The sequence below is a fragment of the Scomber japonicus genome, chromosome 1 (assembly GCF_027409825.1).
Source record: "Scomber japonicus isolate fScoJap1 chromosome 1, fScoJap1.pri, whole genome shotgun sequence".
NCBI lineage: Eukaryota > Metazoa > Chordata > Actinopteri > Scombriformes > Scombridae > Scomber > Scomber japonicus.
The window spans coordinates 34731472-34802917 of record NC_070578.1 but is presented as its reverse complement, the minus strand read 5'-3'; the positions used below and the strand labels follow the sequence as shown (position 1 = coordinate 34802917).

Here is a 71446-nt window from a genome sequence, read left to right as displayed (position 1 = left end):
TGTATAACCTTCTCAAATAAACTGCAGACACATTTCATAGTTGTACATGTGTTCACCTGACCTGCTGAGCATTGACACTAAAAAGATTTATGATGTTACATAACCAGTTGATTAGAGTTAATTAATGGGAAGTGTTTCAACTGAGTCAGTGTCTGATTGACCTATAATTAGCACCAATTTACATATGAACCTCTTCAAAGTATCAGTTTCTTTCTAGGAAATGTTATGAAACTATGTGACACATAAATCAAAGTGTGACAACCACTGTGTTCATCCTGGTGGCAGAAAATGATTCATTTAGAAGTCAACATTTATACAGAAAGTTTTAATAGTTTCTGGTGTCATTTATCCTTTTTAAGTCTCTTTGTCACTTGCATTAAAAAAACAAAACCAAACTAATTTCAAAGATATAAAAAAGAACATTTAACTCCCAGGGAGGCAGAAATGGCGACTGGCTTCCTTTAACACTTTGTTGTTTTTGGGCAGATGGCAGCGACCTGGACGCTGTGAGTCACGGCAGCCTGGATAGCGCTGCCGACACTAACCTGGCCGAGCAGGGCCCCTTCCCCACTGACTCCGTCAAAGTAGACCCCACTGATGATAGATCTAGCACAGGTACACTTCAAACGGCCGCTGCTTGACTCCATCTTTTTACAGGCAGCTGTCTTTTTCTACATCTTTTTTTTTCTTTTCTGTCAATGACTTTTATTTTTGTTTTTGTCCTTCCTCATTTGTCCCACTCACCGACCGGCCTCATCCTCGTTCCCCTCTTCCTTTTTCCACTGTCTTGTTTGTTTTCCGCCTTCCTTTTTCATCCCTGTTGTCCATCCATGTCTCTCCCTGGTTTTGCGGCTGTGGTTTCTGCTGTGCTCTGTCCCTAACCCTGCCTTTCACTCTGGCCCTGCCTGTGTTGCCCTTGCATGCAGTCGGCCGTGGGGGCGGCAGCGTGGGCGCCAGGGGCCTGGTGGCCCACTCACACTGGGGGGGCTCTGAGCTCAGAGAAGCCACTCTCCACCCAGGTAAACCTCTCTGTCAGTCGGCCTGTCTGTCTCTCTCTCTCTGGTTGCATTTCTCTGTCTCATCTCACTTGCTCTGCAATGTTTTTATTTTCTGACTTCCTCAACCCTTCCATCGTCACGCCTTTCTGTATCTGCCTCAGACACGTCTGTGATCTCGTCTCGTCTTCCTCTCCTCCTCCGTGCCATCTTTCTATCCGGCACATCAGTCTGCCGCTCCTCTCCCTCTGCTCATGTCTTTTTTGCTTTTCTCTCTCTCAATCTCACCACCGAGTGGTTTGTTATTGTCAATTACGGTGAATGATTACCCAGCGGCACATTCTTTTTTGATTACGGAAATCATTTTAATCATGGAGACGGCACCTCGGCAGGAGACTATGCACCGTGCACATAGATGCAGAAAGGCAACCACGGCTCACAGTGCAGCAGGAGGGACCTCGACGTGCAGTTCATTGATTATTACAGTCCTCAAATGAGTTTTGTCACTTGCCATCAGTGGCAAGTCACACCGCGCCATATTACAGCCGAGCCGCGCTGCCTCATGCTTTATTTAGAGATGAAGACCAGAGAGGTTCATGGAAAAGATGAAAGGGGGAGACCAAACCGGCAGACGGCTGGTTGCCTGGCGACCCAGAGAAGTTTTAGAGACAGATGGAAGAGTCTGCCTGGAGTGACGGCTGCACCCCCTTCCCCCCTCCTCTCTCCTCCTTCCTCCCTCTTCCTCCCAAAGTCAAGCCTTAACAGATAAATTCATTAGCAGCAGTGAATCCGCAGTTACAGTTATTATATATCTCTGCATGCCCTGAGAAGGATTGTTTTATCCCTTGTAGCTTATCTGCGTTTTCTCTTCTCTCTCTCTGCAACAGCGATGTGCCTCCCAGAACTGAGAAGATGAAAGGGAAAAAACGCCTCACTAGTTTTCTCTTATGTTGTTTAATTTAACTCTCCTACCGCTCGCTCTCGGAGTATAACGCTGCAATAGATTCACGTTTTCCCCCCTAAAGCCTTCTTTTCGCAGTGTAGTAGAATAGATACTCTGAAAATAAAGAGCCTGGCCCTCAAACTTGAAAAGTAATAGGCGAGGTGTTACGTTCAGTGGTGCAGCTCTTTTTCCAGAGAAAAACGGTGCTGTCTTGAGAAATTTGCACTCCAGTCCTTTCCTCTGCTGCGTTGCATATTGCTACGATCTTGTGGTTTGATATCAGATACTTCAGGTTGCTGCTCTTCTTGTATCTCATCTGTGTCTTTCTCTGTTTCCCACTGTCCTTTAGGAGATCAGTCAGATCTGGGTTACAACTCGCTGTCCAAAGAGGAGGTTCGCAGAGGAGACGCCGGCGCCCAGGACTCGGCCCCTGACAAAGATGACAAGAAGGAGAGCGACTGCAGCTCTTGTCAGTAGTCTGTCTGATCTGATATCACCTGATATTTCTACCTACCTTCTTTAAAAAAACATGATAACTTGGCTGCCTCGTAGCCACATGGGATTTCCCCTTCCTCTCTGCCTTGATCTTTCCTGTCTCCTCCAGAGACGACTCATTCTTTTTTGGTTTCTCATGCACATCAAAGCATTTCAGTTGTGTGTGTTGTCCTTCAGTGTTTCAAGTGCTGCGTATCAAGCTGTGCAGATAGTAAAAAAAAAAAAAAGAAGAATTTTAAATTATGATTTCTGTGTTTGTAGTGTCAGAGTCAGAGAGCGCCAAGGGAAGTAAAGACTGCCTCCCTCAATTGGACGTGGAGGTCCAGTCTTCCTTCAAACCTCGTGGGATCGTTCGGAGCAGCTGTCCGTATGACGATTCGTCCTGTAAACCCAAGAGCTCCGTCAGCACAGGTGAAGGATGTTGGTTTCAACGTTTAAGTCAAAAGCTGGAATCTCCTCCTGTGTGACTTACAGATTTTGTGGGTTTTTGGCCAAAGCTTTTAATTATTTCGACTTGTTTGTGTGACTAAGATATCATGTCTGGTAATGAGGATGGCTCTAAATACTACAATACCCACGATCCTCAGCTGGTGTTGCTGTGGAGACGAGGAAAAACAGAGATGTGAATCATAACTAGCAAATTCAGAACATTTAATAATGCTTCACTTTTCTCAACACCTACCTAAAAATGAATTGATTTGAATTTGTCAAAGTATCGGGTTTCTGAAAAATTATAGTCTTTAGTTTCTGGTCGCCGTTAGCAACCCATTCAACGCAATTTTAAACACAGTGATTGGGTGTATTCTAAAACTTACTAAAATGCTTAGTGGTTGATTTTTAACCTTGAGACCAGAAATTTTCAAACTCATAAGTTGCTCATATTTGGAATAAATAATTCAACCTGGAGCGTTTCGTGTCCATTCAAGCCTGAAATTGCTCCAAAACAATCAATCATCTCACACTATCTATGCAGAAAATGAACAGTACACACCCAGAGCACCCAAAATATCAAATATATCCTCCCACTGATTAAAAAATCTATTGCCCACTCATGTCACGTCCTAATTCAGACCGCTCTCTCTCAGGTCACGTTGCAGGTCTCCTCTTCACTTCCTCCCTTGATGAGATTGGCGAGGTCCAGACCAACAGTTTGCTCAGGAGACACAAGAGCGCTCTGGAGGATGTGGTGGGCAGCGCCAGCAGCGGCTCTGCTCTCGACTGGCAGGGCGTGAGGGGCCGTCGTCTGAGCGGCGACACGGTGGGCAGCGGCGGCAGCGGCACCACCGTCCTCGGCTTGGGTATGAGCCAAGGTGAGACCGACCCCGATAAGATTGCGGGACACCTTGGCGCAGATGCAAAAATTCTCTCCGGTGCCAATTTCAGTAAGAGCAAGAGGCCTCGTTCACTGGCTCTGGGCGGCTTGGAGGAGGTGACTCCTAAGGTCGATGCTGCCAGAAGTCATGGACACAGGGAGGAAGAAGAGGAGACAGAAGGACAGGACTCCAGTGATGAGGACAGAAGTAATACAGAGGCCATTTTTGATTTGGAGGACTTGGATTTGGACAAGCCTGCCCAAGAGGCTAGAATCAGCTCTCACAACACCAGCAAACCTCATAAGAAACTTGTTGAACGCAGCATTAGCGACTGCGGAGTGGCGTCCAGAGGAGCTGTGAAGCGCACAGGCATCGAGACGGGCTACGACCCCCTGTCCCTGCTGGCGGCCGAGTCCCAGTCCGAGCAGCAACAAGAGGATGAATACCCAGATGGGGATGAGGCCAGTACGCCAAGCGCCCGTAGGAACCTGGCCAGAGAGATCGAGCTCTACATGAACCACATGGGAAGCCCGCTGAGAAGCCGCACACCCAGCCTGGACCTGCAAGACCCAGCCAGCCCCCTCCTCCTCCACCCTGCCTCAGTCGCAGCCCCCCGCAGAGCTAGCTTACCCTACAGCTCCCCACTCAGGACTGCCGGAGTGCCGCGTTCCCGCACCTACCACCCGCCATCGCCCTCCCAACCCATCTCACGCCAACGTTTGTGGTCGTCGCCGCCCCGTCGCAGCTCCAGCACCACTCCGAGCCCCAGCCCCCGACCCAGCCCCTACAGGGAGAGGTCAGACCGGATGAGCCTGTCGTCGCAGTCACCGTCCTCGTCTTCTTTCGCTCTGGACACGCTGCTCACGCCGACGCTGGATGTTTTCAAAACCAGCATGGTGTCCGCTGGGAAGGGCGTGGCAGAGAAGGCGAGCCGCTGGTATTCCCGCCTGGCTACGTACACCACACCTACTAAGGTAGGCAGCCCTGTGGTCAAGTGGTAACACAGGTGGAAACACAAATTCATTAATTTTTATATCATACAGGAAGTGGATAGACAGTAAAAGCTGCTTGGACATAAGGGGAAGAATCTTAATCACAGCATTTCTCAACCTTTTCTGGTCTGTTTAACTGTTTTTAGGCCCGAAAATCTTCATAATCAATCATATCAAATTGGAAAGTGAGTCTTAGATGTTATGTTATGTTTTTAAGAGCCCGCTGGCCTCCAAATAGTAATACTCATGTTATTTTAAACCTACACATCAAACACATCTTAATCTTTGGGTATTCAGTGAGTTGTGGTAAATCAGCTGAAAAACCTTCATAAACACTTGTGTGATCCAGTTTAAGTATTTTAGTAAATCAGTTTTAGTAGCAGAAGATTTTAAGCTCTCATATAAAGCAGTAATTCAAGATAAGCCTGAAGTTAGAGTGCTGCTGCCATCTTGTGGCCTTTTGAGTATCTGACAAAGACTGTGGATGAGGTAGACAAACTGCACCTGACCAGTGTCCATGTTTAATATATGTTAGATTTCAATGTGTGATTAATGTTATAGAGAAGATTTAATGGAGTTAACCGAGATCAAACCTCAAAACCTACTAGTTCAGCCTGGCTTTTGATGAATAATTTAATACTTTATAGTCTTTTCATTTTATTCTATTGTGCTTGTTTTTGATGTTTTATTCATTCATTTTTTATTCATTAATTATTTTCTACTTTATCTTATTATTTTCATTATATTGTTTTATCTTCTTATCAATTTTATTTGTCTATTTCTTTCATCTTTAGTCTGTCTCTTCATTTAGCTGTAGTCCAGCTTTTATTAAACTTCATCTTCTATTTTACTTTTCTTTTGTCTTTTTAATCTATTTTAACCTTTTTTATTACTTTACCTTTTAATAAACCTATTCTCTTATTCTACTTATTTATTTAATTATTTTTAATAATTTATTTAATAATTTATTTTTTACTTATTTTATTTACATGTTTAAGCATTTTTATTTTCTTTTTCATGCATTGGTCTCCAGTTATGTCTTTTAAAATTGTTATTATGATTTTTTTTTTTTTTGTATTTTTTTTTTCACTTGTTCCGTCTTATCATCAGCTTGTCAATCAGCTAACTATATGAAAGAAGCTATATAAATAAAGTTTGATTGATTGATAGATAATTAGTATGTGATCTACTGTTGCTCTCTGTATTTATAGTGTTAAGATCAGTCACCTGTTCTCACCACATCTCCATCAACCTTTCTGCTCTCCTCTGCTCCTCCAGGACGGTCACTGTGACCGCCTCAGCGTGTCCTCCTTCGGTATTGATCCAGACTGCTCCTCCTTACTAGACGATGAGGACTGCAGGGACTCAAAGAGCTCTATGGTGTCTCCACAGAAGAACGGCCATGTTGGCTCCTTCGGGCCCCGCAGGAGCCCCAGACGCAGTCCGCTCCACAACAGACTGGAAAGCCCCACCGCTGGCTCCAGTTTGGGAAGACCGACATCTCTGCTCCCTGGTACGAAACCATAGAAACTAAATATCTGAGCGTCTTCACAGCTAAAGAAACATATTAACAACTTTACTTGATAGTTTCTAATATGATTACATTCCAATCAAAGGTTTCATGGTTTCCAAAAGTTTTTCTGACCCATTTTTAACCCTCCTGTCGTCCTGCTGAGTCAAATTGAACCTATCTCTTTTGACTGTTCCTTCCTTCCTTCCTTCCGTCCTTCCTTCCTTCATTCATTCCTTCCTTCCTTCCTCTCCCTCCGTTCCTCCTTCCTTCCTTCCTTCCTTCCTTCTGTCTTTCTTTCCTTCCTTCCATCTGTCCTTCCTTCCACCTGTCCTTCCGTCTTTCTGTCCTTCCTTCCTTCCTTCCTCCCTTTCTTCCTCCTTCTTCTGTGCTTCCTTGACCTGAGGACAACAGGAGGGTTAAAAGAATTCAGGCAAAAATGTTATGTTTTATTATTTGAATGTTTAATCTTTATTGTCATGTTTGTCTTGTGCGCAATGACAAACAATTAGATGCTAAGAAAGAAAGTATCAGGAATGATTTAATAATTAATTAGAAAGGTGTCAAACATTAAAGTACAAAACAATATAGATCTAATGTTCCTAAATCTTTATTAAAGACTGTCGGTCATGTCTTCAGTGTTGATGATTGTCTCTAAAAGATGTCCAGAAACATGTAGGTGATATATGTTGTCTCTCTGTGTCTCTCATACTCTTGCAGGTTGCATCCTCTCTCCTCCTGGTTTCCCTCTGCCAGATAAGTCAGACCTCGGCTCTTCACGCTACACCAGCAACACCAGCATCTTCAACAACTTCGCCATGGAGGTAAAAGCACCAGAGGAGAGGAAAGCAGAAAAGCTGAACTCAGTCATTTGGTTGCAGGACTTATATACTGGATGCAAAAAATCAACAAACCAGGAGTGATAGCTTGATACAGATTCAATTGATTTACCAGTAATGCTGCAGCAGTTGTGCGATATGATCTATGTGGAAGTATATAATGATAATGCATGATAATCACCTCTGGATTTGTTCAGTTTAGCACATTTCCTGTTATTGTCTGAGCCCTTTTCCCCTTTGTATTGGATTATTCCCAACTTTTGTTTCTAATTATTTGTTTCTAAATACAAGAATTCCCCTGGTATTGAGGTGTTCTTTACATTTTTTATTCTAAACAAAGGAAGCATCTTTTCCATCAACAATTTTCTTAGTGGTTTTTTTGCAACTGTAAGTGGACGTTGGCTGATTTTAGCAGGACGGCAGGAATAAAATCTTCATTGTAAATATAAGTTGAATGAATTGTTTAACAAACTTGCTTTCACAGCCTTTTATTATCAAACTACTCAGTGAGCTAAATCATATATAATCTCACTTCAGCAGAACATTTACTTAGATTTAAATTTGACTATTTGATATTTGAAGAGTACAAGTAGACAACATATCGTTTTAGTAAGAAGAAAAAAAGTAAAAATCGAATTGTAATAATATATAAATTGAGTCCATTTATAAAAGCATTCAAAAGTTAAGATAAAGGAAAGCAAAATTGACACAGTTGGTCTGTTTGATCAGATTATAACTAATAATTAGAGTTTAAATAAGTGAGACTGGTTATAATAAAATGTATGATGTGTCTGGTTCAGTACCGAGCTCTTCCTTTCTGTGTGTCTTCCCAGCTGCTGATCTCCAGCTGTTCTCGCTGTAAGACGTGCGACTGCCTGGTTTACGACGAGGAGATCATGGCCGGCTGGACGGCAGACGACTCCAACCTGAACACCACCTGCCCCTTCTGTGGAAACCCCTTCCTGCCCTTCCTCAACGTGGAGATCAGAGACATGCGAGGACCCGGCAGGTAAAAGACGACACCTCTACACTGAGCTGCTGGATGTTTATTATTATATTAATTAACCTCTTTTTTTTAATATATTATATATTAATGTGTTTCTGTGTGTTTTTCTGTTTGCTTTTGGGGCTGGCGTTGTGTTGTGTTCAGGAACAGGTCTGTCGAATACATTCTCCTTTCTATCCTGACCACTTTATTTCAGTGTTTACTTATTGACAAGCTTTTAGAAACTGCTGTTGTAGCTTGAATTTTCCTTTAACCCTCCTGTTGTCCTTGAGTGAAGGAAGGAAGGAAAGGAGGGAGGAAGGAGGGAGGGAAGGAAGAAGGAAGGAAAGGAGGGAGGGAGGAAGGAAAGGAGAAAGGAAGGAGGGGAGGAAAGGAGGGAGGAAAGAAAGAGAGAAGGAGGGAGTTAAGGGAAAGAGGAAGGAAAGGAAGGAGGAAGGAAGTAGGGAGGGAAGGGAAGGAGGGAGGAAAGAAAGAGAGAAGGAGGGAAGGAGGAAGGAAAGAAGGAAGAAGGAAGGAAAGGATGGAGGAAAGAAAGAGAGAAGGAGGGAGGAAGGAAGAAGGAAAGGAGGGAGGAAGGGAGGAAAGAAGGAAAGAGGGAGGAAAGAAAGAGAGAAGGAGGGACAGTTAAAACGGACAGGGTCAATTTGACCCGGGAGGACGACACAAGGGTTAAACAAGAGTTTTGAACTCTTGAAAAAAAAAAAAGGTTAATAAAGTTAAAGTTTTTCCTTCCTATAAGACATGTTGAAAATCATAGAGATCAATAAATCAGCTTTTTTTTTGGCGGGTAAGCAATCACACCGATGTTTTAATATTTACCGTCGGAAATATATTTTGTGTTCTCGGTTTGTGGTCCGTCAGTTTGAATGATTGAGCTTCGCTGCTCAGGATGATGTATGAGCAGAGTTTGATTTCATATTTCATCTCCTGAAGAGGGGGGGAAACATTTCTTCGTGCTCACCTTGACTTTAAGCGGTGACAAGAATGATTGCATATTCATAAATCCTGGATTTTTTTTTTAATAGAGGGAGTAAATGTGCCTTTTAAGAATTTATATTAAGATAATAGAAGTGGAGTTGATCATTAAAAAATCAGCACAATTTTTAATGTAGACAAGATTAAATGCTGTAATGAGGCTCCTAATCAAAATGTTTCCCCCTATAAATACTGACAGAACAGGGATTTTATAAATGTGGATTAAAAAGGGCATTTTAGTGATGATCCCTTATTAACTTATTAATAATTAAACAGTCAGTCTGTTGTCATGAATATATAAATAACATAATATGACATTAATCTGGTGTAGATGGAAAGGAGCTATGTAAAATGTGTTGTTTGCTTGTTTTATATTATTTTATTATATTTTGTATTAGCATTCTTTTGTATTATATTTTATTTTGTTCTTTTTTTCTACTTGTTAACTTAATCTCATATATTTCTTGTGTATATCTGTGTGTCTGTTGTTGTGTATGATGTGTGTGGACCTCAGGAAGAATAGTTTTTACCATTTGTAAGAGCAAAATAGTGATCCAACTAAACTAAACTAAACTAGATCATCTCATAGAATAATAAACTAGTCCATCTAATAAAATAAAGGATATAAATTTAATCTCTTTCTTTTCTTTTCGCCTCAGGTTGTTCCTGAAGGGCAGCCCGTCGGTGGACGAGGCGATGACATCATCGTACTCTGCATCCACAGGATTGGACACAGGGACGTCCACCTTGTCCACTCCGTGTCCCACCACAGCTGTGTCCCCTCCCTCACCTGTGATCACTGTCCCGGAGGGTTCAGGAGGAAACAGGTACTCAATATCTCTCTGGGTTACGACATATTCTCCTTTTTGTAACTTCTTGTTTTTTTATTTAGCTTTATGTATCTAATTATGTGTTAGTCCAATCAGGGGTAAAGAAATTCTAATGAACAGGTGGTGGTGACTCCATCAAAGTGCAGATAAACTATAAATACTAACAGAAAGAAACAGAAAGACAGAAAGTGGAGGTGATTAAAGGTTCAGTATGCCTAGGGGGCTCAGGAGGTAGAGCGGTTGTCCTCCAATTGGAAGATTGGCGGTTCGATTCCCGGCTCCTCCAGTCCACATGTCGATGTGTCCTTGGGCAAGACACTTAACCCCAAATTGCAACGGTGTATGAATGAGAATGAATGATTAACTTCCTCCTGATGTGCAGGTTGGCTGCCATCAGTGTATGAATGTGGGTGAATGAGATGTAATGGTCGTAAAGACTAGAAAGGCGCTATATACAGTCCATATAAGTACAGTCCATTTGAAACGAACAACAGTACATTATACAACTTGTTGTCTGAACATGTCTAAAGACAAAAACATTAACATGTAATTATTATCTGGATACATTATATCTGGGTAATGATGTTTGATTCATGCGTCTTTGCATTCACACCCGGTATTAAAATCCACTCTCGTACTCTCAATTATGCCCTCGTTGTGATTGGATATTGATTTACAAATTAGTCAGAGGAGGCTGGCAGACACGTCAACAAATGAAGGAAAACATTGGTGTGGATCGGTGTGTCTCGCATTCTTTGTGAGGGAAGACTTATAACTACAGATACCACTTGTAGCTCTTTCCAGGTTCAAACTAGCAGGATGAGTCGGAGATGAAGTGGTGAACTTTCAACTTGTTTAGCTGTTATTTTCGTATGCATGTGATCACAGTGTACAGATTATACATTTACACCTGACTCAGAATCACAATACTCTCTGATTGCATTTAAATCTGACATTAACATGCATTATTTTACTTATTTAGATCACAAATACAGATGGAGATGGAGTTTTTCAACCAGATATTGATATTGATAACTGAGGTTTACTAAAATATGATAGGCATAATGATTTTAGACAAGGCTGCGGGACATTTTCTTACTTTCACAAAGCCCTACTAGCTAGAGACAGGTGTCGCAAACTCACATGAGCTATAAACACTGTGATACTTGCATCAGACAGCTGTTCTAGCCAGTCTGTGTATATTATATCTGTCCCTATTAAATAAACCCTAATAATTTTACAGCTGAAAATGGGGATAAAAAGGCTGTGTCATTGTGCATCACACTGCTTCTCTATCTTAGCTGCTTTAGTATTGGAATTACTAAGAAATATACAAGTGCATGCTTAAAATGCGTTCATATGCTATACATAAGAGCTCTTATCTTTGACTACATTATAGAGCAGACGTGTCAAACTCATTTTCATTCAAGGGCCACATACAGACCAATTTGATCTCATGTGGGCCAGATCATTAAAGAGAAGGAAGGAAGGAAGGAAGGAAGGAAATAAATACAGATAGTGAAGGATGGATAGACAGACGGAAGGAAGGAAGGAATAAGGAAAGGAAAAAAGGAAGGTAGGGAGTAAGGACAGATGGAAGGAAGGACAGAAGGAAGGAAGGAACAAAGAAAGGAAAATAGGAAGGTAGGGAGTTAGGACAGATGGATGGAAGGAAGGAAGGAAGGAAGGAACAAAGAAAGGAAAAAAGGAAGGTCGGGAGTAAGGACAGATGAAAGGAAGAACAGAAGGAAGGAAGGAAGTAACAAAGAAAGGAAAAAAGGAAGGTAGGGAGTAAGGACAGATGGAAGGAAGGAAGGAAGGAAGGAACACAGAAAGGAAAAAAGGAAGGTAGGGAGTAAAGACAGGTGAAAGGAAGTAAGGAATGAAGAAAGGAAAAAAGGAAGGTAGGAAGGACAGATCGAAGGAAGGAAAGTGGGCCGGATTGCATCCCTCGATGGGCTGGTTCTGGCCCACGGGCCGCATGTTTGACACCCCTGTTATAGAGTGTATATTTTACACACACTTCATGGATGCTTATAGAGGCCAACAGTGCATCCTAAGTATGCAGGAAATGAAAGGAAAAACTTGATTAAATGAGCGTAGAGACATAATGAATGCAGAGTCTTCCATGCAGGGACAACGAGGGGTCACTGAGTGGTTCGATGATTATGACAACGATGTGAATCAGGCGGTTACGGTGTCACGGTAACCACATCTGAACCCAGTTGAACACGTACAGATGAAAAAGAGAGCGAAGGCGTTGTTTTCCGTTGCACACTTGAAGAATGTGATTAGGTTAGATGGTGGAGGGGTGGGGAGGGTGGGCTTCATCATTAGAGGCCTTTACTAAACATGAGGTGAAAGGTATTTGGGTGCTTTGCCTTTTTCTCACTTGCAGCAATCAGCTTGTAATCAGGAGAAGCTGCTGAAATGCACCGTGTGGATATGCAGAATGTCCTTTTTTTTATAGAAAAGCCAAATGTCGTTTTGACCCCTGAACACAACATCACACAACACACTTTATTTCTTCTTTATACAAAGCTTAATTTTTACAATATATTAGCATGCACACACTGTATTTTACAACAGTGTATTTCGTGGTGTGTGGCAGATTTCTTGTGTTTTATATCAATATAGGAAATCAGATGAACCCTTCAAAGTAAAAGAATAAGACTGCATCACATGTTTTTCATCTACATACCTATATATCTCTACTTCAAGATGACTTTTTTAACAATTATGGTTTAATGTCAATCAATACATCACATGCAAAATCTGTGTTTGGAAGGTTTGAATATAATAAGTAGAATCATTTTTAAATGCTTTCCTTGATTCAAAACCTCTTTTTTTCCCTTCTGATCGGTTTTCAATTCATCAACTAAATTATCTTTTTATATTTTATATTTCTACACACCAACAAAACAAATAACAGTTAATCTTTGTGATAACTGCCTGATTATAGATGATAAAATACAACCAGAAAGCAGCAGACACGAGGCCTGAAACACAGCACTCACAGTCATCCTCACAATTCCTTTAAGGAGAAAAAAACATGACAAAAAAATAAAGGATAAAAACTTCTTTGTTGTCGAGGCGTTTCCTCAGATGAGCTGCGTGATATGTCTTTTCTTTCCCCTCCTGACTCATCGTCATGCAGCTTCCAGTTTGTGTGATTACAGAGTGCTTTTGAAGTATGAACCTACTGTAGCTGCTGCATCCACATGGATCCACATCTGCATTGTAAAACAGCAGTGTGAGACGATCTGCAGCACCTGGTCCTAACAAAGCTCTGCCTGTGTGTGTGTGTGTGTGTGTGTGTGTGTGTGTGTGTGTGTGTGTGCGTGTGTGTGTGTGTGTGTGTGTGTGTGTGTGTGTGTGCTTGTATAAACAGCCTCATGAGGTTATCAGAATATCAGGCAGCACAGGATTTTATCTCTTTGCTGAATATTGCTAATATGATTCAAACATCTGGGCTTTAATTGAACGTCATTCAGACTAAAATCACATTTCCTTTAATAGCAAGCTTGCGATGTGTAAAATGTGACTTTACTACGAGTTGTAGTTCACCATCCTTATGGCATCTGTCTCCCCAGGCCTCAGTCAACCAGGGCTCAGGGTATCGACATCCCCACAGAGCGACGGCAGGGGTCACAGTGCCCCGGAGCTCCAATGGCCCGCAGTGTCAGCGCCTTCGGGCCTCTGGGCGAAACGTCCCAGCACAGCCGCTGTGTGCCGACCTCAGGCAGTCTGCCCAGCCGCCTCAACGAAACCACTGTAAGTCCCAGCAGAAATTACTGATACCAGAGTACTAAAGTGGTCAGACCTTTTCCCAATGAAATCAGTATTTGCAAAGGTAGCTACAGTGTGCTGACTCTCTTCCTTCTTCTGAACGTTTGAATCGTTGGTTCAGAACCTGGTTACAGTTTTTGTTCTGTATAAGCACATTTACCACACACCTTTTGATACCAGAGTACTACAAGTATTCTTTTCTGTGTTGTTAACTTCTTTTTTGTTCTTTTGTGGGTTGAAAAAATATTGCATGAAGCTTAATGACATTAACAAGTTGTGTAGGGAGACAGGTTTTGCGCACCGATACCATTAATGTAGGTCAGTTGCACGGGCAAAAACCGGCCAGTATTAGCTCAATATTTTTGCAGCTATCACTGTAATCCAAATTTAAGACAAGAAACGAAAAAAAGAATGCAGAAGTGGAGGTAAAGGCAGTAGTTATGTGGGTTAACCCTTATATATTGTTCAGGGTCAGATTTGACCCATTTTAACATTTGAGAGCTTTAAAAACACCCTATACACATTTCTTCTAGGTGGACTTTTCCTAAAGTAACCCCGAATATACAAAAAAAAGAAATAAAATTGATAATTTTTTCATTTTTGTGCAGCTGATATAAATGTTTGCAAATGTCCAAATTTGACCTGTGTTTCACCATTCAAACATGTCGGTGTATTCTTCATATTCTATCAATATTCTCCTGGACCATAAAATAGTGATCTTTTTTATGCTCTCTGACAGCTTCATTAAGGATTTATCAAACATGAATTGATTGATGTGGAGACTAATTATGAGTCAGAATATGAACAGTATGTGAGGGTTAAAGATATATCCTAGGATGTGCTAGGACACATCAACAGTGATCGGTTGTTTCGGGTCTCGCAACATCAGACACCTTCACTCAGGAGACTCAGCCAGGTGTGATCAGACCCCAACTTGTGTCCCTCAGTAGCATCGGTCCACGGTTCTGACCTCATGAGGCCTTATCCTCAGCCTCTATGGTGGACTTGATGGCTCTGCTTTAGTTTTGCTCCTGTGATGCCAAGAAGGGTGTCAAGCTTTCACAATGAGCGTCCAGCAAAGCCTCGACACCCCTTACACCTACCCCAATGGGCTCACACAGGTAATCTGTATCAGGCTTAGCTTAGGTTTAATGATTTGACTCTAACTTGACTCTTTATCTCCAAAAAGTGACAGGATAGTCGTCAGTCTCCTGGCTTTGTCTACTTTTTTTCAGTCTGTGATCTGGACGACCTGTCAGACATTTTGGAGAGCTCAACAGCATTAAACCTACTCACTTCCTCTCCTCCTCCCCTCTGAATGTAAGAAATCTCACCTCTGTCATGTTTGTCCCCCTTGCAGGATCCGCTGAGTATGGACTGGCGGCTCCACAACCCCGAGCCGGTGACGGTTCCCTACCTGAGCCCGCTGGTTCTTTGGAAGGAGCTGGAGAGCCTGCTGGAGAACGAGGGCGACCCGGTGATCACGGAGGCCGACATGGTGGACCATCATCCCATCATCTACTGGAACCTGGTCTGGTACTTCAGACGTCTGGATCTGCCTAGCAACCTGCCGGGTCTCATCCTCACCTCCGAGCACTGCAACAGAGAATCCCAGGTGAGACAAACACACATATATATAATGAAAACTTCAAATTTTATAACACTTTTTAATCAAAGAATAAGAAATTGATTCCACAACTGTAGTCAGTAGTTTTAGGTGGACACATTTCTGGTTTTACCCACTTTATTTTATTATTTATTTATATATTTATATATATTTTATTATCCTTTATTTTATTTGAGTATTCTGAATTTTTAAATTTTTTACCCTGATTGCCAATTCATAGTCATTATTTTATTTTATTTTATTTCATTTTATTCTATTTGATTTTAATTTAATTTGTTTTGGTTTATTTTATTTTATTCTATTTTTTTAATTCAATTTAATTTTGTTGTATTGTATTCTATTTTAATTTATTTTATTCTATTTTAATTTATTTTTTGTTTTGTTTTATTTTATTTTGTTGTATTTTATTTCATTTTAATTTATTTTATTCTATTTTATTTTTTAATATGTAAAACACTTTGTGTTACATTACTATGTATGAAAAGTGCTATATGAAAATGAAGTCTGATTGAATGATTGATTAGTTGATTGATTAATTGATGAACAGTAGAATGACTCCAACATTTCTCTCTCTCTTTCATCGCTGCAGGTTCCTCGTCACTGGATGTCAGAGGACAGTAAACACGTGTTGATCCAGATCCTGTGGGACAACCTGAAACTGCACCAGGACCCGCTGCAGCCTCTCTACATCCTCTGGAACACATACAGTGAGTCACATCGATCTCTCTCTTTAAGTTTAAAACCGGTCTGCAGATTAGACCCGTTTAATATTCATCAGGTAGCGGGGATCATTTACTCGACTCTCTCACACCAAACAGGATCCAGCCAGCGGGAAGGTTTTAGGAACGTTTTCTAAAGAAAAGCAGGAATTAAACTTTAATGATCCTCGAAGCAAAAGAGTAGAAAAAAATGAAAAAGAGAAAAATGTGAAGTAAACAAAAGTATAACAAAGTGGTAATTTATATGCAGATGAACAAAAGGGCAGCGTGTGGATTATGTTTTTATTAGGCTTCAGAAAGTAACAGCAGCTGTCGACGGAGATAAGGAAAAGACGGCAGAACGTGTGCGGAATAAAACCTGACATCTGTGTGTTTTTTTTTTTTTTATAACTTCTTCTTCCTGTTGAAGATCTCAAGAAGCTGGAGCGTCTCTCATGAATACTAAAGTAAAAAGACATCAGTACTGTGTGGACAGATGGAGCTGAATATGTCAAACCTTCAGTCAGAAAGTGTTATTTTTTTATTCTCAGCTCAGCTTTGGTAAACAGATTCATTCTCCAGCTGAGAAGAATTTCCAAATCAAGTCGTTCTTCTTGTCATTAACACCTTTTTTCCTGTTTCCTGCATGACTGTAACTACTGATATATCTGTGCTAGTCAGTCTTCTGTTTCATGTCTGCACTTTGTTCTTAGTTCTTGTCTTTAAAGGACAGATTCACCGTTTTTCACAAATGTCTTATAACATTAGTCAGGTGCCTTTATATGAGCATTGAAACAGGTTCTTCTTACTGTAATCATGTTAATAGTGTTAATTATATTCGTTATAAGGAGGCGGGGAGTTCTGGTCCTCTGAAATGAGGCCAACACAGAAGTAACTTAGAACTGCATTCTATCAAAAGGCCACCAGGGGGCAACCGTCTCTATACAAGTCAATGGAAAATTCACCAACTTCTCACTTGATTTCTAACCTCAGTAAACGTTTTCAAAATGTGTTTATGGTCTCAATCGCTAGTTTAAAGCCTTCTTCAATGCAGTATGATGTTCATTTGGGACATTTTGGCCTCTCTGATTTTATATTTGACGATAAAACAAGGTATGGCTACGTCCTGATTGACAGGTTAATTGACCAATGTCCTCGAGATCCAGCCCTCGCAACCATAGCAACCTCCCCGCTCCGCCCATGGTCCCGCCCATGTCCCCGCCTCATACCCATATAAGTAGAATCCCTGTTTTTATTTTTCCCAGCATGCACCAGAAATTTTCAAGATGGCGCTGCCCAGATTCGAAACTATTGGCTTCCGAGCAGCAGTCCACAAACCAATGGGTGACGTCACAGATGTTACCTCCATTTCTTTTATACAGTCTATGGTTATGAAATCCTTCTACTAATGCTCTTCCACTGTACTGTATGTGATGGGGGTCAACTCAAGCTGAAATAGAGCTTCAGCAGTCTGTGTTAAATAAAGTGGGTATCTTCCAAACTGAGTCTTTTTAATATAAAATAACCTATTTGTGTTTCCTTGTTGAGCTGTAACTTGAAGATATTGACTTCATTTATCTAACTCAGACTGCTGAAGCCTCATATGAGCTTTAAATACAATTTAAATGCATTTTTGCACAGGAGAGCGACTGTAGATTTTGCCCTCCCATCACTTACATTGTAATTGTATTATGAAGGGCTCTCTTAAAGGTCAGTATGAACAGGAGGAATGATTACAGCTAGAAAAAACTATTTCAGGGTTCATTTGTGCTCCTGAATGTTTCTCTAATACAGAGTTGAGAAACTGTGAAACTACTCTATTAAGATAAAAGGAAGAAAGAAAAAAAGTAGAGTTCAGTTGTGATAGCCAGTTTCCAAGTTGGTAAAATATTTATGGTTCATTTTGAAAGCAAAAAAAATCTCATATGGAAGTTTTAACCTGTTTTTCCTTTTAGATGCTCATTAAAAAACTCACTTATACGAAAACCTGAACTGACTGTTGAATAAGCAGCAGTTTAGACCTTCAGTAGTATCAGAGTTTTCATCTCAGTTTGTTACAAAGATGTCAGAGTGATACAACAACTGCACAACAGCTGTATTTGTTACGTCTCTGAAAACGAACAGACGTGCCTCGCCTCAGTTATTGATTGTTTTATGGAGAAGGTGGCGTGGAGGCAGCCGGCTCCTCCTCCTCCTCATACTCATCCTCCTCCTCCCCCTCCTCTTCCTCCTCCTCATCCTCCTCCTCCTCATCCTCCTCCTCCTCATCCTGCTCCTTCTCATCCTCATCCTCCTCTTCCTCCTCCTCCCCCTCCTCCTCCTCCTCCTCCTCATCCCCCTCCTCCTCCTCCTCCTCCTCCTCCCCCTCTTCCACCTCCTCCTCCTCATGAGAGCCGGCTAATCCTTCTGCTAACAGGCTCTGTCTGCTCTCTTGTCTTTTCCAGGGCTTAATTGTACTCTGTTGTTAGAGAGTGAGTGTTCACCTCTGCTGCAGACTCCCACAGATGAGTCCTGTTGTTTTCGTTGCTCTGACTGTTCCGTCTGAGGCCGGCCTGCTCACCTGCTCGCTCGCTCTCTGTGTCGTCTGTTTCCCCCCCGCTTGATGCATTGTAGTGTCGTCTGTGGAAAGTCAGCCTCTTAGTTTTTCGTGGTTTCTTTCAGCTGCCGTGTTTTTTGGAATGAAAGTGCGAGTGTGAAATCGTACGGAGGTTTAAGGGGGAGGAGGGGATTGTTGTTTTTTTTGTCTTTTTGTGAATGTTGAATGTTTTTTGATGTTTTAAAAAAAAAAATCATATGTGATGACCTGAATGTATAGATGTAGATGTGTTCTGCAATGTCTACACAATATTTCAGCTACTTGATATGTAATGGAAGCAAAAAAAAAGCAAAAGATTTGGGCTCAAATACAGCTTTGCTTTGTATTTGAATGTGAGGTTTTGCATCTCTGGTTGAATGTCCACTGTGTTATTTCACCCGCTTGACTTGACATAGACGTTTAGTTTTTAAACACAGACATTGCTGCAGTACTTAAAGGGCTGGGTACTTAATTATTCTTTATCTTTCATCCACTCACAGCTGATTGATCTGCTTGCTTTAGGCAACAGCATCCTTGTTCTCTCTCAGGAGGAACATGATGTGGCAGAAACTCTTTAACCCTCCTGTTGTCCTCGAGTCAAGGAAGGAAGGGAGGAAGGAAGCAAGGAAAGAAGGAAGGAGGGAGGGAGTGAGAAAGGAAAAGAGGTAGGGAGGAAGGATGGAAATAAGGACAGAGGAAAGAAGGGAGGAAGGAAGGAAGGAAGGAAAGAAGGAGGGAGGTGGAAGGAAGGAAGGAGGGAAAGAAAGAAAGAAAGAGAGAAGGAGAGAGGGTGGAAGGACAGACGGAAGGAAGAGAGGAGGGAGGGAAGATAGAAGGGAGGAAGGAAGGTAGAACATAGGGAGGGGAAAAGGAAGGAGGGAGGGAGGAAGGAAGGAAGGAAGGGAGGAAGAAAGGGGGATGGAGGACGGAAAGAAGAAAGGGAGGAAGAAAGAGAGGAAAGAAGGAACAGTCAAAACAGACGGGGTCAATTAGACCCGGGAGGACGACAGGAAGGTTAAAGTCACCTTTACCTTTTACATACTGTTCATATTCTGACTCATTATTAGTCTCTGCACCAATTCACATTCATAAATTCCCCATCAGTCATTAATAAATGAATTTATGATCCAGGAAAACATTTTATAGAATATGATGAATACAACAACATGTTTGAGTGCTGATTTTTTAATTTGTTTAACCCTCCTGTTGTCCTCAGGTCAAGGAAGGACAGGAGGAAGGGAGGAAGGAAGGAAGGAAGGAAAGAAAGGAGTAAGGAGGAAAAGAGGAAGGAAGGAAAGAAAGAAAGAAAGGAGTAAGGAAGGAGGCAAGGAGGAAGGAAGGAAGAAAAGGAGTAAGGAAGGAAGGAAGGGTTAGGGTTAGGAAGGAGTAAGGAAGGAGGAAGGGAGGCAAGGAGGAAGGAAGGAAGAAAAGGAGTAAGGAGGCAGGCAGGAAGGGAAGAATAACATATATCAGACTATCAGACAAAATATAGAAAATCAGCAGACTGATCCTTTAAAAGTACAGAGCCCTGCAGGTGTCACAGGGAAAAGATGCATAAATGAATAAAACTCTCTAATTAATGATTTGAGAGCACTAATTAATCTCATCTGTAAATATTTTAAATTCAGTCTGATAAATATAGTTTTATCCAGTTGAATCTGAGTTTGGATTAAACTAAAATGTGATTTTCTCTCATGTGAGATTATCGTAATCTGGACACATCACAGATTTTTTCATAATATAAAGTTTAAGTGATTAAAAATACATGAAACTTTATAATTTATTTAAATGTACTGTTTTTATGATGTCATACTAAAAGATCATAGTGAAGCAATTCAGGCTGTTGTTACTATATTAAACTTTTATTCAACACACAGTTAACCAGTGCCAATTGTTATATTATATTTATTATCATATTTTAATGAGATCTTATTGAACACCAGTCCAGATACCCAGCCCCAAGTACTTCTCATTTGAGTGAAATCCTGTTCTTGCTGGGATAAAACCATCATCATTTAATCATCGTTGGTGTCTCCACTAACAAAGAGTCCGCCGCTGAACTCTCTCTCTCTCTCTCTGTGTGTGTGTGTGTGTGTGTTTTGGTAGATGTGGGTTACCCTCTGTCCCGGCGGATCCCCGAGGAGGAGAAGCCGTTCACTGAGGAGCTGCTGCAGAGCGTGGTGAAGAGCATCCAGAGGAACGACGTCAGCAGACCGATGGCACAGCTGCTGCAGCTGCTGGGCCAGACACTCGGGGTCAAAAGGCAAAGGTATATCTTTAGATATACTGATATATATATATATATTTATTTATTTAAAGGATGTGGCTTATTACATTTGATTATACCTCTCCAAAGTCCTCCATTCACTCATTCACTACTCCCTACATAGTAGACACTGAATACTTATCATCATCATTTTGCATCATTTGAGTCTCACAGTGGTAATTTCCACATCTATGAAATGTGTAATACTTTGTGGGATTGTTAGTTTAAAGTAGTTTAGCTGGCATGGATGTTAATTATAGAATAGCACATATATATATTTGTTCCATTGTGGGGATTTTTGAGAGAACGTGATAAAGGATAAACATTAAAGCTGCAACAATCTATTAATTGATTAGTCGAGCAGCAGAAATTTAGTCTGCAACCATTTTGATAATTAACTTTCGTGTCGTCCTCCCTTCCTCTTTTCCTTTCCCCCTCCCTCCTTCCTTCCTTCTTTCGTCCATCGTCCTTCCTTCCTTTCCTTCCTCCCTTCCTTCTTTCCTTTCCTTCCTTCCTTCTTTCCTCCCTCCCTCCCTCCTACCTTCCTTCCTTCTTTCGTCCGTCGTCCTTCTTTCCTTTCCTTCCTTCTTCCTCCCTTCCATCCTTCATTCCTCCCTCCTTTCCTTCCTTCTTTCCTCCCTCCCTCCTACCTTCCTTCCATCCTTCCGTCCTTCCTTCCTCCCTCCCTCCTTTCCTCTATTCCTTCCTTGACTCGAGGACAACAGGAGGGTTAATAAAGTAATTTTCATGTCAAAATATGACGTGGTCCAGCTTCTTTGATCTGTATAGTTTCTGTTTTTCTTTGTTGTTTATGATAAAAACAGAATATTTTGGGGTTTTTGATTTTTTTTCTTGACAAAGCAGGAAATTTGAAGATGAACTCGTGATGCCAATTCCTTAATTTTCTGACATTTTACAAACAAATATATTAATCAATAAAATAATTATAGAAGAATCAGTACTGAAAATAATCAGCTATAGTAAATGTAGTGGACTGTATAGTAACTAAGGAGTCATGAAGGAGTCATTCATCACTGATCTAGGCTCCACTAATATCTCCACTAAAATACGCTGCTTCAATGCCACATTATTTATTTCGGTGTGTGGAATGAACTAAAATTGATTTTGTTCCCTCTGGTTGTATTGGACCAATTAAAATGCTAATTGAGTTTCTGTCCAGAAAGTAATGATTTGGAAACTGATTTTATTTTGAAGCCCTGATGTAATGAGTTAGTTAGGATTTTGAGTTAAACAGATACGATGTGTGTTTGCTGCTTGTTGACTTGGATTCTCTTCTTCATCAGGAGTTTGTACAGAGACATCCTCTTCCTCTCCCTGGTGGCTCTGGGAAAAGATAACATTGATATCGGTGAGTCTTGAATTGTTTATGTTTTAATTTATATTATTGCATATTGCACAGAATAATATTTCACAAGACGTACGGCACAAGAAAGGAACAGAGTAAAAACAATAAAATGGATAAAACTCCATCCTCCAAAAACTGCACTGGCTCCCCATCTCACACCGTATACAATTCAAAATCCTCCTGCTCACCCACAAATCACTTAACAACCTGGCCCCCACCTACCTCACAGACCTGCTCCACCACTACACCCCCCCCCCCCCCCCCCCCCCCGTGCCCTCCGATCCTCAGAGGGAAATCTCCTTGCCCTACCCCCTCGGATCAAGCACCGAACTTGGGGGTACAGAGCCTTCTCCGCTGCCACCCCCCACCCTCTGGAATTCACTCCCCAAACCCATCAGAGACTGTACAGACCCCCATACCTTGAAATCACTCCTAAAAACACACCTTTTTAAACTGGCTTTTAACCTGTAAACTGCTTTTATCCTCTTTTCCATCCGTCTTTTTTTAACCTTCTACATTGTTCTATATTTTTTGTGTCCTTTGTAAAGCGTCTTTGAGCATTATTATTATTATTATTATTGTTATTATTACAATCTAAGTACTCTACAAACCTTCTCTTCTCCCTTCAGACGCCTTCGATCGTGAGTACAAGCTGGCGTACGACCGCCTGACGCCCAACCTGGTGAAGCTGACCCACAACTGTGACCGTCCTCCCAGCACGGGGGTCATGGAGTGTCGCAGGACGTTCGGAGAGCCTTACCTGTAAAAAAAAAAAAAAAAACCCAACAAAAATCACTACTTCACACACACACACACATCCCAAAAAACACACACACACACCACCCGAGTCATTGCTTTAAAAGACGAGCTCAGGAAAAACCTCTATGGAAGACTGTGAATGTGCACTGTGGTAATGTTTCATTTAAAAAGGGCAGAGCGGACAGCCGTCAGCGTTATGTAGCCTGACTATGAAAATTTAAAAAAAAAACAAAAAGAAGAAGAAAAAGACTGATTTTATCTGAACTAACGATGGAAACACGACTCACAGCGTTCATAAAACCCACTTCATGCAGCGCTGTCTTTGTACATACACAGCAGTAGAGGATTTTTTTAAAATGCAACATTTATATTGTATAGTCACACTCAGCATATGAAGACTAATATTAGCAATATTTTAACTTGAATTCTATTTATACAAAGTAAGCTTTATTTATTGTAGTGTCTTCTTTTTTTTTCTTATTTGTGTGTGTGTGTGTGTGTGTGTGTGTGTGTGTGTGTGTGTGTGTGTGTGTGTGTGTGTGTGTGTGTGTGTGTGTGTCGTGTCCTCATCTCGACTTGAACCTGAACACTCAGCGTTAAACTCCCACCGACGTGTGTGTGGAGAGTATGTTGCTGTTGTTTGTATTTAGTGTCTGCTGTTAAGAGATGATTTAAGTTTCAGTGCTTTAAAAGAAATAAAAATAAAACAGTTAGAGAATGTTTTTAAGCTGCCTTTAACGTTTAGTCCCGAGTCTGAAGATTAATGTCCAACAGTTAAAGTAGAGCTCTACGTTTTTGAAGTTTACACACAAACAAAAACAGTATATTTTTGGTATTTTATCATCATATGAACAATAACTTTTTTTTTTTGGTTAGTTTTCTATACCGCAAATATCAGTATTACTGCTCATCGTCTTTGTACTGAAACACACACACACACACACACACCGTGATGATAAATGTGTAGTTTACATTATCTGTCATTACGAGATGAATTGAAGTGTTGGAAGTTTATCCTGAAACTCAGAAGCTGCTCTGATAGAAGAAAGACAAACCCTAACAAACCCTAAAACGAAATAATTTGTCACTTTTCTGTCCATGCTGATAAAAAAACACTTTTAGTTGATTTAATACACATTCAGGCAGTGATACGATGATACGAGCCTGTTTAACTTCTTTAATGTAACTAATTATAATATTTTTATAGTTTTGGACAACATTTCAGTCAGTAGTTAACATTAAACTCAAAAGTAATGGCGGACGTCTGACAATAAAGAAACAAGGAAAAATGAAAAAAATACTTCAATGATTTAATAATAATTTAATTTGTCTTGTTATAATTGAACAAAGTTTCCCAATAAGCAAACAAAAAATAAATAAATAAATTGAAACCAAAAAAGAATAATTGAAAAGCAAAATTTACGAGTGCTACATTTAATTATAATACTCTCACTTTTCTTTCACTGAGCAGGATTTCTCTTTTTTTAGTTTCAGTCCTGACACAAAGTTTTTGATGAGTGAAAGAAAAATGAAAATAATATTATAATCAAATGACTCACTTGTATTGTAAGTTTTGCCTTCAAGCTCTTCTCTTTTTTTTGGTCTTAATTTAGATTTATTCACTTTCAATTAAATTCTTATTAATATTTTAATTCATGGGAGATTTTGTTCAGTTATTATGACACAAATTATAACTCTAATAATCCTCCAATGCACAGAGGTTATTTACCTAATAAAGCCTTTACTGTCGGGCTGTCACAGGTTATTTAGATACATAAACACATATCTGTTATATGTCACATTGATGGTTCACGTTGTAAAAGCAGCAGCAGCATATCTGAATGTTTACGGCAAAGTCTGTAACGGTACTGAATGAATCTCAGAAGCTTTACTGATAAGTCAGACATTACTAATCGAACGGTACAAACTTCAACCGTCACACTGATGAACTGTTTTTATGAGTCTTGCACCAGAATGTGTTTTCTGTAAGTTCTCCAAGTTTATGACAAAGAGTTAAAACACTTTGTTAGAGAATGTAGAAAAGTGTCATTTAACCTTCCTGTCGTCCTCCCGGGTCTAACTGTCCTTCCTCCCTCCCTCCTTATCTCTTTCTTTCCTCCCTCTCTTTTCTCCCTTCCTTCTTTCCTTCCCTCCTTCCTTCTGTCTTTCTTTCCTCCCCATTACCTTCTTTCTTTCCTCTGTCCTTCTTTCCTTCCTTCCTCCCTTCCTCTTTTCCTTTCTCCCTTCCTCTCTCTTTCCTCCATCCCCCTTTCTTCCTTCCTCCCTCCCTCCCTCCCTCCCTCCTTCTTTCCTTCCTTTCTTTCTTCCTTTCCTTCTTTCCTCCCTTCCTTCCTCCCTCCCTCCTTTCCTTCCTTCCTTGACTCGAGGACAACAGGAGGGTTAAGTGCAGTTAATTTACTATTACAGGGAAAATGTTGGAAATATCCCCAAAGTAACATCCATCGTCATCATCATCATCATCATCATCATCATCATCCTGTATAAACTTTAAACATCAGCTTTAGTATAACCATATATATGTAAAACAAGGGAGCTGTTATAATAAGGAGTAATGATGGTAAAGAACAGATGGTAGCTAGTTAAAGCCGCCCTGTGGAGAACTCACCCTAAAACACTGTTAGGTCTAAAAAAAGAAGTGTTGAATCCATGTAAGTCAGTTTTCTTTTAGATTCTCCTTTTTTTCTTTTTTACATCCTTGTTTACTAGCCTGCAGTCGTCTTTGTCTCTGACTTTAGTTAAATGAACGTGTGTCTCTTCTCCTGTGACTCACTCATAATAAAATAAAAACTTCTCCATAGCGCTACCAGAGGTTATAAACTCCACAGGGTAACTTTGCTTTGTTCTGCACATCTCAGTGCCTGTTAGAAGCTGACTGAACAGAAGTTGGTTCAATTCTAAAAAATGCATGTTACCATACTACGTTATACATTACTTACCGTTAGCGTTACTGTACGTGTTTCAGCTCGTTTTGGCAGATACCTCCGTCTACATTAAAACACCATAATGGGTAGTCAGCCACAGAAAAGCAGTGATGAAGAAACTGTTGCTTACATGGTTTCTCTTTCTGTTTCTGAAATTAAATTTATTTCAAGCAAATTAAAATAGGAGAACACTTGTTGTGAAGCCGCTCACCTTGGTTGTAACTATGGTTTCTTATTCGTTTCCCAGTTAAATACAGCGCTAGTTTTATACAGTAACAGCGTTTCAAGCCAAACCAGCGTTTTCTGATTTACACAGTTTGGAAAAGCTCATTTTTTGAGGAGGACAAAAATGCTGTTTTAGTCTGAACCGAAACCCAAAACAGAGAAAAAATGTGCATTTATGAATTTAGCCGTCTTAGTGTCAAGAGAGTCTTTATCTCAGACTCTGACGCAAATTCAGAACCTGAAGTTTATGTCCAAGTTTGTTTTTATCATCACAAAAACCTTATCAAAACAGGATGTTGTTACCACTAAACTCTTATACACTTCACAGTCCGTTAAGGTTACATTTTTATTGTATCTGTGTTTATTTTTACCCACGACTTATTTAAGCAGCTTTATCTCTGGAAAGAACATGAAGCAGCTTCTGTTGATGAAATAAATAAAGATTGTTTTGTGTCAGTTGTGAAGGCTGTGAAAGCTGAGAGAGGTCAGATTGTGTTAAGGGAATGAACGTTAATGCCGTGACACCCCCCCCCCCCCCTAAAAATAATAAGTTTGGACACAAAAGAGACATACTAATACATACTAATTTTGACACTAAAGAAAATCAGATTCACCATCGAAGCATTTGCTGGTTTTTCATTTAACATTCACTTTGAGTCTTTTAATTGTAAAAGTACGGAAGGTAAATCAGGACTTAAAAAAAAAAGGTGACACAAAAGTGGGCTGAGATTGTGGAAATGACTTGTATGTGTTGTACGGTTGTTTTTCATCTTGTTCCATGTATAAATCTCTGCACACATTTGCACTAACACATTTTTTGGCCAAATGATTCTGGATAAAACTGGATTTTGGTCGGAGGAAGACTTGTAAACTTGGTTAATTATTGCTTTCATGTGACTGTTAATCGAACAGGACTGATATGATGGTTGAAGGAGGACCTCTAGTTTAAACTCAGAGGTCTTATGAACGTCAACCACATGTGAAACCAGTCCTGGAAAAGTCAGGAAGTCGCAGTTCACACAAAAAAGTGAACTGCTTTGAGCTTGAAATTGTCACCGACCCGGCAGGTCCAGGAGAGGACGCATCGTCTTCGATGTCAGCAGCTTGTAAAAAAAAAAAAAAAAGCTGCCATTCATCTGTGGATTTTTGTTGTTTTAAAAGAAAAAAAAGAAGAAAAAAAAACAAAGTTGTACAAATGAATGATTTTACAGAATCTGGGGCCCTGTACATTTTAACTCGCCCTTTGTAGAAATCACATTTTATAGCAGTTTATTCACACGTGCAAAAATAAAAAGGTCCTTTTAGATGTTGTTGAAGGTTCTGTACAGAGATGAGATCTTCAGGACTGTTTAACTGTAAATAAAAATCACCTACACTCTCACTTCTGGTTTCTTTATTGATTGTTTGTTTCTTTATTTAAAACTTTAGCTGTGCAACATTTTAATGTTTTTCAGACGTGCTCATAGTTTGTCGCCGTGGAGATCACAAGCATGACAAACACAAAATATCCGCCTAGACCAACTCTTAACCCTCCTGTTGTTGTGTGTCCTCGAGTCAAGGAAGGAAGGAAAGGAGGGCTGAAGGAAGGGAGGAAGAAGGAAGGAAAGGAGGGGTGAGGAAGGAAGGGATGAAGGAAGAAGGAAGGAAAGGAGGGATGAAGGAAAGGAGGGGATGAGGAAGGAAGGGAGGAAGGATGAAGGAAGGATAGGAGGGAGAAAGGGAAACAAGGAAGGACGGAGACAGGAAAAGAGGAAGGAAGCAAGGGAGGAAGGAAAGGAAGGAAGGAAGGAAAGAAAGAGCGAAGGAGGAAGGAAAGAGGGAACAGTAAATGAAAGATTAAAGCCTTCCTCTGGTGGCACCATCAAGCTAAACTTTACATATTTAGCTCCATTAGTTCCGTTAGTGGTGAGAATCGATCCACAAACATCATCATCTGTGTGTAAACAAGCATTACAGCCGTTCTCCAATAAACTTCACACAGCTGATGTTCACTGTTAAAAAAATAATTTATTGCAGCATGGAATTTTAATTTTAAATATTGATAGTTTTCCTATCAATAATACACATTTTGCATCCACTTCAATCCGACAAGAGCATTTAACAAGACAGTAACATCTTTACAACATGACACCTGTCAGCTGATCTCACAGCTACGACAGTCTGACACACATACAACCACTGCTTCTCCCCAACACAGTTAATGTTGACTCAATGAAATTTTCTTTTTTTTTTCCACACAAAAAAAACTTTCTTAACACACTGAACACGAACAAACACTAGTTTGGTTGAATACAGAACAGTTTTTTAGGGATACAGTTCAGAGCATACTGAACGTACTGAAGTTGCATCCAGTAGTTAGGAAGTGCTGCACAGTGAATCTGTACCGTCAGTGGTTAAAATGGACAGAATTTATTTAACCTATTAAAAAAAAGTCACCTCACCTCCAGAAGCATCATGCTTTCAATGAGAAACCCACCCTAACACAGTTGCACACTTCACTAAAATAGTCAGTACTAATGGTGATGTAATGTATGTTTCATTGTTAGAAAATGATGAGTCATAATAACTAATGTGACATCTTTATGTGACTGATACAATCCAGCAGCTTCAGTGGAGTCTGAGGTTTTGATTTGGTGTCAATCCCCACAAAAATCAAAGAGCGAGGGCTTCTTTCTAGAGTGCTTGTAGTCCTAAGAGGAGAAATGAATTGTATAAAAGATGAAAGATGTAAGTACTAGACCTCCTGAGCGGCTGTGGCTCAGGAGGCCGTCCACCAATCTGAAGATTGGCGGTTCGATTCCCGGCTCCTCCAGTCCACATGTCGATGTGTTCTTGAGCAAGATACTTAACCCCCAAATTGCTCCTGTTGCTATGCCAACAGTGTGTGAATGTTTATGAATGATTAGCTTCCTCCTGATGAGCAGGTCGGGTTAGGGTTAGCATGGTAACCCCCTGTCATCATCAGTGTATGAATGTGTATGAAATGGTGAATGAGATGTAATGTAAAAGTGCTTTGAGTGATCATAATGACTAGACAAGCTCTATATAAGTCCATTTACTATTGAGTCCATAACTTCGACACCCACAGGAGCCAAAAAAAAAAGACAAATACACTGCAGCTACAAGTTGCACTGAACTGTAATTTTAAATATAAAAAGGATAACACAGGTGATTTTTTACATTGTTCTTATTATTAACTAATCTCATGTGCAGAGCCAAACTAACAATGAACTGATCTACTACTAAGTATCTTGTGTGTATCCAAAGTCTGATAAATCCTCTGTGCTGTAGGCCTCTGTTGTTGTGTAAAAACTATTAAAAACACGTCAATGAGCCACTCTGCTGCTCTGGCTGATGATGATGTGCTCCTTCGTCCTTGAAGACAGCGGTTACTTTAGTCTGTTTAGAAACAGCTCCAAAGAATAATAACACTGATGAGATTGTTAATCTAAGGCCTGAAGGTTCTTAGTACGCTGCTCTGTTTGCAGAGCTTCAACAGCTTGTTCTGCTACATAAAAACAACATCTTGACTTTACACTATACAAAATGAGGAAAAAATGAAAACTAGCATAAGATCCATCTAGCCTGAGTTTGCACTTAAACACACCTGACATCATAGTAACGAGGCGATGCACACAGTTAGCAATAAGGAGAATGACCTTTTCATCCCTTTATGTAATGTTCATGTTGTGGAATGAGCTGTAACAACTTTGTAGCTGACATTTCTATTTCTATTCAGTTGATTTGTGCTTGATAGACGTCTTCATGAGTATGTTGTACTCGCCTAATGGCGCTTTTCCACTACACAGTTCCAGCACGACTTGACTCGGCTTGGCTCAGTTTTTTTTGAGTTTCCACTAGGGATAGTACCTGGTACTTTTTTAGTACCTGCTCTGCTGAGGTTCCAAGCGAGCCGAGCCGATACTAAATGTGACGTCAACAGACTGCCGGCCACTGATTGGTCAAAGAGTCTTCACTGGATGAGTCATGAGCCGTCCCACACAAGAATCAAACCCAGCATTTTTAAATACCAACAACAGCGTTACAACCATACGGCTCAATGTTGTTGCTTTGTGTGACAGAAAGCCACATACAGCAGCAAGTACACCACTGCCTCCATGTCCTCCATTGTTTATGTGTTTGTGTCGCGTATAAAATGAAGTCACGGCAGTATCGTGGAGCGTTGCTATGACAACCCCGCCCACATTAAGTAGGTACCTTTTTGTAACGGAAAAGGTCATTCCTGGAGTCGAGCCGAGTAGTGATGGAACTCTGTAGTGGAAAAGTGCCATAATAGTTGTGCTCATTGATAAAGTCCTCAGTGGATGCTTGTGAAGTTCAGAGACCTGCAGAAACAGGATGGAGGTTTCTGGCACGACTTCACGGAGAAGGAAGAAAAAGTCTGAAGAAAGTCAAAGCTCCAGCAACACTTGTAGTGTAGGAGAACTTTATTAACAGACTGACACGCTTCATCCGAAACATGTTGGTGTGTTAATAAAGTTCCTCTATACTACAGGTGCTGCTGGAGCTTTGACTTTCTTTAGAAGTTCAGAGACGTGACATACAAACATCAGCTTACTGCAGGCGTTCATGTTTTCTGGGATGCATTTAGATTGGAAATCAAGAAAACCGACTCAGAGCTTTCAACTTCTTACTTGCAATAGATTGCAGCATCTATTCAAGCCGTCCTCACAAAGGGATTGCATAAATGGATTCTGGGAAATGTAGGAAAGCAATTACTGAAGAAGAGTTGAAGGAAATGCTGCGTTAAATCGTCACGGACTCTACTTTTCTACTTCCATCGTGGTGGTTTTGATATAATAATGAATTTCACAGAATTAAGACACTCAAATAAAAGTGCTGGAGGGTAAATACAGTGCACAATACTGTACCGGTATGTGACAGTAGCAGGTAGAAAATGTTGAATATCACTACAGACTATGTGAAGCTGTGTCGAGGGTGGATTTTTCCTTTAACATCACTGCTCGTTTAGCCACGTCTCTACCACGTGTCTAGCTGCGCCAGGTTCAGCCGTTTGAGATAAGGTTTGGTTTTTACTATCTAAAATATCCTACGTACAGTATTTGATCCTGTCTGCACGTCCTAAGTCACGTGCAGCGGTGTGGTGCGCTCCCCTTCCGCCTCCACTCGGGGCGCTCAGATGGAAATGGGGCAGGTGAGGATGCGATCCTCCAGCATGACGCTGAGGACGAGGAACACAAAGTACAGTACGAACATGGTGAAACCCAGCATTTTGCTCATCTTCCAGCGACAGGCCGCGATGGAGATGATGACGAAGAGGAGCATGAGGAAGAGCAGCACGATGGCGCAGAACAAGCCGTTGGAGCTGACGGCCACCGGCTCGCCGTTGTGTAACAGAGTGTATATGAGCCACGGGACCGGCAGACTAGAACCAGAGAAGACAGACAGTGATGTCACATATTATAATGTCCAACAGAAAACAATGATCTTTAAGCAAGTCCAAAATCCATCAGTTGTATCAGTGATTTCCTTCCTCCCTTCCTTCTTTCCTTTCTTCCTCCCTTCCACTTTTCTTTTCTTCCTCCCACCCTCCTTCCTTCTTTCCTCCCTTTCTTCCTTCCTTCCTTCCTCCCTCCTTCCTTCCTTCCCTCCTTTCTTCCTTTCCTTCCTCCCTTCCTTCTTTCCTCTGTCCTTCTTTCCTTCCTCTTTTCCTTTCTCCCTCCTTCCTTCCCTCCTTCTTTCCTTCCTTCCTTCCTTCCTTCTTCCTCCCTTCCTTCCTTGACTCGAGGACAACAAGGAGGGTTAAGAAAGAGATATGAATAAATACTTCTTGCTTCTCCTTTTCCAACAGGTAATATTTAACTAACATCATAAATGTAGTATAATGTCCATTTCTACATCATTAATGCCATTAGTACAACAACACAGTAATGCTACTCCAAATGTTTTCATCCTGTTTAATTCCAGTTGTTTTGGCCTTTACCCCTAAAAACCCATCCACAAAAATCAACACCTCCTTGTGTTTTCTCACATTAAAACATTACCTATAACAATAAACTAAATATCATAATGTTTACTTTTAGAGGGGAGGGTACTGCTGTCACTCACCCTATAGTGATGTCGAAGATGTTACTGCCCACTGAGCTCGATACGGCCATGTCACCCAGACCTTTCCGGGCCACAATCACACTGGTGATGAGGTCTGGGATTGAAGTCCCGGCCGCCAGGATCGTCAGGCCCATGATTTCCTCTGAGATGCCGATGGTCTCACCAACCTGTGAGAAGAGGAGAACGTGTGAACAGCTGAGGAAGTGTTGCTGCTGGTTAACTGAGAGTCAGTCCCAGCAGTCTGATTGTAAACTGCAGATTTTTTAGGCCACATTTTTTTATGCTTTTGGTCATTTTACCCATTTACAACCTACGCAATGGATCAAAATCTGTGACTCATCCAGTAAAGCATGTTAAACCTTGGATTTCTCATCTTTATGTTAAAAAAAAGAAAAAAGGAAGAAAACGAAGACACTAAAAGGGAAAAATATTGAAACACACACATATATAAATACATACACACAGAGTTTATATATGTAACTATTGTCCTCTTGCAGCAGGAGACTCAACAATCTTTTGTGACACAACATGTGTGTGAAGAGTCCACCGACCTGATGAGCCCACCACACCATCAAATAGGAGAAAATTCCGATCCACAGGATGGAGCCGATAAACGTCATGGCAAAGAATCTCCTGGATGCCTGAAAAACATGAAAGATGTTTATGGGACAAATAAGGGTTGGCAAGATGAGTAATTCAAAAATATCTTAAAAAAATAGTTTTCATAGCAGCATCAGGTTTGTTCAAATGTACATTTTGTATTTTTGTTGGTTTTATATCATTTAAAATGACATTTGCACCATTTTTTACCAAAAGACTGAATGCTCCTGAAAATGTCAAATGGTGTAACCACTAAAGAATGATAAAAATTAAATATATTTATCCACCTACAGTGTATTTAAGTGTACGTATACTAATAATTATTATTCACATGTTTATTTTCACATTTTAACCCCTTTAAATTTGACTAAACCACATGGACACAAAAAAATATAATTAACCCATAAACTGATGAGATGTTCAGACACATATCACCTGTCATGTAAACATCAGGCTGCAGATAAATACAAAGGCTGGAGGCTTTTAATAGTCAGTATGAACAAGAGAAATGATAACAGCAAGCTAAAGCTCAATTTATGGTCGAATTGACTGTATATAAATGTAGAAGTCATGACAGCTCCACAAAAAGTGAAGCTAAATTATCAGGATCACCCCCTGGTGGCTGGCTGCAGTACTGCATGTTTGTCCAAGTGCTCATTTGTATCATTTTTCTGATAAGCATGTTATTATATTTATAATTTGACTTCATAAAAAGGTGGTTTGACGTCATGATTGACAGCTTTGACAGCCACTCTCACACTTCCATAATGACTAAAATGCATTTGGGTGAAATGACCCTTTAATGTCATATTTTCATTGGATTGTTCAAACACCGATCCAGCTGAAAATCTGTGCTGGTCTAATTAAAGCTTCCGTTTCTATAATTATTATCATTTGTTCGTCGTTGTCGACCAGCGGGCCTCTTTGAAATGCTCAGACTCAGGTTGTTATGGTTACGGTGAAGATGAGGACCGGGGGTTGTTACTCACCACGTTGCGTACGTCCGGCAGCGTGAGCCACAGCGGGAACACGATGGGCAGCAGGAACAGATAGGTGGCCTGCTTGCGTGGGGTTTCAGGCCACTCTAAAGACAACGGCTCGTTCTCTTCCTCCTCTTCTTCTTCTTCCTCCTTTTCTTCTCCCTCCTTGTCATCGTCAGCAGTATCGCTTTCTTCACTCTCATCAGAGCCGCTGCCTTCTTCATCACCACTCTCGTCTGAGCTGCCGTCTGGGCCCTCAGATCCCCCCGCTCCTGCTGCTGCTGCTCCTTCTTCTTCTCCTTCTGCTGCCTCTCCTTCTTCTCCTTCTGCTGCCTCCTGGAGGAAATGTAATAAGTTACAGATTACCAGTTACTCTATTTAAAATGTAATAAGTAATGTAACTATTTCAATTACTTCATCAAAGTAATGTAACTTATTAAATTTGATGACTTTTCTAATTTTCTCATGTTTTCAGCTGTTAGGGTAAATGTTCCCTCCATCTGTCCTTCCTTTCTCCCTTCCTTCTCCCTCCCTTCCTTCCTTCCTTCCTTCCTTCCTTCCTTCCTTCCTTCCTTCCTTCCTTCCTTCCTCAGTGTTCCCATTAAGCACCAAAATCTAAGTTCAGGTGTTTTTCATGGATACTGACATGATTTATAAGGGAGATCATTTCTTATAAAACAACATTTATCTCTCATTTGAAAATGTATTCATTAGTTCATGTAGATTTTGTAATATAAAATAAAGATATTTGATGAATAAAGTCAAAAGTCTGACATGAGCAACAGTAAAGTTGTTCTTCATACTGAAGTGCTGCTGGAGTTTGGACCTCTTCAGACCTTGTGTGCCAGAAATTCATACTCTGTTTCTCCTCTAAAAAGGTACATCACAAGGGTTTCATAGTTATTTTATTTTAATAGTTTAGGGTTCCCTGGTCTGTGTCTGTTTGTGGATCTTTGTTGCATGTCGTTCCTCATCTCTTTCTCTCCCCTCGTCTGCTGTCATCTCTCTAATGTCACTGTCCATTATAAAATCATCATAAAATGCCCTAAAAAGTTTTAAACCCCAAAACAATCATTAGTGTTTTGTATCTGACCTGCAGACACCAAGCAATTCAACTTTTTCCTCATGACTGAGGATATAATTATAAGAGTTAGGAGCTGCAGTGATGTAATCTAAACTAGCTAATTGTATAAAGTAGTGTAAACTAGCTAACTGTATATAAAGTAGTGTAAACTAGCTAACTGTATATAAAGTAGTGTAAACTAGCTAACTGTATATAAAGTAGTGTAAACTGGCTAACTGTATATAAAGTAGTGTAAACTAGCTAACTGTATATAATTAGTGTAAACTGGCTAACTGTATATAAAGTAGTGTAAACTAGCTAACTGTATATAAAGTAGTATAAACTAGCTAACCGTATATAAAGTAGTATAAACTAGCTAACCGTATATAAAGTAGTATAAACTAGCTAACCGTATATAAAGTAGTGTAAACTAGCTAACTGTATATAAAGTAGTGTAAACTGGCTAACTGTATATAAAGTAGTGTAAACTAGCTAACTGTATATAAAGTAGTATAAACTAGCTAACCGTATATAAAGTAGTATAAACTAGCTAACCGTATATAAAGTAGTATAAACTAGCTAACCGTATATAAAGTAGTGTAAACTAGCTAACTGTATATAAAGTAGTGTAAACTAGCTAACCGTATATAAAGTAGTATAAACTAGCTAACCGTATATAAAGTAGTGTAAACTAGCTAACCGTATATAAAGTAGTGTAAACTAGCTAACTGTATATAAAGTAGTGTAAACTAGCTAACCGTATATAAAGTAGTGTAAACTAGCTCCACCTCCAGCAGCTACAACAGTAACATGCTGCTCTAACACTGATGCTTCACTATTAATAATCTAATGATGTCATATATAATAATATATCACTACTTGTACTGTAATACTGCATACTACATCACTCATAATACTGTAGTACTTTTACTGTAATACTGCATACTACGTCACTCATAATACTGCAGTAGCCTACTTTTACTTGTAATGGAGTATAATTACATTGCTGTATTGGTATTTTTACTTAAGTAAATGATCTGAGTACTTGCAGTACCATAATGCATCTACACACATTTATATCTGTTAAAACTCTCTTTTTGTGTTAGTTTCTTATTCTAAAATGTATTTAAGGTCGGTAACTCTGCACTTCACTCGAGCTTGTCTGGAGAGCCTGATCAGAGGGCTGAAGAGCGTCTCGTCTCCTGCTCGATTTTACTCAGAGAAGAAAGGATATGAGTAATCAGGGCAGCGTTCATCATGACGATGATTCATGGAAAAGCATAAAATTGAGGGTCGGTGAGTAGGGGAGGTCTTTTGTGATGGACTATTAACATTTCCCCTAAAATCTACATATTGTTAAAATTGTTTATTGCCACTGAACTTCATTGTAGCAGCTGGAAATATCTGTGTGATATCATGTTGTCTATGTTTCTCATTAACAAGATTCATTTTGCATTTTAAGGCTGAATGTTCTCTGTTATATAAAAAAATAAAACAATAATAATATGAGTTTATAGCTCTCAGCAGAGATATGAATTTCCAGCTAATTCAAGCGCAACATGAACTCTGCCTTCACATATTCATTAAGACTTCTTATTTCCCTGCGGTGGTGAAGTTGTTAGTAAGAAGCAGGTGCATTCAAGTGGTTCAACGAATGAAAAAGAGGAATACAGATGCTGCTGGGTCTTTATCTTAACCATCCTGTTGTCCTTGAGTTAAAGAAGGAAGGGAGGAAGGAAGGAAGGGAAGGAGGGAGGGAGGAAGGAAGGAAGGAAGGAAGGAAGGAAGGGAGGAAGGAAGAAAGAAGGAAGGGAGGAAAGGAGGAAGGAAGGACGGGAGGAAAAGCAAGGAGGGAGGAAAGGAAGGAAGGACAGGAAATAAGGAAGGAAGGTCGGAGGGAGGGAGGAAAGAAGGACAGAGCAAAGAAGGTAGACGGGAGGAAAGGAAGGAAGGAGGGAAGGAAAGAAGGAGGGAAGGCGGAAGGAAGGAAGGAAGCAAGGAAGGAGGGAAGGAAGAAGGAAGGAAGGCGGAAGGAAAGATAGGAGGAAAGGGGGATGGAGGAAGGAAAGAAGGAGAGAAGGAGGGTGGAAGGACAGACGGAAGGAAGGAAGGAAGGAAGGAAGGATATTTCTGGTATCAGACGAGGGCAGAGAGAGTTGAAATCATCATCATCATCGCGTACCTTCGGCTCTTCCGGCTGCTCGTCCGTCTTCTCAGCCACGCTCTCAGCCGTCTCCTCAGGCTTCGGAGGCTGTGAGGTGGACGGCTCGGGTGCAGCGCCCCCCGGTGCAGGGGCGTCTGCAGCGGCCACCTGATCAGACTTTGGCTTTTGTTCTTCATCTAAGGAAAAGACGAAGAACACAGCAAATCACTGGCATGCATCGCTACTCAAAACACAAATGCAGCAGATCTGTAGAAGTATTTCAGGACTTAAGATCAGATTCACTATGGATGATGGAGTCAAATATTCTAACTTAATGGCTTTAATCCTGAAGTTTTGGGCATTTTTTAAAGAGTTCTGTTGTTTTCTTCACACTTTTTGTGGTCTGAACATAAACATTGATTCATTTTAGTACAATTATTATGCTGTGTGGGCTGGTATGAAGTACCAGTGGGAGTGATTGAAGTGTTTGGAGATAAACATACTCTCTAATGGAGGAAAAGGCACACACACACACACACACACACACACACACACACAGAAAAACACACACAGTCCCATCTGCATGTTAATCCTCAGGCTGATTGATTCGGGCTCGTTGAGGCCTCTCTAAGCTCCCTGCAGCCCCACTTTGCTCTCCACCTCAGACTCTTAAGCACCTCATTACTCCACACTGTGACGCACAAACACACTGACGGAGAGGGCTCGGCTGATTGTGGAGAACAACCTCCTTCAACCCCCCGAACCATCTCCGACGATCAACAGACCATCAATGTTTTATGGGTTCTGTACCTCAAAAAAAAAAAAAAAACTCCTCACAGTATGATGTTATAATAAAAACTACCAGCAAACCTTCAGAAAACAGAACAGCAAGAACAGACCTGTTGCTTCTGAACTGTGGAGATTCTTTAAATAGCACTTATGAGTTTAATAGTGCAGCATTATTATTATTTTTTACCAATATGCATGGAGAATTATGAACTGTATCTCAATCTGTACACAGACTCAGATTTTTGAATGTGTACAGTATGAAGGCTGCAACTAACAATCATTTTCTTTATCAATTAATCTTCCAATTATATTTTGATGAATTGCTTTTGCCTATAAGACATTAAGAAAAAAATAAACAGAGAAAAATGTGCTTCATAATATCCTAGATTCCAAGATCATGTCATCAAATGTCTTATTTTGTCTGACCAACAGTCAGAAAAACTTAAAGATATTCAATTTATCACAATGTAAGATGAAGAAAAGCAGCAAATCCTCAATTTTAAGAACCTAAAGAGATCAAAACACCAATAAAAGGTGCTCTATATTCTACAAGTGATGCTGGAGTTTTGACTTCTTTGGATGTTTTTTCCCTTCTTCGTGCACCTTTAAAGTAAAACCTAAAAGAAAGACTTAACTTACTAAAGTAAACTAAAGTCACCCTGAAACCTCGACTTTATTTCTACAATTTCGAGATCCTGAAACCATGAAATATTTGGCATTTCTTCAAAAAGATTACTCAAATTAATTAATTAAATTAATCAATTAGTTGGGAGATTAATTATCTGCTGATTGACTTATTAATTAACCCTCCTGTTGTCCTCGAAGGAAGCTAGGAAAGGAGGAAGAAGGAAGGAAAGGAGGAAGGAAGGAAGGGAGGAAGAAGGAAGGAGGGAGGGAAGGAAGGAAGGATGGAAGCAAAGGAGGAAGGAGGGAAGGAATGAAGGAAGGAAGAAAGGAAAGGAGGGAGGACGGAAGCAAGGTAGGAGGGAGAGAGGGAGGGAAGGAAGGAAGGAAGGGGGGGAGGAAGGAAGGTAGGAGGGAGGGAGGGAAGGAAGGAAGGAAGGAAGGAGGGAAGGAAAGAAGGACAGAAGGGAAGAAGGAAAGGAAGGAAGGATGGGAGGAAGGAAAGAAGGAAGGACAGAAGGAAGTAAGGAAGGGAGGAAAGAAGGAACAGTCAAAACAGACGGGGTCAATTTGACCCGGGAGGACGACACAAAGGTTAATCAGCTAATCACTGCAGCTCTAATGTGCACACATACATTATATATATATATATGTATAAGAACTTAGTATTAATTAGTATAGTATAGTAATTAGAGTTTAGTTCTAGTACAGGTTCTCCTCTCATTGAATGTTACTCATTGATCATTATCTTGTGATTAGTGGGCAGTAATGACATCATCCGGCCGATAGATGGTGCACATGTGGCACTCCACCAAGCTACACAAATTACTATTAAATATTTGAGCACATGAACTAGTTTTTACTTTTTAAGCACTTTTCTATCACTGTAAATAAAGTTAGTATAGTATGAAATGAATGATCACCGTCAGCCACACAAACACTCCTCTCATCCTGCCTCCATCTACAAGTGAATGGATGACTGGTGAGAAAGTCTAGAGAAAAAAGAACAATGCTAATATAAAAAGAGCTAGGCTAACAGTTCCCACCTGCTTCCAGTCTTTGTGCTAAGCTAGGCTAATAAAATAAATCAGAGTCAGATTATTCCTGAATACTCTCATGCGACTCACCTTGATATCGGCGGTGATGTGACTTGCTCTCTAATTTGCCTGCAGCCGGGACGTTCAGAGGCTTTACTTTGTTCTTTGCTGTAATTAAGAGAATCATCGCTCGTACTTTGTGATCTTAAAATCAGGCGATACAAACGTCCTCCACATCAACACACTGCTGACCTTAGAGTCACACACCGGCCATTTTTATAAAAGTTTGATATTGAGTTAAATTAGAGTTAACCCTTGTGTCGTCCTTCCGTCGTCCTTCCTTCCTTCCTTCCTTCCTTCTCCCTCCTTCCCTCTCTCTTTCTTTCCTTCCTCTATCCCCCCTTTCTTCCTTCCTTCTGTCCTTCCTCCCTTCCTTCTTTCCTCTGTCTTTCTTTCCTTACGTCCTCCCTTCCTCTTTTCCTTTCTCCCTCCCTCTTTCTATCCTCCATCCTTCCTCCCTTCTTCCTCCCTTCCATCGTTCCTTCTTCCTCCCTTCCATCCTTCCTTCCTTCCCGCTCCTTTCCTTCCTTCCTCCTCCTTTCCTTCCTTCCTCCCTCCTTTCCTCCCTCCCTTCCATGACTCGAGGACAACAGGAGGGTTAATTAGAGTAGAATTATGATGAATGCTTGAAATACAAATTGTTATAAACCAACCAGCAATTTTTCAGACTATTCTCTGAGCTATGAATACACTGGTATAAAGTCTTAGTGTATTATATGACACAATATGTTTATTACATATGTATAATTTTAGATGCAATATGCTGTATTTCCTCTTATGTAGAGAGTCATGCTTTCAAGTTTCACTGTGTTAAAAAAAAGGAATAAAAATACAGTTATAGAGTCCAATTGATAAAAGGGTGAACTGTTGTAAATAAGCAAAATAATAAGTAAATAATGTCTTAATGTCAATAATTTTGGAGTTTATATATGATACTGAACTACAATAAAATATATAAGTGAAAAAAACTAAAAAGAAAAAGTGGACATAGGATAAGAATATGAAAAACATCACTGTTAATGAATCCTTTCAATTTCTTCTAGTTTTTATTTTTAAATATATATTATTGATATGTTAATAGTGTACTTTTTGCATACATAATAAGACCTGGCAGACAGGACATACTGTATTTAAACCAGGTGGACCGGTACAATTCAAGTTTTGCCATCAGCCAGTGTGTGAAGAAGGTCAGTGATCCTCACAATGACACCGAAAAACAAGACGACAACAGCACTGAAACGACGGGATGCAAACACAGAAACATGCCACCATCCAAAATCAGTAAATCTGGGACAGAAGCACAACGGACACGACACAACAACTAAACCTTACCTTTCCTCTGCACTGACCCCTCCCCTCTCACATCACCATTAAAGGACGTCTCTGACAGAAACACACGGCAGAATTATTATATGTTGTCTAACTCAAGTCATGTGACTCCTTAGTTTCATGCTATCAGACATCCGTTATATAAAATGATAAAAATTGATTCCTGAATGATATTTGAAGCCGGACGATGAAGCAAAAATCAAGTTTCAAATATATCTTCTCAAGCACAACTAGCAGAAACATTTGTGGTGTTTTGGTTTTACTTACTCACACGGTTGCACTTGAATGCAACACAGTTTAGCACCAAAGAATACACACACACACACACATACACACACACACACACACTAACTACGATCACGACCAAACACGATAAGAACCACAACAGCGAGGCCACTCTTACCTCGCCTGGATTTCCTCGGGCCGGGGGTTTTGAGCGCCCCTCTAAGGGCGGCTGAGTCTATGCATGAAAACCACAGCAAACACTTTTATTTCTGGTCCATTTAACTTTTATGATATTGCACAACACTTGACTTTAACTTTCCACAGTCCTCCTTCTGTGCAATAAAATGTATTTAAAAGTTGATCTGAAGCTAATATGAAGCTTCAGCGTCCAAATGAGTCAAATCTTCATCTTCTATGTTTCAACGTTACAGTGTTTTTAGTAGCAAAGTCTTTTTGTTACTATACTTCCACCACAGCTCAACAGGAAAACAACAGCAAAAATCTCCATCACAATTTCCTAAAACACAAAGCGGTGACATCATTAAATTGGGCTCGGGGGGCGCGGCTCTGCTGCTGACCCTGTGTCTCACCTGTTTGTTTGTCTCTGTCGTTTTGATTGTTGTAGGGCCTAAGTGCGTCCTGAAAGAGAGGTGTAGCTAAGAGCACTATAAATGGGCTGGTTGGTGCTTTCTGCCTTATACCTGATATGCATGCATATGTGTGGGGGCTGGGAGGGGAGGGGGGGGGGGCATGTGATGTGCTGTGTCCATCTCCCGGACATATGTCTATGTGTAATGGAATGAATGTGTTTATTTTATGTACTCGATGTGTTTTTATATATTATTCTTATCAGTGAGACCAAAGACAATTTTCATACAGGACATGACAATAAAGTATTTCTATTCTATTCTATGTACCTACTTTCCTTCCACATGATTTGTCTTCTTACAATTTCACCTTGAGATCTCCTGCATTTCCCATAATGCCTCTCAACAACATCACTAGATAGTTTTTTTTAGTGTTGGTTTGAAAGACAAAATCTCTTCGTATTCAATTCTGAGTTGACAACAAATTGATTAAATATGTTTGTAGTTTGTCAAGAAGTGTTGTAATTGCTGAAGTGCTACATAATTTCTTCTTCTTCTTCTTCTTCAGAGCTGCAGCTGGACACATAACTGCTCAAATGTTAATCCAGGAATGAATTACAGGAACTCTCAGGAACTGAGATCTGTTCTTTAACTATGTTTAATTTAAATTGGAGCTTTGCTTGCTAATGTCTGAGATAAAGAAGGTGCTTTATATTTAATTAAAGGAGGTAAAGAAAAGAAAAGACTGGAGTTTTATATTACTGTGCTGATAAACTGCAATGCAATATGCTGCAAACTAAAACCAAAACTGATCTGGACAAATTCCTCATGACACTGCAGCACATTGAGCACTTTATTATCTGCTGCTCTTCATCTAAATATCTAAATGTATGTGTTTTAATAAGAAAAAACCTTAAAAAGTATGAGATCTCAGGTTCATGCTAAAAAGACCCTGACATGTTACCATGGCAACGGCGTCCTGCACAGTCCGGGCTGCATGGAAGGAGCCGGTCTCAGCTCCGGTCCCACCGCTTCACCGGTTCCTCCGGGATAAAGAGCTTGGTCTGCTAGCAGGCTGGCTCTTATCCAGCTTTTATTAGCCTGTATTGAAAAGCTGATTAAGGATCAGCGGTGGCCGAGTGCTGCGAGAGCGAGGAACACGACCCGCCGAGTTCGAGGACAGGCTGAAGGTCGCCGTGGTTCATCACGGAAGGACAGAGCTGAGTCACTGCCAGCTTCACTACATCCGACAGCACAGTGTGAACTATTATAATCTATCCAAGTATATATATATATATCCGTAATGACTGGGAGAGTTATGATTATACTGCTTCTATTGTTAGATACATGTTGAGGTTCAAAATGTTCTCTAGAAGTGAAGCTAAATATGTTTTCTAAGAAGTGTGAGATTATGAGATTATAAGAAGAAGGTCATAGGGTAAGAAGTTTACCTTTCATTAATGATTTACCTGCTTATTCTTAAATAGTACACCTGACTTCAGATCATTATATAGACGTACATCTCTCCGTCCAATCGTTTTGAGATGCAGATTTTAATTTGTGACTTCAGAAAAACCTCTGATGAGGGTTTTTACCTTCACCCAGAGGGTCCAGCGTGTGGATCATCAGCTGAAAGATGGTGTTCCTTAGCGACGTGTTGTGAAGAGAAGCCGAGCTGCCTCCTCGCTGCAGGCCGGGATGCACCTGACGATCAGCAGACAGGCAGACAGTGACAGTCAGAAACCAAACAGCAGCAACAACAGTAAAGTTGAGCCAGTGCAGACTTTAGAGGGTCGAGAGCGACACCAATATTTTGATGTGAAGAGCTGACAGCTACAACCTACCTTACAATTTGACAGTTAAATGCTCAAAAACTATGAAAAATCCTCTCAAACCAAATTTTAAACAATTTGCAAGCTTCAGTTTTAATTATCAATGCCAGCTTATATAAAAAAAAGTAGAAAAGTAAATGACTGACACCAATATTTTGATGTGATCAGCTACAACCTAGCTAACTATTTGACAGTTAAATGCCTAAAAACTACTAAAAATCCTCTAAAACCACATTTTAAACAGTTTGAAATCTTCACTTTGAATTATCAATGGCAACTATAATAGAAATGACTGATTTCATCACAAAACAACTAGAAAAGTAAGTAAACAACAATCATTCCCTAAACAGCTACTGACTGATCATACATTATAGGACCAGTTTGTAAGATGTATTGGCATTTAGCGGTGAGTACGCCTTCCCTCCCTCCCCAAGCATGTAAAACAGAAATGGCCCTCTCTAGATCCAATGTTTCTTTTGTCCATTCTGGGCTACTGTAGAAACATGGCGGGCTCCCTATGTAGATATAAAAGGTCTCAACAAGTCTTATTTTCAGGTGATTAAACACTAATGAAAACATACTTATGAATTTCTACACTGGCCCTATAACAACCATAAGTAGGTTTTTTTTCTCTACATGTTAAAGTGGAGTGCATCAAGTAAGAGTGATACTCAGCATTTAAGGAGTTTGGAGGGTTGTGTCTTTTTATAGAGCCTTTAAAAAAACAAAAAACAGATCAAAAGTGGATGAAATGGATTTAACAATGTGTCTGACTGCTGTAATGTAAGCTTACATTGTTAGCATACTTAGCTAATTATCTTACTGTCGACAAGACTAACCTAAAAAAAATAGAAACTTGCTTGTTTTAAACAACCTTTGAGTATAGATTTCTAAGTTTACAAGGTGTCCTTAAACCCACCATAGTGTCACACACTTTGCCCTACAAAGCAATGGAGATTTCAGAGCTTTTAAGATGTACCTGAATGCATCATGAAATCCCTCTTTTTTTACAGTGTATGGTTGGCGCTTTACGAAGTGATACAGACACACAATCAGTTTTTAAAGTGTTTATGTTTTAAGTGGAAATAGCACAAACACGCCTCTCAAGTGTAGATGTGACGTGATGAGAACTCAGAGGAAGGTGTTTGTGTGCTGCAGGTGTCCAAATATAGAAAATCAATTTGTGGCGGGCAAAGTTTTATTGTGGGAAAAAAAAGGACTACATTGCTCTGTTGGGTTACTGGTTTTGTCAAAGATATCTGTTCACAGATATATTAAAGTTCACACACTGTAGCGCTTAATTGCTGTGTGGAAACTGCTATCAGAGTTTGGGGGTAATGTTAGCAGCTATGTGCTCGTCTTTACTGGCTGGTTTTTACTCCAGCAACATTGATAGCCAAACCCAAGATAGAGTTATATCTGCCAAACACTGAAGTCCTCATCCTAAAACATGCTTCTCTTGTAATGTTGTAACAGGTGTGTGAGTTAAGCAGCCAAATGGGTTATTAAAACACAAAATAACAGTCTGATTTTACATTTTCCCCCCTTATCATTGTATCTCTAAACTGAAATACAGCAACAACTTTTTTCTTTATTTCCATGTCATGGTTTATCAAAAGGTGTAGATTATTTAGCTGTTAGCTTTAGCCTCAGTCTTTTCTTCATCTTTAAATTCTTCATTTATTAAGTTTTAGCTGATAAAATCCACCAGCTGCAGTTGTTATTTCAGTCGGCTATGAAAAATGCACTTTTCTCTACATCAGTCTGAAATCAAGGTTGCAAAGTTTTTAAGATTACTACAGTTTCATCATTATAAACTGCTTATGTGCCAATTGAGAATAGAAAGCTAGACAGATGCAGCAACATTAACTACACTAGGCAAAGCTTAAAAACAGTCAATTACACAACATTTTCTATGTCTGCTTTAATTTCTGACCAAAATTGATTCACAAAACATAATTTTTAAGACTTGTAAAGGAGATTTTAACCTTTTGAAGCCGTGAACTTGATGACTGCAGACACTTTTCTATGACTTGCAGACAAACGTTTAAAACTCTCCACTGTAAAAAGCAAACAGGTGGAAAGATTAACCATGAACATTTTAAAGCTACCCTTACCTTTGTTACATTTTTACACATTTTTTGTTTAGGTTAAAATGTATTAATAAGGTAATGGTACTCTAAAATGTTAGCGAGATCCACCAGGCATAGAAACTCATCATTATTCTATTCTCATAATATACTGTGAAAACTCTGACCAATCATATCATTTGGCCCGAATGATATGATTGGCCGAGCGACCTGCCTGTCACCCCCACCCAAAGAGAGTCTGTTGTGTATCCACGGCTCTATAATACATCCAAGTGCTGTGTGAAATGTAAGAAAGGTAAGAGTGGCTTTAAATAGGGAACAGATAATAGTGTTTATTTGTTGAAAGACTTCACGGCACTGACCTGCTGGTTTTTCTTCCTCACGTAGAACAGATCACAGCCCTACAATAAAAAAGTCAACAGTAAAATGGTGTTTTCGTACCTTGAGTTTCCCTTTGTCCTCTTGTGATTCTGATGGTTTGTGTTGAGGGCTTCCCGGAGGCGGCGCCGGTTCTGGTTTCGATTTGTCTTCAGCAGGAGGAGCAGGAGGTGCAGGAGCCGCAGCAGCAGGAGGAGGAGGAGGAGGAGGTGCAGCTTCACTCTCCTGTAATTTAATAAGTGAGTCAGTTCATGTTAGATATGATATGATATAGAAATTAAAATATAGATCAGAGAAAAGTTAAAGAGGAGGGGGGGAATCCTGAAAACTGGCCCATTTTTTGACTGCTCATTAACCCTCCTGTTGTCCTCAAGTCAAGGAAGGAAGGAAGGGAGGAAGGGAGGGAGGAAGGAAGGAAAGGAGGGATGAAGGAAGGAAGGAAGGGAGGGAGGAAGGAAAGAAGGAAGGTAGGAGGAAGGAAGGGAGGAAAGAGAGAGAGAAAAGAAGGAGGGGAGAAAGGTAGGGGGAGGAAGGAGGGAAAGGAGGGAGGAAGGAAGGAAGGAAGGAAGGGAGGAAAGAGAGAGAGAAAAGAAGGAGGGGAGAAAGGGGGATGGAGGAAGGAAAAGAGGAAGGAAGGAAAGAAGGACAGAGGAAAGAAGGAAGGGAGGAATGTAGGGGGAGGAAAGAAAGAGAGAAGGAGGAAAGAAGGAACAGTGAAAACAGAGGACGACAGGAAGGTTAATAAAAAAGACCATGAATCTAATCAAAAGACTTTGGTAGACAGTGTAAAGATTTAACCCTCTGATTTAGGTTTAATATATTCTAGCTGCTGTGTTTTGTACTCTGTGAATATGCAACTGTGCTCCCTCTCTTGGGTGGACCGGACAAAAGACTATTAGTGTAATCCAATCTAGTTAAACTCATACATGCTACACAGTGTTATCGCTATCAGCTAAGTAATGTATGTCACACCTTGAGGCTTATTAGCTGATCTTGAGGCTCTGTCTTGGAAGAGCATCAAAATCTAGTTTTACGACCTTCGTTATTTCAGATGATGTCTTATTTCACAGTGCATACCTCGAAATTCTTTTTAAAAAGTACTTTTGATCAAATTTAAACACAGCAAACGCAGGATAAGCCTTCCAGTATTCAGCATACAGAGAGAAGGTTTTGTAGCACGAGGGGTTAATCAGAGCCCTAGCAGCTCATTTTTTTGTGGCAGGGACCCCTTGCAGGTTAATCCGGCCAGGGCTTTAAGAAGATCTTGGTTTCACTCGATCACTCGCCTTTGGAAACCTGCATCTGTTGCTGATTTGACTGTGTGAACAGACCAGGTTGTCTAATGTTAAACTGTTACAGGTTCTTATTGTGCAGGACGGCTTTGTATTTTTATCCTAAACTTACTTTTCTCTATGGAGGGCAACTTAAACTACTCCCAATTCAACTAACCCTGTTGAATGACTGCTTCCTGTTTGTGTGTGCTCTCATAAGATACATCCAACATGCTTGTAAGACTTCCTGGTCCACTTAATTCATTCCAGTTTGGGGACAACAGAAAGAAGCAAAGACTAATTGCAACATCCAGCAGTTACGGAGCGACATTATTATTAATTGTGGAGTTATGTTTCTCTCAAACTGGTGAATATAAGTCCAATATTCACTATTATTAGCTCTGTTGTTGGTCTCCACCAGCTCCTGAGAAAAGTACTGCTAGATGCTCCACTATGTTCACCACCTGGTCGCCACATTTGGTGCTGCACAGATAGTAGACAGCTGCTTTCTGTGGCTGAAAACGACGCTATGAAACCAGTGAATAAAGCAAAATGGTAAATCTATGAGCTGTAAATCCAAACAATGAGCTGAAAGACGCTAAAAGTATAAACATATTCATTTGTGTGGCTTAAAGTGGCAATGAGCAACTGTTTCATATTAACACTGAGTCTAATGACAGCATGACAGTGTGTAATGAGCTGGTCTTGGCTCGTAGCGATGACTGTACAGAGTATTATCAGTTACTGTGCAGCTCCTCTCGGCTTTAAAGAGCTTTATAGTGAGTTTCAGCTCATTGTTTAGCTGTGTGACTGTAACTTTACTGTTCTGGTTCACTCTCAGAGCTCTTATAGGGTCATTTTCATAAGAAAAAGCTGTAAAAAAAAGCCCACTGTACACGACCTGCTCAGCTCCAAACAGCAAACAGACACAGTTAGCAGTTAGCATTTAGCAGCTAAAGAGACGGATATTTCCCTCACGAGTTGGTAGAGAGCAAAAAAAGAGCTAAAAGAGAGTGAATACTGGACTAAGTTTCAGCAGGTGGACAGAAACACAACTCCTAATGAATGATAATGTTGCTCCATAACTGCTGGATGTGGAAATAAAAAACTGTTTGCTAATATTTAAACAAAAACAAAACAAAACTTAAAACTTATTTCAGTGACATGTTTAAGTTCATTCAGGAGAAGCAATATTACTCTAAAGTGTTTCTTTGGTTCTCTTACATTATTAGTAGGTGCCACTTAAGAACAGATCAGTTTTATAATTAAGTGGTCCTTGAATAAAACCTGTTGACTCTGTTTCCTATGTTTATTATTCAACAGGTATCTATGTATTAAATAGATAAGATTAAAAATACTGAGGGGAAAAAAAACTTTAAAAAAAGTGTTGAATTGTCCAAAATGGATGTAAATGGATAATAAAACATGGATAAAAAGTATATAATGGAATTTGTGGTAGGGGGATTATTTGAATTCCAGTAATTATGAGCCATTAATGTGGCATCATGTCTCATTACACTCAGTGTTATGACTGAGGGGGCACATGCAAACTGCAGACGTGCTTCAGGCTAATTGGAGAATGAGCTGGAGATACTTGAAATACTGAAACACACTTCTGCATGTTAATCAGGCTCAGACGTTTAACTGCTGTGAGCATGTCTGCTGGCAGTCTGCAAAAATAACCATTTTATAGAAAACAGGAAATACATTTATTTTTCTGTTATAATAAATGAAAGTGGAAACTCTTCATATTGGTATTTCAGGACTGTGGCAGAGACAAAGTGACATTTCCATCACTTCATCACTGTTCTGCTGTCTGTGACACCTGGAGTCCTTTATGTGCAGCAGCATCAAAGGGTTTTTACACAAATACAGGCTGTCCCCCTCCTCAGACAGACAAACCACTGTCCCCCTTTTACTGTATTTGAGCAGGCAGCAGTCCCAACTGTGAGGAGATGAAAGGACAGAAAATATAGTGTGTATAGAGAGATGGAAGTTGTCCAGAAAACAAATGCTCTGCAGAAACGCTTGTCTTTTGTTACATCTGATTGTGGCTGCATGCAGTTCAATCATCACTTCTGGTCACTGTATACTGGGGTTGGGGGATAATTCTGTATTTTCAGGGATGAAACTAATGATTACTTTCATTTTTGATTAGTTTTAAATAAAATTTGTCTATAAAAAGATCAGAAAATAGATCCCAGAGTCTAAGATTAAGGCTTCAAATGTCTTGTTTTGTCCGACTAACAATCCAAAACCTAAAAGAGATTCAACTAACTATCATATAAAAATAGAGAAAAGCTGAAAATCATCTCATCCAAGGAGCTGGATGTAAGTAATATCTGCTGTTGCTGATTATTTATTTTCAGCTCTAAATAACTTTAACTGAAAGCTGCAACTAAAAATGATTTCCCCCAGTTATTTTCCAGATTAATACATTGATTGTTTAATTGTGAAAAATGATCATGATAACATCCTGAAGCCCACAAGGTGATGCCTTCAACACAACAAAACTCAAAAGATAAATTCAATTAATCCCATGAGTCAAACACAGACAGCAAACCTTCAATGTTGAGAAGCTGAAACCAGATCATGTTTGACAGTTTTGCTTGAAAAATTATCTTAACTATTTATTTTCTTTAGTTTGACCATCCACTATATGATTATATTAATATATAATATCAAAATATGGGACTTTGATTGAAAATATGTTATGTCTATTGCACAGAGTATCAATCTTTGGAATAATTTGCCATATTGTGATGAATATTGATACCATACATTATTCTAATATTGTGATATTGAGATACAGATTTCAACCATATCATCCAGACAAATTTTAAAAAGACACCTCAAAACCAATTTCATAAGTCCATCTGCAACTATGCAAGTATGAACACATCAGCTTTGACTCCAGGCAACAGATACACTTTAACACTTTAATTAAAAATGGTAGTTTAAAGACACTGTTGCTGGAAAATGTGCTGTGTGGCTCTGATTTCATCTGATGCTGCCAAGTTATGGCCGTCATCAGATGTTTGGAGGTGTCGATGTTGAATGGAGATTTGTTTGTTGAATCAAAGAGCTGATACGACTCTGAGGCAGCAGTTTACATCTATATTTAACTATTAATTTATCTTTGATGGACACAGATTGATAGAAACACTGGCAGAGTGTTGTTTTACCGCCACCTCTGGTTTTTCCGTGCTTCTCTGTGACTGACCTTCTCCGGCTCCTCGCCAGTCCACACTTTGACGATGCTCATGTGCTTGTTGAGCTGCGTCTTGACCGCTTGCTCGATCTGACTGTTGAACTTCATAAAAGTCACGTAGCTGATGTAGCCAGTCACCAGCATCATGCTCTCCCACCACAGGATCATGTTGTCCAGGAAGAAGATGATGAGCATGATCAGGTCCAGGATGTAGAAAGTCACATCCCGGAAGAGCGGCCACCAGGTGAGGTGCAGCATCTCCCGGGAGAAGATGGCGCACATGCCAATCACAAACAGGATGTTGAAGACGGCCGAGCCCACGATGGTGCCGATGCCCACGTTGCTGTGGGAGACGAACACGCCGATGAGGGAGGTGAAGAGTTCTGGAGCGGAGCCTCCGGCCGCCATGAAGGTGGCTCCGGCCACGTCATCAGAGATCTGAAGTTTGTCGGTGATGACTTCCAGTGCAGGGACGAAGAACTCATCGCAGACGATCGCCAGGGCGACAAACATGTAGGTCATACCTAGAACATGCAGGGCCACCCAGCCTTGTTGTCGCTCCTCCACCGAGAAGAGGTCCTCTGGGTACTCGCCCTTCCTGTGAGGGGGCGGGACAGGGGGGCGTGTGCGAGCTGTGGTGGTGGGCGGTTGAGTGGTAGGAGGTTGAGTTGGAGGAGGTTTGGGAGGTTTAGGATCCACATAGACACACTGTTCGATATCTGTCCTGTTGACGATTATTACTAGAGGAGGTTTGGTGCTCGCAGGTGCAGGTGCAGGTGCAGGTGTAGGTGCAGGTGTAGGTGCAGATGTGACAACCTCCTCCTGCGTCTCATTGGATGCAATCACCTCCCGAATATTGACCTCCACGGCGTCATCACCGCCCTCCTCTCCTGCGAAGACGTCATACGCCTGGGCGGAGGCTCGCGGCTCCGACAGCCTGACCTTCAGAGTCAGAGTGTAGACGACGCACAGCAACACACCTGAGATGAAGAAGAGGACGCGACTGCGCCTGAGTCTCCTCCTCGGAGGCGAGTGCACGTTCATTGCCCTCGTGGTCTCGACTCCAAAAAACAGGAAGTTATGTCAGATGCATTGCTATTCCTTGATATATCCAGCACCGTTGTGTGGCGAGAAGATGCCGCTGACAGAGAAGAGACACACACGTCCATCCATAGTGTGTTTCATCTTTTTACAGCGGGCGGCCTTAACCTGTGGAAGGACTAAAAACAGAAAACACACACAGCTAAAAAACCACATCATCATCATTATCATCATCATCATCATCATGTGTGTATTTAAGATTCCTTCTGCTTGCATAGTTGCAGAGGGAGATCTGCTGAAGTGTGTGTGTGTTGGGGTAAGGGGGGGGGGGGGGTTATGGGGGATGCAGACAACCACCTGTTACTATGGCTACATAATCACACTGGCTTTGGCTTCTCACAAAACAGGAGTCCATTTAAAGACACGTTCAACATGTTTAAACGACCAGAAAAGCCAGATATCAGCGTCAAAAAGAAACAACTAATGTTTAATTTACTGCCGATTATAATTAGCGCTGTTACAGAGTGAGCGCGCGCACGAAAAAGGACGTGATGAAATGCGCGCGTGCCAAGCAAACGACCATTAACGAAACATTAATTAACCCAACCTGCAGTGAATTAACATCTGCATGTTAATAATAAAACAAACGAGCAAATATAAAGATTAAAAAAGGGAGTGTTAAGGTTTAATTGTGGAGTAACTGAGCCCGGCGCGGATTATAACACAAGGTCGACACAAACCTTTTAATCTATATTCCTTCACGATCTAAAAATAACGACACAGACACACATGAAAATCAACAAGGCAGATGTTTGGGGTGAGTGTTGGTTCGGGTCTTACCTGTACCGCCGGCTGCTCGGCTCCTCGCCCCTGCGGACCGTCCCTCCAGCTGTGCGTAACGGACGCAGAGATGCTGACTCCGGTTTTTGGGGAGCTACAAGGGCGCACCGCATGTCAGGGCTTGAACGAGGCTCAGCATAATGCTACTAAGAGGATTAGGAGCCAAACACCTCTCACCTTCCCTTTCAGACATAACGCTGTATCAATACACCAACATTCAAAGTGTTGTACTGCTCGCAGCTTCCAGTTTGAGGTGAAACCTCAGAGGCGAGTCTGCTCGCTGTGCCAGACTGATGCAGAATAATTAGCTTATCTGAGGCTGACAGGAGGAGTTTGGTCGTTATTTTTGGGTGTGGCAAGGTGTGGCCTCGATTTAGGAGAGTGCATTGCTTTGAGTTCTGCCCCCAACAGAAAAAAATGTGATTGCATAAAACTGGCAAATTAATTGTTTGTAGACTTTTTTGAATGTTGTATGAAGTAATAACCAGAGGTGGAAGAAATACTCAGTTCTTAAAGATTCCCTCCAGATACATAAAACACAAATAAAAGATATTTGAATGCTTAGAATAATAATGTGTTCCTGATAACTACTTTAAAATCTTTAAAATTGGCATCAACTCCCTCATTAAATATTCAAGAATCTATAAATATGCAAATCTGTTTAATTTAAAAGTTTAACTGCTGGACACAACATGTCTCATAATTCACTGTGGAGTCTATTCTCAGTGTTGTGTTCACTGGAGGCTTCAAATGTCAAAATATCAAACTTTTACTATATTGAATCAACTAACTTCCAAACTAGTTGTAATATCATTAATCCTGTTCATAGACCCACCTGTAAAAACCAAGTTATTAACAAGCACGAGAACATTTACAGACTTCTAGTGTCAAACTCTGCAAATACATTATTCTGCAAGGGAGTAGAGGCTTTTAGCAAAAGTAGCAATCCAGCATAAAATACAGTATATGAAAATACTCCATTACAAATAACCTGCATTAAAAAAATATTAGACTAATGTTAAGTAAAAGTAAAAGTACTTAAAAACACTGTAACATTGAAACATAGAAGATGAAGATTTGACTCATTTGGACGAGTGAAGCTTCATATTAGCTTCAGATCAACTTTTAAATATAAAGTTTTTTACACAGAAGGAGGACTGTGTATTTAGTCCTCCATCACTTCCATTGTAAGTTTATTATGAAGGGATCTTCTAATGGTCAGTATGAACAACAACAACAATCAAACTCACAAGCAAAGCATACAAGCGTGTTAAACTAATATTTGTTGGGTTGTTCTGGTGGAAAAATGCTTAAATAAATGACTTTAAACTCTTTTTTTTTACATAATAGCAGGAACAGAGATCTGAGGAAACACAGAATAGGAAGTCTGATGTTTATTTTATTCAACAACATTATCAGAAAACCAAACAATTTGTGACTTCTAATCCAACGCTGGCATTCGTCTGAATTTACCCGCCGATGGACCAAAAAACACTTATTTGTACAGTAAACACTCAACTGTGGGTCTGTATCGAGCTGTGAATCCACTACAGATTTAAATCAAATGAAAAAAAACAAACAAACAAATAAAAAGCAACAACACAGTGAACACAAAATAAATATTAAAAAAAATAATAAAGGCTCAAACGTGAAATGATTAGAAAGGAAAAAACTAAAAAAACATCAAGTCAGTTTGTGAAGTCAAGTATAGTCAAAACTCGGACGGCTCATCCTGATATTAAACAATCCCTTCAAAACATCATTAAATATTCTACATTATATTGTTTGTGATACATGCTAAAACTTTCAAGCACACACATGACTTCACTAAAAAATTGTTCAAGTCAGTTTACTAATTAATTATCAGATATTCAGCTCCGAAACCTGATGTGAAAGATATTTGGATATTTTGATCTGACCAATACTGGATTGTGGATTGTACCACTGATACAGAGATTTTAGAGATTTTAGAGATAAAAATGTAATAATGAAATTCAGCTGATGTTCATTTTTAAGCACATAAGAAAAAAAGTTTGATTTGGATCCCCTAATTGTGCCGAGCAGAGTATTTTACAGGTGGAAAATAACATCGTTGGTGATTTCTGATGGGGAAACTACATCATACAAACACTAATGAAGCCAATCTTAGAGTTTTTGTTTGAAGTATGAGACAAGCTCTATAGAAATCGGTGCAGTTTTAAGTGCGAGTCATAACGGCCATGTTGCGGGTTGAACACACTGAACGCAGGTAGTGGAGGCTGTGATGCGTTTGTGGGTAAAATGAGTTAAAACCATAGACTGTGTAAAAGAAATGGACGTAACATCCGTGACGTCACCCATTGGTTTGTGGACTGCTGCTCGGAAGCCAATAGTTTCGAATCTAGGCAGCACCATCTTGAAAATTTCAGGTGCATGCTGGGAAAAATAAAAACACGGATTCTACTTATATGGGCATGAGGCGGGGCCATGAGCGGAGCGGGGAGGTTGCTATGGTTGCCCAATGTCCTCGAGATCCAGCGCTGGATCTCGAGGACATTGGTCAATCAACCTGTCAATCAGGACGTAGCCATGCCCTAACGCATACCCTGCTTTATCGTCAAATATAAAATCAGGCAGGCCCAAATGTCACAAATGAACATCATACTGCATTGAAGAAGGCTTTAAACTAGCGATTGAGACCATAAACACATTTTGAAAACGTTTACTGAGTTTAGAAATCAAGTGAGAAGTTGGTGAATTCTCCATTGACTTGTATAGAGACGGAAGTCCTTTTGACACCAAAACGGTCGCCCCCTGGTGGCCTTTTGATAGAATGCAGTTACTTCCGCATTGGCCTCATTTCAGAGGACCAGAACTCCCCGCCTGGTTAAAACTGGTGCGTTTCTAAAGAGTTAATGCTCGACAGCTGCAGGACAAACATGTCATCATGAGTTTACTCACTTTTACGAGTTTACACTGAGTTTGGACAGTATTGTAAACAACTTTCAGATATGGAATATAAAACAGTACTGTAATAACTTTTAGTAATTCAGATCAAAATGTGTCTTGTAAGTTATGTTACTTCATTCAGGTAAATTAACCTCACAGTTATGTAAAAAGTTGCATGTCTTTCAATGCACTGAAGTCAAACCTTTTCAAATTCTACACACAGTGACTTTAAAGCAGCGAGCATCCCTCCTCCTCCTCTTTCTCCCCCTCCTCCTCTTCCTCCCCCTCCTCCTCCTCCCTCAAAGTTCACAGTGAGTAAAAAAGCAACCCTCAGATCTATTTACATCTCGGTCCATCTTTACCAAAGACAAAAAGGAGCTTCAGAGGTTTTCATTCACAGTTTTCATTACTTCCTTGTGCAGCTTTAAAAACGGACAGAGTTACAGTTTCGCTGCAAAAGCAAAACATTTAGCTTGGTGAGTCTTGATGAACTCTCTCTACGGTACTTTGCATGACTTGGTTAATAGTCAAAGCAGTGAATTACTCACAGCTTCATCCGAGGCTCAGTGTTAGTGATTTAACTCTGACACCAGCGAGAAAGTTTGCATGATGATTATAATGATAAAAAACGTCTTTATTTAGACTTGTAGTAAAATCCAGTTGTTTTCCAGACTCTAAATTTGATTGAGAGACTTAATCCATCACAATAAACGTCTAATTCACTTGATTTTTCTTTCATGGTGCATTCAAGTACATTCTGACATCCAAAAATGTCAAAAGTCTGCTGATAAAAAAAACATTGTGTTGTGTTTTCAGGACATAAAGAAACAGATAATTCTGAATCCTCAGATATCGAATTGTCCTTGAACGCATCACGACACACAGAGTTTAAAAACTTTATCTGCTTTCATTTGCATTACTGCTCAACAACCTAATAAATATCTAATGATGACTGTGAAGGATTTGAGATGTGTAAAGAACAGGTAATCAAGGTTTCCACCAGTGTAGTGCAAGCCTCAGTACAGGGCTGAGCGAAAAGTCCAAAATCTTCCATCCCGATATAAATCATTCTATATCCCAAAAACCATATCTATCCTAATATAGCACATTTTAAGTTAATAATCGGTCTGACGAAAAATACTGCCGTAAAGAGCATGATTCTCTCTCTCTCTCTCTCTCTCTCTCTCTCTCTCTCTCTCTCTCTCTCTCTCTCTCTCTCTCTCTCTCTCTCTCTCTCTCTCTCTCTCTCTCTCTCTCTCTCTCTCTCTCTCTCTCTCTCTCTCTCTCTCTCTCTCTCTCTCTCTCTCTCTCTCTCTCTCTCTCTCTCTCTCTCTCTCTCTCTCTCTCTCTCTCTGATGAGCTGCAGGTTGTGTTCTCTCTGATTGGCTCAGGTGATGGGACTGCTGTTGCCTGATTGGCTAATGCTAATTATTTAAACTCCAGCTGACACCAACCTTGCCCTCCCTCCCTCTCTCTCTCTCCCTCTGTCTGTCTGTCTCTCCCTTTTCTATTTCAACCAGTGGAGGTCATTCTGCTCAGCTGAGAGTTAGCTTTCAACTTACTTACTGTAAAATTTGCACATAGAAATGTACAAATCATTGTATGTATTTAAAAGATAAGTTAGTGAAAAGCCCTTTTTTTCTTTTTGGAAGTTTAGGGTTAGGATTGGTGGATTTTTGTTCGTTGATTTGGGAATTATGCAAGTCTGAAGTTTTGTGAAATTAAATGCTCCGATGTGAACTTTGATAGCTGATAGCTTCGATAGCCTTAAATCAGGGACAAAAACACTCAGGAACATCAACAGATATACACAAAATGTGTGTCAGACAGTGACTGCAGACCTCTAGTGTGGAAATCTTCATGAATAAGTTTAAGATAATAAAGACGGTTAAAACTTAAAGCTCGTACAGTGTTTTCAGGTGATATCTGTTCAACAGTGAGTCTTCGAGCTCGTAGGATTTACAAGGTTTGGGTCTGGAGAAGGTGGACATTTCACCTGGTGGAGGAATGAGGTGACCAGTACTCTGATGTTAAGTCTATCAGTGTCTGTTATCATGTGTTTGTGTGTGTGGAGGAAAAAAGGCAAGAAGAAGAAGAAGAAGAAGAAGAAGAAGAAGAAATATCTGGAAGTGGACAGCAGTTCGGGGTGTGTGCAACGTGCCGATCAAGTTACTGGACTTTCCTTTTCCTGGAGCGGTAACGTCTCCTCCTCTGCTTGTACAGGTGTCGGAAGTTGATGAAAAGTCCTGGAGAGGAGAAGAAAACGTCTGTCAGCATTTAGTTTATAGAGTCACATATAAATGATGGCTGTGTCCGAAATCACTCACTCTTTCAAGTATCTCATATATATTAAAATGAGTATTACAAAGTACATAATTAATACTGATGAGTCAATGCATAAGCAGCATTATAACCCTCATATACATACTGTTCATATACTGACTCATAATTAGTCTCTACACTAATTCACATTCATAAATTCCCCGTCAGTTATTTATAAATGCTGTTAATCCTTTTATTTGATCAATCTGGTGGACAAAAAGACATTCACAATCACTATTTTATGGTCCAGGAGAACAAATTTTTGGAAAATAGAAATAGAAATGGGAAAAAATATGTATTTAATTTCCTTTTTTGTATACTGTAGGGTCACATTAGGAAAAACCCAGTTAAAAAAAATGTGTATATGGTGTTTTTACAGCTGTCAAATGTAAAAATGGGTCAAATTAATATATCACTCACAGTCTGATTTACTTTTTGTGCAAAAATTAGTACTTTTACTTTAGTACTTTGGTGAACTCACTATATAGTGGACTACAAAGTGAGTACAGGCTCAGGTTCAGTATCAGTGAGGTTACAGCTTTTCTTTTTCTCTGCAGACTTTCACACTTAAAGCTTTGTTTAAATTATACTGGTACAAAGTTGCCTCCAGTAACTCATCCTATCACTACACATGCACTTTGTTTTTAGAGACATATTTACACAGGATAATTAGAATCTAATGAAATCACTGGTGTCCCAAATACTACCAGATTTTACTATTATTTTCATACTTGCTTTTGAGAACCTTCAGTAATGATGTATATGGAGTAAATGAGGTCAAACATATTAAACAATGCTATGGTACTTAAAAGTTTAAATCAAACGTGGTCAAAAATTCCCCTTCATTATCTAGGAAAAAAAGGAGGATAAAAACTAAACATCTACAAAAAAGGCTGAAAGAACATACATTACGATTTTTGTTTTTAGCTGAATTTGAACTCAAACAAGCATTTTTAACAGATTGAAATGATGTCATATTATTTTGTTGCAGTGCTAATTAAATAAAGATAAACGATTTCAGACAATATTAATTTACTTTTTTTTTAACCCTAACCCTCATGCCAAAACCTAAACAAAAATTTAAATAAACACTAAACTTTTAAAACTTAAACTAAGACAAAATGTATTATAATTTTCATCATTGTGACATTAATTATCTATTATTCTGTTCTGTCATAAATGAGCAACACACCACAGACTTGTCCAGATAAATATATCCAGCTTTATCATATTTTGACGAAATGAACAAATCAACTTTTTTCAAGTCAAACTTGCTCATAAAATCAACTTTTGAATATTTGACCTGTTAAATTTACAAGCTGCATCTTTTATTATTGTTATTCAGTAACATTAAATCTCTGTCAGTAATAGTTGTTGCTACTTGGAGGGAAACTAAATTAATCTTAAATCCCAAGAAGATGCTGCAACAACACAGCTGAGATTTATAAAAAGGTAACTTCACATTATCAAAGTTTTAGTTTGGGATCTTGAGACATGAAGTGTGCATCAGACAGGGTGGTGTTGTGTCTAATAATGTCTCACCGAGGAACATGAGGACCAGGTAGATCTGTAGAGTGTACGAGAAGCTTAACGAGTGTCCGAGCATCGCGGGGAGAGGGATGCTGAACAGACGGGTCTCATCAAAGATAGGCAGGGACTGGATCACCGCCACCGCTGGAAATACACACACATCGACACACTCAGTCAGCCACTACCAGCATGTGTAACCATGACGCATCACTAAGAAACACACAACGAGGCCTCTCACCTTCAGCTATAACCCCCAGCGGGTACAGAGGGATCCAGATGCTGTACCTCATCCACGTCAAGAGCTTCCACTCTGTGCCGATGCAGGCCAGCATGTAGAAAGGATACCTGATGTAGAGAAGGAGGGTCGGACGTTACTGCAGGAAACAACATGCTTTCACCAGGAGGGCAGAGGGGTGGTGGGGGGGGAGAGGGGGTGCAGGGAGCTGGGAGCTGACCTGAAGATCTCGATGGTGCTCCACAGGTAGAAGACGAAGAAGACGACGGATTTGTTCTGCATATCCTCCAAACTGCCGAAGATGACGAAGAGGATGACGTTCCTCCCCGCAACCTTCATCACCACAGAGAAGAAAGAGAACAGATCTGAGGTTTATCTCACTGTGAGGCAATGAACATTATTTGAAGTACTTGATTTTTAAAGTGATTGCAGTGCCGGTTTGAATCTTATGAACATGAGCTGTAACTCTGTTTCTTCGCTGAGTCTTCATCTTCAGGGTTTAAGAGGTCAGTGACTGTTTCCTTTAGGGGTGTGCGGTGATAAGACAATAATAGATCATGACTGATGAAAATGTCTCCATGATCTGCCCAAGAAATTAGTCTGATTTTACAGTTTCACAGCAAAAGTCCAAAAAAGACTGTCACTACTTTTTAATACAGCTTTGTACACCTGCTCTTTTTTGCTTATGGAATAGTTTGTGTTTTAATGTTATCTTATGTGAGTCTTTCAGCAGTTACATGTTTTTATGTCGTTTGTGAGCCTCTAACCTGAGACAAATTCATTATGTCATTATGTGATAGCCCAGCCAGCATGTGGGCCCCACATGGGTTAAATGTTGGCTACGTGGGTACTGAGTGGACATGGGCTTGAACTGGGCAAATGTTGCAGGGTCCCACATGGTTTCAGCAACATGGGCCCCACAGGTGACTGACTGTATGAGCCCCATTAGGGATGGAAGTAGATTAAGGGGGCATGGGCAAAAACAGGGTAAACTGTATGGACCCCATATTGTTTTTCAGAAACATGAGCCCCACCTGTAAAGCCAAAGTGGGCTGGTTAAATCGGTCCCATTTAAGGTCCATTCGGATCCCACTTAGACCGCATATGGGCAAACATATGTGGCCTACATGTGTCTCACCCAGTTGGAAATTGCAGACAAACCCACTTGGGACTCATATTTGCAGCCCAAATTTAATCCTTTAACACTTATGGGGCCCACATGGACATGCTGGCTGGGAGATAATAATGTTTTGTTTTTTTTAAATCTTAAGCACTGTTCAGTAACTTGTAAAATAGTCGACCAACATTTAAAGAACCGTGATAAAATCGTGGATCGTAATCCTGCCTGATAAAAGTTGTGGTATGATATTTTTGCCATATCGCCCCCACACCTAGACTCCAGTGCACAGGTATTATTATTACCTGTATCATAGCGGGGAAAAAGCCCGTCTTCACCAGACCCAACAAGGGATTAACCACCTCGATCACGGCCATCATCTGACAGAAATACATCATATCAGCCGTGGTGTGGAAGGTATCGTAGAACGAATCTATGGAGAGGTGAAAGAAAGAAAGAAAGAGAGAGAGAGAGAGAGAAACAAACAGATATAATTAAACAGCACATTGCACGAGCCAATATCCATAATCCTCATCATTTGCAAAACAAATCCCTGCCGTGTGGTCGTGTTCCTGTTTCTATTCAAATGAGCTCGTCTGTGAATAGCTCCTCACAAACAAAAACGCAGACCTCTCTCTCTCTCTCTCTCTCTCTCTCTCTCTCTGTGTTTTATGGATCTCCCGTGTTTGTTTCATTTCTACTGTGCTGCGCTGCTAATTGTGTTTGTCTCTCTGCTGTTTCTGTGTTTCCATTAACACCCACCTCCAAACTGTTGTTCACCCATGAATTATTTTGTCCATATAATTCAAAAGGCTATTGATGACTAATGTTTTAGTTCTATTCCTGTCGCTAAGTCCATCCCTCTACACACGCTCTCTCACTTTTGTTCACGTTGAGTGTTTTTTTGTTTTATGAGTGATGTGTTGAATGAATCAGCAATAATGTAACTGATAAAGAGTTGATGGTGGATTATGTATCTGCATGTAGAAACTAGGAATGCTTTGGAAAATAGACAAAGTTCACAGTCTAGTTTGACTAAAACATGTAAAACTATGAGTATGATGCTTTATAGAAACAACTCAGGCCAAAAAGGAGAACTGAGTCATCAGCATTTAAGATTAAAATCTAGTTGATCATAATTTCAATCTTATTTATTTTAGTTTAAATGATTCATCGTTTCATCTTTAAAATGTCAGAAAAATATTGAAAAACATCTGTCACCATTTCCGAAAGGCCAAGATCAACATGATGAAACATCAAATGTTTTAGCTTAGTCCCGACAAACAGTCCACAACCCAAAAATATTCAGTTTTGTATCACAGAAGACTAAAGAAACCTGAAAATACCCACATTTAACAAGCTGGAAACAAAGAATTTTAGCCATTTTCAAAGAGAAAAAAAGACTTGGATTGATTCATTGACTTATCATTGCACCTGTAGTTACTGAGATCAGCTAACACGGCAATGTCGCAAAAGAGACGGTTGATGCAACTAGAAATAATCAAATAGTCAAATGATCCAACAGGCTGTAAACAAACTATCAAGTCAGTGAAAGTTATTCAGTTATTCAGAAGAGCAAACAAACATACAGACATAAACTGTCCGTTGTAAACATCCATTAAAGTCTACAGAGTGAATTACTGGTTAAACTTTGACTTACTGGACTTGCTGTAGTTTGGTGCACAGTTCTCCTCTATTGCAGACATATCCAGTGTCCTCTCCTTCAGTTTTACCTCCAAATATAGCTGATAATCTGCCTATCTGAAAATCTGACCTGTTTGACTTGTGATGCTGCATGCTGCGTTCCCACATCACTACAATTACCTTGGTGAGAATAATTACTTTGACTTACTGTACTTGCTAAACGAAAAGAAAAAAAAAATCTGACTGGCAAAACTGTTTCTGGGTCCTGATATTACAAACATAAGATTTTTTTTTTTTTTTTTTAAAGCACATCAATTACCTCGGTGAGAATAATGCTTCATAGTCAAAAGAAATGAAGGACATAACTACAAAAATAAAAGTTGTAATAAGCTATCATTTTATCCCTTCAACCATCCACCAAACTTTATACAACCACATCTTTCTTTTTACAGCTCCAACACACACAAAAAGTCCTCCAATATGTTTGAATAGGAGAATCTATTACTCTACATGTAACGGTATTTAAACAAATGACTACACTGTGAGTCCAAAGGTCTGATATCTACCTCACTATATCCAAGATTTACCTCACAGAGGACACTTTGGTTTAGCTACACAGTGTTTAGCAGAAGAATCTGTTTGCTACTATTGAAACTGTTGGTACTGTCTCAACCAAACCAGTCAGTAAGAAGATGTGAGAGATCAACAAGACAAATTATCCCTCCTGTCGTCCTCCTGGGTCAAATTGATCCCATCTCTTTTGACTGTTCCTTCTTTCCTTCCTTCCTTCTTTCCTTCCTTCCTTTCTCTTTCTTTAATTTTTCCTTTGTTCTTCCCCTCCTTCCCTCTTTCTTTGCTCTCTCACGTCTTTCCTCACTTCCTTACTCCTTTCCTTCCTCCCTTCCTTCTCTCCTTACTTCCTCCCTCCTCCTTCCATACTTCCTTCCATACTTCCTTCCTTCCTCATTCCTCCTTCCCTCCCTTCCTTCCTTCCTTCCTTCCTTCCTTCCTCTTTTCCTCCCTTCCTCCCTTCCTTCCTCCTTTCCTTCTTTCCTCCCTTCCTTCCTTACTTCCTTCCTCCTGTCCTTCCTCCTTTCCTTTCCTTCCTCCCTTCCTTCATTCCTTCCTTCCTTCCTATTTTCCTCCCTTCCTGCCTCCCTCCCTCCTTCCCTCCCTCCCTTCCTTCCTTCCTTCCTTCCTTCCTTCCTTCCTTCCTCTTCTCCTCCCTTCCTTCCTCTTTTCCTCCCTCCCTCCCTCCCTTCCTTCCTTCCTTCCTTCCTTGACCTGAGAACAACAGGAGGGTTAAGTGTATTTTGAACTAAGAGCACACCTGACCTATTCTTTGCAGGTACATTTAACTGCTTTACTTTGACTTCAGATGGCAGACGATGAAGGTTTCTTACAAACCTTGACCAAGAATGAAGAGTCGAACGGTCATGTTGACAAAGATCCAGGAGAATCCCAAGAACTGCACCAGGTTGTACATAAACAGGTAGCCTTTCTTCAGTCCGAGGTAGGCTGAGGGAAAAAGAAGATGATGACCAAAATCAATTGATGCTGATATTCCCTTCATAATAGTAGATTAGTATAGTAACATAAAACTCCAGGAAGAAACATCTCTGCAGGAAAGGAGCTCAGTGTGACTTACGGTCTTTACGGACTCTCGACTCCACAGTGATCTTGTTTATCTTTTCTTCCTCCTGAAAGAAAATTAAACATCAGTATCTCACTTTGCAATGACCACACATGCTCTATAGTATTTTGTCCTTATTAACACCGACTAATATAGTGAATATCAGATGAGATCTCTGTTAGCCTTCATTAAAACCAGAGCTTGACTGACTGAATTATTTAATTTGGGGGTTTAAAAAGTTCTGCTGACTGTTCAGGAATACATTTTAAATTCATAAATATGTGTATCGACAAGTGTACTGTAACTTCAGTACCAAAATGTGATATTTACACTGTGTAGACACCTACATGTTTGGTGAATTAAACCAAATAAATCTGCATAAACTGCATATCTATAGTGAAGCAAAATAGCTAAAAAATTATGAATATAAAGAAACAAATACACATTTCATCTAAGAAATCTAAGGAGGCAAAAACCAAAAACAATTGACTACTAAGAGAAGGGATTACGGGAAATAATTAAACCAAGAAAGTATCTGATTCATTTTTTCAAGGTCAGTTTTTACTGCAAACTTTAAGGCTGTAAATCATCCTCTGAAAAGAAGCCAAACCAAATTAGAGGCTCAAATGTTGGTGTGACTCATCAACTCAAGAAAGCCCTGAACGATCTGAGTAATTAGTTAAATTTAGCCAAAGGTGACAAAGTCACCTCAGCTCAGTTTCTATGACATATTGCTATGCTTTTCCTTTTTTAAACCTGTGACACCCCAGCGACTGATGCGACCAGTTATGTGTGTGGGAGGGTTTCACATTAGCATCCCAGTGACAGAAGACGACTGTCGGACAGCCTTGCCAGACCACAAAGAGCAATGCACAGCTAAACATGAGCCGAAAACATGGCTAAAATAAACACTTACATGGTTGTTAAGAGTTACCAACCATGCTACTGGCTCTGTGAGGCTCTACGTTAAATGCTAACCTCAGCCGGCTAACATGCTAACGTCAATAAGCAAGTTTAATTTTTACCAAGCTAACAATCTTAGTGTAGCTAAGCTGATATAAATGTCACTTGTTCTGCAGGAATTTGATCACTAACTTAAATATAGACCTCATTTAAAATATGACTAGACAATGATGCTAGTGTAAAAGTCAGGTGATCACCAAAGTGAGCAGGGTTAATACTCTAGGGTACGATGAATATCTGTGCAAAACTTTATGGAAATCTGTCTCGTAGCTATTGAGATATTTCTGGACTAAAGTGTTGGACTGATCAACTGAATGAAAAACACTTCACACAGGCTTCGGTTTGTTCGTAGGCTGCAACAACTATTTGCATTTTATGATAATGCTGCTTCACAACAAACTCATGTCCAAAGTCACACTGCATAAAATATAACAGCCAACCATATTCTACAGTATTTATAACTACTTTATATCATATTTTTATCTGGCGTGCTTTTTTAAAAACCTTGGCCTGAAGCTCCATCTCAGCGTCAGACTCGTCCAGCCAGCGGTCGAAGTCGGGAGCCAGAAACAGAGGCTTCTTCTCCTGCAGTGTGAGCCGGTCCCACCAGCGCTCCTCCTGCTTCCTCACTTTAATGTCCACCTGACGCTGCGTGGATTTATGGTTGATCTGGATTCAACCATAATGGACACAAACACAGTGTTAGACTATTATATAAAGCTTCTTAACCTTCCTGTCGTCCTCCCGGGTCAAATTGACCCTGTCTGTTTTGACTGTTCCTTCTTTCCTTCCTTCCGTCTGTCCTTCCTTCCTTCCTCCCTCCCTCCCTCCTTCCTTCTCTCTTTCATTCCTTCCTCTCTCTTTCCTCCCTTCCTTCTTTCCTTCCTCCATCCTCCTTTCTTCTTTCCTTCCCTCCCTCCCTCCTTCTCTCTTTCTTTCCTCCCCCCTACCTTCCTCCCTTCCTTCTTTCCTCCCTCCCTCCTAGCTTCCTTCCTTCTTTCGTCCGTCCTTCCTTCCTTCCTTTCCTTCCTTCTTTCCTTTCCTCATTTCCTTCCTCCCTCCCTCCCTCCTTTTCTTCCTTTCTTCCTCCCTCCTTTTCTTCCTTCTTCCTTCCTTCCTCCCTCCTTTCCCTCCTTCTTCCTCCCTTCCATCCTCCCTTCCTCCCTTCCTTCCTGGACTCGAGGACAACAGGAGGGTTAACTGCCACTCACATAAGGCAATAAAATATTCCTCTATAAAAAGTTAACAGAACCAATGAAAATCACAGTTTAAGTCAGACTGCCAAGTCTTAAACTCAGCAAACAGCATCTGAACGCATTTTAATTGAATGGTGGAATAAAAACCTGCAGGAGAAATAAATGAATATATAATAATATGACTGAATATTAAGAGCTGCGGTGTAGCAACTAATCAAGGCTCACTTCAGCAGGGAGATGCTTTTCAATCACCTTGACTTGTGATTTCCAGCAGTTACGCTCAGTCAATCAGCAGTCGTTCATTTATTCCACGTTATGATGTGAACTGCTGATTTTTTTTGAAATTTGAACAAGACGAGAAAAATGAAAGGAAAGTAAAACTGTGTGAAAGATCTAAGTTCGTCTTGACAGAATATGTTAAAAATAATCTGATTGATCTTAGTTGCACTTTCACTTCAAATGTAATGACTTTATTTGGAGTATTTATTTCTAATGATCCTTAAAGTAAACACAGGAAGGTATTAACACCGCCAGATAACATAATAATAGCTTTTAATGTAAATTATATTGCAATAAAAGCACAAGAATCGATACCTCAGGTCTGACAGCTTCCAGGAACTCCAGACTGAACATGTATTCATTATCTCCTTTAGCTCCGTGGCCCTGTGCTGAGGAACAATAAGAAGGCAGCAGTATTAGACTTTATATTGTGTTTCATATGGAAATTACCTTCATAAAAAGCCTCAAAAATAATGAGAAAGATCTTCAGAGTGTGTGGAATACCTTAACAACTTTTCATAATGCTGCTAAACAGTTTCTATTAAATGATTCTTAGTGAATCTACATTTTCGCCTCTTACTAGCAAACACCAACCTCTGAACTGAAGTGTTTTGTCTTCCAAGTTGATGTCCAGATTCTGTAAAACACAAAAGGAAATCATCACAATCCACTCAATACTGGACAAAAACCTCAGTCTACACTTGTTCTGTCATATTACTACACTACACTTTAAACTACATTAACCTGTATGAAAGCTGCTATAAATCAAGTTTGAGTGATTGATTTAAGCTAAGATGCCAGTTTATCAGGTGCATTATTTAAAACTAATGCAGTTGCAACACAAAACACGCTACAATAAATCTCACCTTCATTCAGTTTTTGTTGATTCAACTTTATGCCCATTTTAGAGGCTGTAATTTGGTGCTAATAAATCATATTGCATCATAATGAGAGGTGTTTCTAATATTTTGTCTAACCTCATTTAAGGAGCTGCAGCGATTAACCGATCAGTTGGTGCCTATTTTGATGATCAATTATCCATTTTGAGTCACTATACTCTGGTTCCAGCTTCTCAATTGTGAATATTTTCTGTTTTTTAATATTCCTCTATGATAATAAAATGATATTATTTGGGTTGTGGACTGTTGGTCAGGACAAAACAAGACATTAGTGGATGTCAAACTGGGTTTTAGGAAACAAAGATCAACATTTTTCCCAATTTTTTGACACTTTATGGCCCAAAAAACAGATTAATTCATCAAGAAAGTGAGAAGAATGATCAATAATGAAACAGCTTGACTCATTTGTTTAAACTGGCTCAACGTTTGTAACATGACAGGTGTTTTTTTCTTGTCAGCCTGTTTCTGGTAATTCGCCAAAGAGGCTGAATAAGATCCAGCACTACCATTAAAAGTCATGCATCTTTTATGAGACATTAGTAGAACAGATGCAGGATGAGGATGGAGGAGCTTTAAGCCTGGAAACGTTGAGAAAGAGAAAGAGAGGAGCCAGTAGTTCACGTTTATACATGCAGAAGCCACAGAAGCCGCAGCCGTCTAAGTACAGTTAAAGAAGTGACCCACCCAAAAGTCAAACAATCCTTACTACTGGTTTTAACTGGGTGATACAAACCATTAAATACTCTATATCATACAACAAGGTGGTTTTTATAACATGAAAAACACCCGTGCTATCTTAAAGACTGTCTTCTGGTAATGATGTGAGAATAAGTGCTTCAGTAAAAGAGGAAAATTACAAGTCATACTGTCGAGTTAATGGCTGTGTAGTGTTGCTACTAACAAGGAAGTCACACCAGAGCAGAGCTGTCATTTTCAGCTGTTGGTTTCCAGTAAAGCACTGAGACAGTTTGGAGAACTTGTTTTGTAGTGTTGACGGTCAGGTTCAGTTATTTTTAAGTGTGTCTTAAAACAACAGTCAAGGGTTCCTGTTCATATTGACTATTAAAATGTGTCTTTCAATTTTTGTAACTTTTAAATGCAAAAGAAAAGCAGTTGAAAGTAGATGTGAAGCATCTATTGAGCTTCAGCAGTGTGAGTTAGTCATATCAAGTGATATCTGACACATTTACAGTCTTTATAGCATCAGATTCCCTCTTAGTGTTTCCTGTTGAGCTGTGATGGAAGTACAGTAACAAAAAGAGGAACTTTGGTACTAAAAACACTGTAGCTTCATATTAGCTTCAGATCTACTTTAAATACATTTTTTTTAAGCACTGAACGAGGACTGTGGATTTTATCGCCCATCACTTCCATTATAAGTGTATTATAAAGGGATCTAATAGTCAGTATGAACAACAAAAACAGCTTTTAATGCTCATTTGTGCTCCTCACTGTTGCTTAAAGATTACACTTCCCTTTAATTTAGACGACAAACTTTTTTATACTACATTTAAAACATGTATGCACTTTAAATGACGAGTTTTACATACGTATGTATGTATGTATGTATGTATGTATGTATGTGTGTATATCTATTTTTCTCTTTTACTAACTTTATATAAATGTAAGATATATGTGTGAGTGATGAAGGAGGAGGGAGCTGTTTTAAAATTTCGTTGTATTGACCTCAATGCAATGACAATAACAATTCAATTCAATTAAAAACCTACAAAATAGATAGATGGGGTCATTTAAGTAGCAAAAACATACATTACTACTTTATTTTTTACTATGCGTGATGCTTTTTTGACTAATGGACACATATGTGTTAAATTGAGTTGTCTGTTGTCGTTATAGCAATAAATAAATAGTGTTATAGGTCAGTTTAGCCATTTTATAGCTGCTCTTTTATCGCGTTTTAAAGGCTGCAGCGTCACTATGGTAACAATAAACGCTATGGTATAATCCTTCCTTTAAATGCAGCGTAAAGATAATATAGTTTAGATGCATTTTAACGCATTATTTCATTTGGGTGCCTGGATGATGATGTGCACCGTCCTTACCTTTGCATCGCTCAGCTCCACCCGGAGGTAAATCTCTCCATGTCTCTGAGCCCAGTAGACCTGCGGGGTGAGAACCTGCATCCTGCTGCTCTCTCAAGTTTAAACCTACAGGCACAAAAATAACATTCAAACATTCACACAAACAGGATGGACGGAGCTCTTCATCTGCTGTCCCTCTCAGCATGCCATCCCCCAACATACACACACACACACATACACACACAAAACAGTGGAGGCACCGTCGGACCAGCTGATGGAACACACTTCCGGGAGGAGGTTGTTCTACGGCCTTCAAAATAAAAGATCCTTCAAAAGCGTGTTCTTAAGCAGCTTCAAAATAAAAGTCAAGTCAAGATTTATTTGTAAAATGCTGTACAGTTATTAAAATATAATATAATCATGTACAAATGAAATAATAAAATAAAAACAATAAAAGGAATAGTAAGAACAAGAATATAATTTTTATAAGGTTTAAATTTGTTTTATCTAAACAATAACGATCACATTTAAATTATGATTTTAAATATGAACAATAAACCTACTTACTATATTGGTGAACGAAACATATTTTTGGCATATCTGCATTTCAATCCTTTCTCATGTCTATCAGCCGATTTAATGGCGTATCAGTTATGCTTCAGTAAGTACATTAACAACTATACTTTGCCAATAAAATTAATTCTAATGTATTTTGATTAAAATACATTGCATACCAAATACATCAGCTTTTGAAATCCCAAACTCCAAAGCAGAGAAACTTTCATTTGACTTATATCTCCTTACAATTTTCAATAATGCAAGATGTATAAAATTGCTTCAACTTATTATCTTTATAGTCTCTAAAGGCTGCAGCTCTAAGTCTTTGGGCTAAGATGATATTCATAAATACTGCAACACATAATCCTCAGACCTCAGTATCAGCAGCACATTTGAGTCACCACTTCGTTTCTGCCACTAGAGGGTGTTAAGAGACTGCTGATGAAATCTTACCTGCCTCTAGAGAAGATGTACCCAGTGTTGCCAGATATACAGTAATTATGGTATATGTATAACAATTTTTCTCTTTATATGATAAATAATGACAAAAATCCCTTAACTTACAATAGCGTGATCTTTTTGTAACACTTGTAATCAGTCTGTGTCATCTCTTCTCATGTGACATTTATCAAAACCAGTCAGATCACCGCCATGCATCAGCAGTTTTTTATTATTTCTTTAACAATGTGGCTACATATATAAAGGCAATTTTTAAAAAGTTGTTTGTCTCAATAAACACATTTTCTGAAATTACACATTTACGCCTATTTGTTCTCTTCATTATAACGTGTGTGTGGTAATTTTCCATAAAATATGATCATTTTAAGCCTCTTATCTTGTACTTTTTTTTGCATCTGGCAACGCTGCTTGTGGTAATTGCGGGACTGAGGCAACCAGCAGTTCGCAGTCTAATCAGCTGCTGCAATCACTCACAGTTTCTTCAGGAAATGCACACTCATTATTATTATCCTCCCCTCTAAGAGTCTTAAGAGTCTCTTAAGAGTCTTCTTCAGGTGATGCATGCTTTAACTTTTCATGTCATTACTTTTTATACCCTTAAACTTATTCAACCTTTTTCATCTTTTTAAAAATGGATTCTTATGGGAAGAACTTCTTAAAAAGTTCATCTTCTTGTCAGTCTTACTTTGATAGCATCTACAGTTTCAGATTTTTAACTTTAAATAAGCTTTTTATTATCTTTTCTACTTTTTGACTTAGTGTTTAAATTTTCAGCTTTTTTTGGTCTTCTTCAAACTTTTACATAAGTGTGCATGGCATCAGTTTTCATCTTTCTTTTCTTCTTCTTTTAACTTTCAACTTTCATATACAAATGTTATAACAAAATGCAGGCAAACACGTCCTCTTTTACAAAATCTTCCTCATGTTGCATATGACATATCCTTTTTGGAGTAATATTGTCAATAGCACGGTGAATGCTGACGAAACCTCCCATCTGTGCCCATGTTGCCTGAGCTCCAGAAGCTCTTATCAAGCTCTTATCAAAAACACTAATGAGATTAAAATGTCTCATGCTGTACATCTTATATTTTAAGGAACACAAACACATAAAATGATTTGCGTCTCATGCCACTCAAAGACTAAAAATATTTCAACAGGCCTTTTGGAGCTATGAGTGTATGTTTGAGGACTGGTTTCGGCTTAGAAGCCCTCAGTTGATACCCTGACCATAGCCAGTGGGCCTCTGTCACCATAGCAACCTGTGACTCAGTCTCTGTGCAGAAACTGACACACCTGTCTGTGATTG

At 39.8% G+C, this 71446-nt stretch overlaps 3 protein-coding genes across 5 annotated transcripts in view; 1 reads left to right on the top strand and 2 right to left on the bottom strand.

The window, feature by feature from the left end:
* LOC128383889 (C-myc promoter-binding protein-like) overlaps positions 1-23311 on the top strand; it is a 100953-nt gene extending 77642 nt beyond the window's left edge. For 2 of the 3 annotated variants that reach the window (XM_053343575.1, XM_053343509.1), the window contains 14 exons: positions 487-615; positions 2288-2407; positions 2695-2844; positions 3519-4720; positions 6017-6251; positions 6969-7072; positions 7921-8096; positions 9728-9895; positions 13492-13672; positions 15048-15302; positions 15904-16021; positions 20694-20856; positions 22158-22222; positions 22849-23311. In XM_053343575.1, coding sequence (XP_053199550.1) covers positions 487-615; positions 2288-2407; positions 2695-2844; positions 3519-4720; positions 6017-6251; positions 6969-7072; positions 7921-8096; positions 9728-9895; positions 13492-13672; positions 15048-15302; positions 15904-16021; positions 20694-20856; positions 22158-22222; positions 22849-22985 — 3203 coding nt within the window. In that variant the 3' untranslated portion in view covers positions 22986-23311. The remainder of the gene's footprint in view (positions 1-486; positions 616-2287; positions 2408-2694; positions 2845-3518; positions 4721-6016; positions 6252-6968; positions 7073-7920; positions 8097-9727; positions 9896-13491; positions 13673-15047; positions 15303-15903; positions 16022-20693; positions 20857-22157; positions 22223-22848) is intronic. The other variant, XM_053343638.1, reaches the window with a different exon arrangement.
* A 7937-nt stretch (positions 23312-31248) lies between these two features.
* Positions 31249-51498, bottom strand: LOC128353447 (sodium/potassium/calcium exchanger 1-like). The gene is made up of 8 exons (XM_053314182.1): positions 50467-51498; positions 46036-46197; positions 43268-43376; positions 37061-37218; positions 33825-34151; positions 32787-32876; positions 32236-32402; positions 31249-31552 (listed from the first exon to the last, which is right to left on the bottom strand). Exons 1-8 carry the CDS (start codon positions 51496-51498, stop codon positions 31303-31305), a joined length of 2295 nt encoding a protein of 764 aa, XP_053170157.1. The 3' UTR covers positions 31249-31302.
* A 5881-nt stretch (positions 51499-57379) lies between these two features.
* Positions 57380-69313, bottom strand: LOC128354976 (very-long-chain (3R)-3-hydroxyacyl-CoA dehydratase-like). Its single transcript, XM_053315107.1, has 11 exons — positions 69145-69313; positions 66777-66819; positions 66498-66571; positions 65212-65376; positions 63760-63811; positions 63519-63629; positions 60773-60900; positions 59571-59683; positions 59354-59460; positions 59128-59259; positions 57380-57509 (listed from the first exon to the last, which is right to left on the bottom strand). The coding sequence occupies exons 1-11, from the start codon at positions 69223-69225 to the stop codon at positions 57433-57435; spliced, it is 1083 nt and encodes a 360-aa protein (XP_053171082.1). The 5' UTR covers positions 69226-69313; the 3' UTR covers positions 57380-57432.
* Between the last annotated feature and the right edge of the window lie 2133 nt (positions 69314-71446).

Excerpts from the sequence above, each read along its gene's own strand:
- LOC128354976 (XM_053315107.1), bottom strand. The coding sequence starts at position 69,225 with ATGCAGGTTCTCACCCCGCAGGTCTACTGGGCTCAGAGACATGGAGAG. Across the intron at positions 59,684-60,772 it reads TTTTCCCCGCTATGATACAG|GTTGCGGGGAGGAACGTCAT; the intron begins GTAATAATAATA and ends GTGGTGATGAAG. Across the intron at positions 57,510-59,127 it reads CCTGGTCCTCATGTTCCTCG|GACTTTTCATCAACTTCCGA; the intron begins GTGAGACATTAT and ends TCTCCTCTCCAG.
- LOC128353447 (XM_053314182.1), bottom strand. The coding sequence starts at position 51,498 with ATGAACGTGCACTCGCCTCCGAGGAGGAGACTCAGGCGCAGTCGCGTC. Across the intron at positions 46,198-50,466 it reads CTGGCGAGGAGCCGGAGAAG|GAGAGTGAAGCTGCACCTCC; the intron begins GTCAGTCACAGA and ends ATTAAATTACAG. Across the intron at positions 31,553-32,235 it reads ATCTTCGACATCACTATAGG|TCTGCCGGTCCCGTGGCTCA; the intron begins GTGAGTGACAGC and ends CTCTGGTTCTAG.